Raw genomic sequence first — 72,089 nt, 5'->3', positions numbered from 1 at the left:
AGTTGCCGATGGGACTATGTCAGCTGAAAGATTAAAGTAGTTATAAGATAGGAAAAGTAGGTTCATCGGCAAAAATTTCATAAAAGGTATGTTACCTTGAGGAGGAGCAGTACTTGTTTGGATGGAGGAAACTACCGACGCCATGATTGAACTTGCTGGACCGGCAGTTTGCTCGTGTACGTCAGCCAATGTATCTTCTGGCTGGGGTTCTTCTGCGTGAGCTTCTTCTTGTGGCTGAGGAGGAGATGGTGCTAGTTGCATCTGGACTTCTGGAGAGGAAGGAGAGGATTCCATTGGGATTGGAGACACTGGGGGAAGAGGAGGAGTTGCTGTCCTCTGGCGCTTTGTTTGTGGTCGGGTGCTCTTGGAGCCTTTCCTCTTCGCCTGGCTGGACTGGGGCGCATCAGCACTTGTGCTTCTGGTTCTTGCCGATGCGCCGGTATGCTGATACAACAATGAGGAATTTGTGAGTACAAGTGTGATAGGCATGAGAATGGAATCGGTAAAGAAATTTGAAGATTCACCTTAAAGGCCTGTGCCAAAGCAGAGGCAGCTACCGATGGAGATGTTTTTGTCCGCTTGGTAGTGACTTTCTTGAGACGTACACCCCGATGCATTATAGCAGCCAAGGTAGGAGCATTGTTGCCGATTGAAGAGATTGGACCTGATGGAAAAAGCTCGATCGGCTTGCCGCTCCTACTGACCGATGGTAGTGTGTCGTCGACCTGCAATATAACACAGAGAGTAAGTTACCGATGAAAATGGAAATAAAGAGATTGAAACATCGGTTTGGAAATACTTACAATATTATCGGGGACTTTGTACTGGGGATCGATCATGCCGCGGTACGTAAGAGCCGATCTGTAGAACAGATGCTCCTTCCATTTTTCCCACCATTGTTTGTACGCCTGGGTAATGAAGAGGGCTGGGACCCACTCTGATAGATCTGGATCTGTATCGGCGTTTGGTGGCAGTTGGGCTACTCGGGTCCACTCAAGGAGGCTGGTGATGGTTTCCCTGGGTTTTATGACATCGGCATAACAGAGTGCGATCGGCAGCTGACCGAAAGCTAGTTGACAGGCTAGTGCCGATGGGTTGTAAAACTCAGGTTTGGTTGGAAGCTTTTCCGCTGCCAAAAAAATTTACTGGTATAGCCCTGGGAGTAATCAGTGCCATCATCACATCGTGATCCTTGTTGAGAGCATCATTGAGCGGATGGAAGACCAAAGGAAACATGGTGTCTGGATCTTCATAAGGCATCCATGATCGCTGTTCTCTGGTCAGGCCTTCATACAAGGTCTGGAAGAATCGGCTAACCTGATCGGCGTTACCACCTGTACCAGGTAGAACTATGGTAGCCTCGCCGAAGTTCAGAGGAGGACGAGTCGCCGATTCTTCTTCGTCCAATTCATAGTTTTCGGCTATGTCCCTGGGGAAGCGTTGTGCGAAGAGGTTGAACTCAAGACACTTATGCATGTGGAGGCTAAGCCACATGTTGATAAACCACCAAGGACCCCCTAAGTTACCGATGGATTGGCCAAGTAGGAGTTTTCTGGCTACTTGATGAAGGAGGTGGTAGACAGCGCCAAGCATGTATCGGCCGAGGGGAAATCGGCCACCATTAGCTAATTTCTCTGCTGCCGATAGGTAGATAGAGGTTGGTCCTACCGATCGACCACAGAACACGAATTTGTCCAGCCACATGTTCAGAAAGGTGGTTTGCTCCTTTATGTTGACAGGCCCCGTTTTACGGTACTTCTGAATGTACCCAGACCAGCCGCCGATAGAGCGGGTTTCCACTTTGGCACTAGGCGTGGTGTCAAATAGGTGACTACTATCAGCAGTGGATACATCTAAGCCGGTGAGCATAAGCACATCGGTAAGAGTGGGAGAAGCAGGGCCATGGCCGAAAACAAAAGCATTAAGTGTGTCTGACCAGAAATAAGATGCAGCAATCAGCAATGACTCGTTCCTATGCATATCGGCAAGAGACAACCTGATGCATTGGTCCCGTTTTCGTTCACCCCACTGAACCTCATTAGAATGGCTGACTCTCAAGAACCAATCCTTCCATCCTACGGTAGGACTGGGCCAGGAACGAAAGGTATCATTCCACAGATCTAGAGAAAAATTCTCAGCTCTAAAGGGGCTCCTGTTTGTTTCTGCATTGATTAGATCGGTGGGATCTGGATTCCCTAGCAGACCAAGACATTGAAGGTGTGGCTGATCGGTAGGGATGACAATTTTGTTGGAAAGATCCTAATGGTTTTAGGGTAAAAAAGAAAAACAAAAGGAAAAGAAGGATGTTCAGTAAAATAAATGGCGGATGAACAAGAGTATGGTGAAAATACAAAAGGTAGGGTGATGAACTGACCTCAGAAACAGTGAAGTTGATGGCCATTTCCTTGCAAGGAAGATGATCGAGGGCTTTGAGGTTGGTGGAGAAAGGTCTTCGTCGGAGTTCTTGGAGCTCTCGAACAGCGCCGCCGCAAGAAAAGTAAAGTTGGGGCTGTAGAATGATTCGATGGGGAAGGATTGCCTGAGAAGGAACTATTTATAGGATAAAACGGGCAAGGACAAATCTGACTTATCTCTTCGCCGTATCCATGAAATCCGAGAATACTCAGGTAGATATGGTAACTGTTCGCACGGTAATCAAGGGATTGTGCAGGTGATTTGACAGGAAGCGGTCATAATCTAGAGATATTTCACTGTGTGGGATTTCCTGGTCGGTCCATCGGCGGCGCCTTGTAACGGTAATATTGCCGATGGGCGATTAAAGTAGAGATGTCCGTTTGGGAGGTTGAGGAATTCGAGGATTCTGCGGAAGAATCGGGCCAAAGTTGTTCGGATTTTCGGTTGCCAAATTGGGAGAATTAATTGCGGAAAAACATCATTACTGCAGAGAATTTCGGAGCATTAATGATTTCATACTCCGAAATTGCGGGGCATGTGTTGACACCGTTTTTGGATACGTACCCAGGATCGGTAGGGGTGAAGATCGGCAAAATAGGGCAACAGTAACTGGTCTGCAGGAGAGTTGCCGATGAGGGTGGTTGCCGATGAAAGGACAGATGAATGCGGTTAAGCCTATGGGTGATGATGTGTTTATGCTGATGGTCAGTATTAACCTGTGTCGATGGCTACGATGAGGGGTCTACCGATGATTCAGAAGAAGAACTTGAAGGTTGCCGATTGGCCTGTGGTGGTGTCCCAGTTTGTCACGAGAGGATAGTTTTATGTTTTCCTTAGTTATTTAAATCGTTTTGTATACGGATTCTGTTTAATTTGGAATTCGAGTTCTAGTCGTGTCTGATTGTAGCTCTTTGAGCAGGGTATAAATGTAGACCCTAGGGCCTTGTAATCGATCTATCAATCAATCAAACACAAGTTTTTACTCATATTCCAGCATATACTTTTTCGACGACTTCGTCATACTTTTTCCTTTCATTACGAGTTCTTAGGAGTTCGTCGACTTAAGCTCGGTGTATTCTCAAGTTCCGCGTGAATACCTCTTGGCTGTGGCATCCGGACGCATCGCTGTTGTCGAGACCAAAGTATTCGAGTTATCACCTTTGCCGATAGTAAGGTCAAATCGGCTGGCACGCCTTAACGTTTAAACCGGGTATCCCTTTGTGTTTGCAGATCCAGCTTTTGCATCAACAACAGGATATGTTCAAACTCAATTTGAAGTGGGGCAGTTTCAAGATTTTGCAATGCCTTATGTCTCTGAGGTAGCAAGTCGTCACTAATTTGCAAAATTAATAATTTCATCAGGCCTAGCTTATCGTGTAATAATATGGTCACTAATTTTAATAATGATGTGAGACCAAGTTTTCTGAACCTAGGCATTTGTAAAGTATTTTTTATGGAAGTGGAGGGGTTTGCGCCCGTACAGATGTTTTATTGAAGGAAAAAATAGGTTTACAAAGACTGTGACAGCTTCGAAAAGCTAAGCTAGACTAAGACTAAAAAAATCTTTACTAGAAACAAGGCATGAAGAAAGTTACTAACCTGTAAATCATGTACCTTGTGCTTCTTACTCTTCACCTAATACATAGGAACAAAGGCATGGCGATGATATTCATCATCACACAGTATAATGTAAATGCTTCTCTTTGTCAGACCCCTAGAGATGTCTGAATCTAGTCAGAATTAGGCTTTGGACCCAAAAAAGCAGCAGTTGATCTTCTAGGAATATTAAAAACAACACCGAAAAAGAAACAATATTGGATTGTTGGCAGGAAAACATATCATCATCGCATATGCCAAATTGCCTCAGTTCATTAAGAATACCAAAAGGGGCCACACACATGCAATAGTTCGCATCACTCCATATGCCAAATGCCTCAGCTCAGTAAAAGTGGAATAGAAGGATCATAAAACACCGGTGGCCATTACTCGGCACAACAACGCCATTGAGAGAGAGGGAGGAAGCAAAGAGTAGAGTCAGAGGAGAAAGAGTATATTTTTTGAGCAGCTGCCATGCACGAACTCATGAGAAGAGGCCTCTAGAAACAACATTTAATTCAACACCAGACATAAGCACTATGTAAACAGGAGCTTGGCAAACATCTGGATGTTAAACCTGAGATCAAACTGGTGGAATTAACTTTACTAACGTGGCATAGCTGGGAGCTCAGTGTCACATCTACATTTGTAGGAGAGAATAGTTCACGGAAACATGGCCACCCTGAGTGTACACCAAGTCTGGCTATAATGCAGGGAGCAATATTCATCATAGGATGTGGCAATGCCTTAATTGATATCATCAGAATTTAAAACTGAAAAGATCATAAAAGACTGATAATCATAACCACAAAGCCTCGTATGTTATACTTGAGAAAAAGGTATTAGTGTCCAACATCATTGGCATTCATATGTGGTTTTCAAAAACTACAAAGTAGCAATGGCATTGAAATATGACGAGGCTTAATCCGTGGCAATAGTATATTTCAACAAAAAGATATTTGTCTGCAACCTCATTGGCATTGGCATATGGTCAACAAAAAATTGCAAAATAGCAATGGCATGAAAACAGATGAGGTATAAGGAGAAGCAACTCATCAGATAAGTACATCATCAGCAATAACAAATGCTCAGACTAAAATAAACAAGGCAACACCATAGGCAGATGGCTATATATACCGTAAAGATTATAGCAGCAGCACAGTGCATCAAGACATGTTTAATTTTTTCTGCCAGAATGGAAACCTTGAACCTCATAAGCAAAATTAAATTAATAAATACAGGAAATGAATTTAAGAGATCATCATTGGAGATTAAGGGGATTTTTTTAGGTTTCCATAGGAAGACCAAGCAACCTTAGAGAGAAAGAAGTAGAGCAGGGCATGGATCTAAAGAGGCACTATCCATTCATAGATGTACCGATATGTAATTTTCTTGTTGAATCTGCCAACCTCTAACACAAATCAGAAGAGGGATGGAGATTAAGGGAAAGCACTTACCTTTTCTTTCTGAATCCATCAACATCTAGCACAGGATCAGAAGAGAGGAATAGAGGGCACCACAATGTGAGCAATAGAGGAGAGTGATGGTCTTTCCTCACCTGGGAGATAAGAAGCGAACATAGCAGAGGTGACTACAACGGAGGTACGGAGGCCACAACCATTCGGAGCTAGCCGTGCTGGTGCAGCACCTATCGAGGGCTCACCACCGTCCTACCCGAGGTGCCACCAAGGTGGAGAGGCAGCCATGGTGTGGGAAGGGGGATTGCTGCGCTCCCCGCGCCGCATCGCTGCTATGCCGAGGAGCGGCCACCGCGGGCACGACGGTATGCCGCCGAGACAGGGGATTGACCCCGCCTACGATGGTAGCAGCCTGGCGTGCGGCTCCGCATGGGGCAAGAGACAGGGAGGGAAGGAGGGAGGGAGGGAGAGGAAGAGTGGAGGGAGGGAGCGTCCCTGGGGCTAGGGCGTGCGGAGCGGCGGCGCTGGCAAGGGCGGCACGGGGAGGGCAGGGAGTGCACCGGATGGAGAGTTTGTGGGCTGGATGTAGAAGAGAGAAGAAGACTCTGGAGTGGCGATTTTTTTGAGAGAGCGACCACTGGTAGTCTTACACACGTCGGCTGCCTGTTGCCACACTAACGTGTGAGGAGAGGCATCCAGAAAGAACATTAAATCCAGCATAAGACATGAGGACGATGTAAGCAGGAAGTAGGCAAACATCTGGACGTTAAACCTGAGATCAAACGGACAAAATTATTTTTAGTAACTTGGCGTAGCTGGGAGCGCAGCCTAGCGTTCCCCTTTGTAGGGTTAAATGCGTCGACCTTTTGTTACCAGGGCAGCTAGTTGTGTCACACCATCTGATAGGTCCCGAATCTATCCAGTACTGACCTGTAATGTCCGTTACATGGCATTTTTTGGCTGTTAGTTGCTGCTTTACTACCTACATTCTATTTAGTTAATAGTACTACTACTATTATGTTACAGTTACTAAGAAAGCCTATGTAACACCCCAGGTGTTTGCCACTAGTTAGACCTTAGGTTTTGAGCTTAAACATGTCATGATAAGTGGTGATGATCATGTTAACGTTAATCCATGAAAGTGAGCCTCAAGTTAAACTTGGAGAATGCACCCTTGCTTACCTATAGGCCCTTTTCAAAGTGTATGCTTGGGGGACATTAATGGAACATCTCTCATGTGTCCCACATCCATCACTGCCTATAGTGATCACTCAAAAAAAAAGTTTCAAGAAGTTTGGAATCAAAAGGTCACATGAAATGATAAGTTAAATGCTTGTTGGAATGACCTCATTAAGTGAATAGAACCATAGGTCATCAACCAATCCTTGAAACCTTGTCCAAATGACTCTAGATGAACTCTACAACAAAAGTCATGAAGGGTTCATGTTGAGCTTCTGCCCAGAAAATGCTTCAAGTGGCCTAAAATCTTAATTCATGCTTTATCAAGTTGCTGCTTTGACCAAAGAGAAAGTTTGACTTCTGTACTAGTTGTGAGGTTTAACCTTAAATTAAAGTTTTAGTTTCAATTCTGTAGAACAAACTTTGTTTAATGGTCAAGAGCTAGTTTTGCCCCTAACCTAATCGTATTGAGCTTACAAGATTCAATACAGTGCTGTTTTGGAACTCCAGAATTTTTTTTCGCTAAGTCCTGAGGTGCTCAGTTTCGGGTACCCTAGTTGGGAGCCCTGTATCTTACTAACCATGCCAAAACAGTAGAAGGTCCTTTTGTAAAAGTTGTAGTATAGTTTGCATACTACAATCTTTGTTAAAGTTACTAAGTCTCAATCATCTTCTAAGTATGTCAAATAATAGTCCCAAGATTGAATCTGCTATAATTTCCAGCACTTAGAGTTTCTAAGTCTAGGTTTGCAGTTCATCACGTTGGCATTCCGCGTTCTCCAAATTTTACTAAACAACTTGCTTGGGTCCCAAAATAAAAGTTTTGGAACTTTTTAGTGTTCAGAGACAACTGATTAGTTATTAGTTAGAAGTTTAATCACTACCTTGGAAACAACTCCATGATATCCCTGAAGGCTACGTCTCATAAAATAGTGTCATGCGAAGAAAACAATAAGTTGATCAACGATGCAAATACTATTTCCTTCTCTAGGCCCTATGTTGTCAAGTCAATTCCCTCTTGGACAATCACACATATAATACTAGATGCTATATCTAGGACACAAGCTAGAGGAAAGCACATCTCTAGTCTCGGTTAGCATCATCATGTGTGTGGTGCTAGCAAAGGTTTTGTTTTGTTTGATTAGCCATATAGTGTTTGCTTGAGCTGAATTTTGGTTAATGATCATAAGACTCTTGGATCTCTATACACACTAACAATTCATGCATAATGAAGCTAGTTTGTGCGGTGTGAAGTGAACCTTAGGATGACCTATAAAAGACTCCTTTCACCCTTGGACACCTAGTTGTTACCCTATCACATCAACCGATAGTTGAGCAATCTAGGAGTTCTACAAGTCAAAAAAAAACTTGGAAAGGTGTTAAACAACAAATCTTAGATTTATTATCTTAGAGCTGTTGTTTGGCCCTAGAAAGGAAGTCTCAATGTCAAAAGAAGTTTCACCAAGCTATTTCACTACTATACTCGACCCAACTTACTAAGCAACTACTTAGTGATGGAAATTTCATAGTTGACTTGCTTGGTAGTAGCTTGTTTCCCTAATTCGGTGAATACTTGCAACTTTTGTTGTCCTCTAGACCCTGCTATCATCTGTCTTTAGCCATGCTTATCCAATGCTAACATGCCTTGGGTATCTTCTATGTTCCTTTTACCCAAGAGGTTGTATTTGATACAACCTAGGTAATTGTTAACACTTGGAGTCATGAAATTCCTTGAATAGTGAGCGCTAACTTGATAGACTTAGATAATACAGTGTTGTTATGAGAGAAAGAGAACTGCACACATGGAACCTTGTGTAGCTTTCCATCAATTAGCATCTGAATGATTAGGCCTTATGACCAAAATAGACATCGTTTGTTGGTTACTAGGTTTCTCATAACCTCAAAGGATGTTTATCTAGTTCATAATCTCCTCCCTTACGGAAGGTTGTACTCAAGCCATTTTGGTAGAGCACTACTTTTCGAGCCTTGTGAACATAGATGGAAACATTGTAGTGAGTAGTTTACTGTGCCTCGAACCATCCATCATACATTGGGAATGAAGTACATATGATAGTGTAGTCTTGAATTTCTCCCAAAGTAACAGTGCTTCATGGAAGTCAATCAAGGAAATTCTTTAGACAAAAATTCACTATGAAGAACCAGTATCAGAAAGTGTCCTGACCAAATCAGCCTCTCTGAATCTTGGAGATAAGTAATTGACTGCTATCGCCAATGTTCGAAGTGAATAACATGCTTCTCTACCCTTGGAAGTCTTTTATCCTGAATCTCGGGACGAGATTCTTTTAAGGGGGGAGGGTTGTAACACCCCAGGTGTTTGCCACTAGTTAGACCTTAGGTTTTGAGCTTAAACATGTCATGATAAGTGGTGACGATCATGTTAAGGTTAATCCATGAAAATGAGCCTCAAGTTCAACTTGGAGAATGCACCCTTGCTTACCTATAGGCCCTTTTCAAAGTGTATGCTTGGGGGACATTAATGGAACATCTCTCATGTGTCCCACATCCATCACTGCCTATAGTGCTCACTCAAAAAAAATGTTTCAAGAAGTTTGGAATCAAAAGGTCACATGAATCAAAAGGCCGAGCTTGACAAACTTCATATTTGGCCCATCTCCTAATTCGGCATGGAAACGGCCCAAATTCGCCTCCCACGCCGGCCACTTCGCTGCACGCCACGTGCTCGAGGAAACGCTTCAACGAGTGACACCTGCTCGGGACGTGTCCACCATGCACAGAGCGCGCCCCACCATTGCCAACCTCCTCTGCTGCGCGTCCTGAGCCCCTGCACTCCCCAGAGTGGACGCCTGACCCTCCTCACTCGCCTCTCCACTCCCTCATTCAATCTCCCTCGCTTGGAGCTTCCTCTCATATCTCTGGGAGCATGCACAGCAAACACCGCCATGGCAAGCCCCCCCAGCTCAAGCTTCTGCCACTGCTAGCTGCGGTCGGCCAAGGCCAGGGCCGGGCGTGACCACGGCTGGCCGAGGCCAGACCGCCGACTGGCTCCCCGCTGCCACCAGCACTCTCGAGGAGAATCCCGAAGCCGGCCACGTCGTTGTGGCGTCGTCTGTGTCCTCTGTTCCGTAAGAAGGGAGAAGAGAAGGGACCTCGGGTTCGAATAAGAAACAACTCAGGGTTCTAGATGCGAAGCCAAGACTCATATGAATAGTGTTTCTGGGTTATAGCGTGATTCATGGAAAGTCCAGGGTCCCCGGTGAAAGATCTGTTTTCCTTTTCTTTTATTTTCACAGATTTCATGGATGAAATTTGGAAATGCATAGTAATTCACAGAATATTCGTAAAATAGCAAATGTGGACTTTTTGGAATCCTTGTGAAATTCTCTATGCAGTAGATCTATAATATGCCATGTTTGTGTTTGAAGTTTCAACGGTAAAAATAGATCTGTGCAGTTTGGTTTTAATTGCTTGTTATATTTGTCTTTTTCATAACCAATGTATTATTGCTCCAATAAATGTGAAAATATGGTGGCATGTTTTAAATATTATATTTGATCTCTGGTAAAAGTTTCATGAATTTAGGAATGACAGATTAAGAGTTATAAAAATAACAAATGCTCTGTATTGCCTTGCTCCTATTCTGAGTGGATCTGCATGTTTATATTGTTTGACTCAGTTAGGTTGTGAATCATGCCTTGACGAAAATATATGAGTTGTAGTACTTTTCATAAGCTTTCCATAAAGCTAAATAGAATAATTTTTGGTTAAGGATATCTTTAGTTATAGTGGTTTTAATTACTGTTTCAGTTTCTGTCTAAACCCAGACAGGAATACATTGTTTGTTATGTAAGACCTTGTTAGTTCTAGATTCAGCTCTATATGTTAATAACAAAGTTGTTCACAATTTAGTAAGCTTTCTAGAAAGTACATAACCATAATTTATGTGCCTGTGAAACTCAAGTTATAGCTGTTTAATTTGACATGATAGATTCTGTCCATATTTTGGACAGAGATATCTTTATGGATCTTGATAAATGGTTTATAAGTATAAATAAAAATGGAAAAATGGAAAATGTTGTTCCAATACAATCCTATGATATTTTTGTATCATGTTTATGTATGTTATGGCCATGTGTTTGAAGAAAATATGATTTGTGCATTTATCTTGCTCTCACATGGTTAATTGCAATAGCAATTTGTCTTTTTCATAGATGTTGATATGTTTATCCAAATGCAGTGAAATTTATACAGTAGACTATGGATGGTATGTAGTAGCTACTGTAATTTTTGTAGAATTTACTATGCATGTTTGGTATATATTCTTTAATTCACCATATTATCCAAATAAATTAAGAAAGACATTAAATAAATTTATTTGGTAATGACCACTATGTTTTCTGGTGTTCTTTAGATATATGCAAACTGTTGGTAACAATGGTTTTGCTCAAATGCATGTTTGAAACATAAGTTAATAATTAATTGTTTGCAATTGTTGTTTCTGGACAGTTTGTGGAACTGTTTGGATTACAATATGTAAATGATGTTTTCTGGGAATCTTGTTTATAGAAAAGTTGTATATAATTCATTTATCTAGCTGCTGTCAAAATGTGGTAGTATTTGGTTATGTGGTTTGTGAGTTATGTCTGTTTAAAGTTTGATTCTAGAAAGGGCTGCTCTCTGTTTGAGAGGGACAGATTCTGGAAATTTATATAATTTCTTAAGCTTTCCAGAATGTCTTCTTGCATGTATTTTGGAGTTGTGTAACTCCAGTTATGATTTATTTACTCAGCTGCTGTTAACAGTCATAAAAATGGCAGATTCCTTGTATTGCTGTACATGCTTGGTATATTGCTATGTATGACTCATGTCTTCAATAATGGCCAAGTTAATACACCTGAGATCTTGTGAAACTTGTATGCCATGTCTAATATGTTTAGTGTTGCATTCTTTGTTGTCTTAACATGTTGGTTGTGTAATAAGTAAAGCAATGAGGAGTGCTTAAGTTTGTTTAGTGTAACCATGCTCTTGCCATGCTTCTTGTGTGTGATCCTTTGTCTATTGCACTTCTACGTGTTCATACACTTGCATCTTGCATCTCATTTAGGTACGCTAGATGAACTACGTGAAGGACTTTATGGTGGACCTAACCGGATGATGGAAGGACTACACAAGTGTTGTCACCTTAGATGTCGTCAAGACGGTGCAAGCTGACATTACTGACTTGTGTCGGATTCTAGGCAAGCCCCGGAGCATTCTAAGTCTCCTACCCTCTCTTTTTATAAAAGCACAAGAGTATAACTTTATATGATGCATTAGGTGATAGGAGTTGAATGAAACCGTTGGTGCATATATTCCTACCTTGTCCACTATATGAAACTACCTGAACCCTTACTAGTATAAGGAAGACGTTCTATGCTTAGCTATGCTTAGCTCGGTAGAAGCCAGGTGATTTCCTGTCACCTGCGAGAGATAGGTGGATACCTGATCCGGTTGGCTATATTTGCTATCGTGGAAATAACCATGTGCTAATAATAAATTTGAGACCGGGCGGGGTGACGATAGTGAAGCAACAAGGCATGGAGGTCTTGGGTGTGAATCTATCCCCGTCTGTGTCGGTTAAGGACCGATTCGCTGTACGTCCTCGTGTCATGTTGAACGCATGCCTACCACTTAGTTGGCCGGATAAGTCGTTCCGACCGCGAAGCCTACGAGTGCATCTCCGGCCGGATACCTCGATCTGGTTAAAGTGCGCACCCCGGTTGGTAGTAAGGATGTGCGGGGAGTCAATGGCGTAAGACCGAGGAGTCAGGTTAGAGTCCTGACCCTGGCAGATTGGCGGTCCCTAGGGGTGCGGCGCCGTACGGACCCGCGAATTGGTCCGGAGTTGTGCTAAAAGTGATCCGAGCTGCCCTCACGAGGTATGCTTGGGTGAGTGCTAGGAATACCCCTCCAGCTGGATAGGAATCGATTCGAATCGCCGTCTCTCCCGGATAGTGAGAACTTGACTCGAGCAGCGGCAACGTAGATAAACTAAATGAAACTTAATGGTTATGATGATGATGATGGCTACATGATAAACCGGATATGGTTATTAATGTGATGCTCATTAATCAAGTGATTGCTATAGAATAGGTGCAAAATCTAGCTATGGTAGCTTAATTGAACTTGATGCTAAAATATTGACTAAAAGGTTGAAAGTAAGGACTCATGATAGTAATGCTCTTTTTGGCAAAGTTATGCTATCCAACCAACTCCACCAAAAAGCCTTGCATATCCTTGAGAGTCTTTTATTTTCTCTCCTGTCGAGTAAGTCTAGCTGAGTACATTCGAGTACTCAGGGTTTATCCCATCATGTTGCAGGTGAAGTCTTCAGTCTGCTAAAGATGGTGGCTAACCGCCGGTGGGCTCGGTGATTCTATATAGTGTTCTCATCTACATGCTTTTGTCGGAGGATGTCACTTATGCTAGCAATGTATTTGGAACTTATGTTATTGTAATCATTTGAAAGCTATGTTGTTTTCTAATCAATTTGGAAATCCAAACTTGTACTGTTATATTTGTGAACTCTTTTGTAATATTATTTCCGCTGCAAATCTCCGTGTATGTGATGTGTATTTGCTTAATCATGCGATCTTGGTGTAAAGTTGATTTACCGAGGTCCTTCGTGACACTCGGCAGACTACCGGGTTTATATAAGTGAGAGTATGCGCGTGTCAACATGTTAAACGGGGACAATCGTACTTAAGCTTGTATAAATTGGGCGGTTCTGTCACAGCTGGTATCAGAGCAAGATTAAGTATAATACTATCAGATACACTATTTTAAAAACAAAGTTTTGGTTTTAAAAATCCTATTTGGACTAAAACTTTAGCTACAGGCAAAACTTGTCAAAACTAATTTACAAAAACTATGCTAACGACAACCTCCAGTTATGCCCAATTAAGGACTACTAGGTGGCTTTATGTAAACTGATACTAACTATGGGGGTTTACTTTATTGCAACTTTTTATTTCGTCGTCCATACGGCGTGCAATAGTATGGATGCCACTTACTTAAGTGGTAATGAATGGATCATATACCTCTACGCCACGGTAAGCAATATTTTCCTTTCGTCGTCCATACGGCGTGAAATTGTATGGATGCCACTTGCTTGAGTGGTAATGTATGGATCTAAATGCCTCGACGCTCAAGGTAAGAATGTGAGTTGTGAGAGCATGACCGTCCAACCGTCGGTCTAGGGGAGAGTAAGATGTGGTTACTGGAATATTTACATGTTACACACATGTCTATATGAAGGTACTTAATTGTGGGTTAGTTGGTATGACCGTGTATACATGTCTCTGTGTATACATGGACGTGCTTCACATGGGTAGTATGCTGCAATATATATTTGGGAATATATATTGGAGTATTTAGCTTTCAACCTAGAGACCAGACTTTCATTTCTGCACATATATTATTGTTGGGTTGGGCTGAAATGAAATTCTTCTGCAGGTACACTAACCACGAATGCATAGATTGAACGTAGTTGACGACTAGCTATATGTCGAGAGAGTACGTGTTATGCCACCGACATAGAACGTTATTGCCACCTTAGGCTGGCAATTTTGTGAGGACGATTAGGACGAAGCATGCATCGTCATGATTGTTGCATTATTCATAATTATTCTTCTCTCATTCTGTTCTAATGATAAGGAACTTGTGAGTGATGTGATGTTACTCCTTTCCTTGTATGAAGCTAAACAAAAATTTGTCTTAGTCCATGCTACTTGAATAGTTTTGCTTGAAAGTAGTGTGTGATGTGTCTAGCCTTGAAATGTTTGCTTCTATAGGAATGCTAAGTTAGTAGTAGTAGAAACTACAATCCTTTGAAAACTAAAACTTGTCGGTGAACATGCATGTAAATAATTTCTGATGAATCCTCTAATGTTAATTAACTAAGAAAAATATGGCCTACCTATAATAGAAATAGTTAAGGCTATATGCTTGAACTTGTAGGTGTCAAGTGTCCACTTGTTTAGCCAAGTGGTGAATCCAATGCTCATGCAAGCGTTTGCAAATGCGTTAACCTCACTTAAGCAATTATGATTCTTATATAATCCTCCTTGTCACCAAACTACATTATTGTTTATCTAGGTAATAATGTTTGTAGCTATTGGAGTCATACATGTGTGTGCTCTCTTGTTAATAGAACAAGGGAAAACATTGCTTGATATGTGTGTTGAATTTTGGCTGCTAGAGTAGTTTGTATTCTAGTGGTGTTTTTATAACAATAATGGTGTTTTCTGTAAGTATGGTGAATACCAAAGTTGTAGCCAACCCCAATATCTAGTTTATCCTAAAATTTCATGACCGTAGGCCTGATGGTTTAGGAGTTATGATCTTTTGAAGTTTGTTGTCATATCCTGATTGTGTTCTGAACAAATCTGAATGTTTAGTTTGTTCGACTAGTATGCATATAGAATCATGTTTTGGAGTTAATAGAAGAACTGTAGTACTTTTGTTAAGGTTTCCAAAATGTCTTAGATCACTACTTTTGGTGGTCTAAATCTTATGTTATGAGCCTGTGAAGTAGAATGACATAATCTGTCAAAAATCTGGATAGATTTGCCTTCTTTGTTTTGATTGTGCTTGTTAGCTGTAGAAGCACCTTAAATGATAATAAGAAAATTATAGGTAACTTGATAAGTTTTCCATAAGATTGAGGATCATGTTTCTTGGATCAATGAAACTTTAGTTACCATTTTCTAAAGTTTATGTCAAGTTCTCTACCCTAGTTTAGACAGAGCTGACTGATTTTCTTTTTGAACTTTGTTAAGTTTTGAATTAACTCCATAGGTTTGATAACCTTTTCCCGCTGAGTTTTCCTAAATGCTAGACTCTTGCTTGTGGTAAGTCCATTTGCATGATAGTGCAGCCATGCCAAAAATCTTTTCGAGCCCTTTTACTATCTATCTCAAAATCATATTCTACCTAAAAGACTGAGCCATGTCCACTTGCCTTGTAGCACATATGGTATCATAATCCTTGTATGTGGGATAAATGTGTTGTATTGCTGTAGATAGATGTTTGTTATATGTAAGCCTTGTCCTTAGTAATGGTTGTTTAAGCGTGATTGTTTGAGTTCTCTCAAGTACTTGCTTAAAACCGTTATGTTGTGTGGATGTTGGTTATCTGGATCGTGCTTTGGTTGTTTCTTGTTTTGTCCTCGACAAGCACGAGTGTTAAATAGCTTTATCTTAGAATGACACTCAAGTTATGTTCATTGTGTGCTGGTTGTATCAAATTAGGTTCTCTTTCTTAGAAGCCGAGCTTATAGACTTGACTGCTAGTTTTTGAATGTTAGAGCATCCATGCCTATGCTTGATATGTAAATCCATGTCCAGACCCTTAAATGCTTGCATATACCATGGTTGTCCTGCACCCGTTTGCACATATCCTTGTCTAGCCAACTAGTTAGGATAAGTTCTCGCTGTAGAAAGCTTTTGACCATAGTTATTCTTTGCTAATTATGGAGACCATACCAAATCCATGTTGGACCTCCCGATTACATCTCCCAAAACTTAGCTTGTGTAAGGCAATCTTTTGCTGCCTAATCTTGGAATCTTTTGCTTTACAAATCATGTAACTCCCTATCATCTAGATCTCTGATCGGGTAGTGTTTTTACCTTTGGAGTTTGCTTAATTCATCTCCAACCTCCCCAAGTCTTGGGATGCTTATCAATTTTGATCTCATGTTCCTACCCAACAAGACCGCATCTCATAAATTAATCGTTAGGTAATGACCTTGATGGGCATAAGGCATACCCATTTATGTCTTGTGTCGTGTTCTCATCCTTTAACCTTCTACTTGTTACCTCCAAATCTTGTTGTCATCTTTGCTTGCTTAATTTTGTCTTGCACATGATCCTTGTACATGCAAGACCTACCTATGTCATGTGAGATTTCATGTTGGTGGTAAGGTCAATAATATTGTCATGATTAACGATTGACGGTGCCGTGACGAAACCGAGAGCATCCTGTGGCTGCAGACACAAGGTCGTGCTGCTCGGCACGCACTGGTATCGTGGTTGCTAGTCATGATCTATTATAAAACTACACCACTGTGTTATCTTCTCATGAACTTGTCCTTGGTTATCATTCCTTATGTCCAATCAGAAGATCTATATTAGACTTATGTAATTGAACTTCCTTCTAAAGTTGCTAAGAAGATAACCTTTGAAGAATAGGTTACCGACATAAACCTTAACAGACTACAAGGGATGGTAGACAAGAGACTCTATTGTTACCCATATAACAATATCAGTCGTTTGGTGAGTAACTTGTGTCATCCCTATTGAATCCAAAAGGCCACACAACACTTAAAGTTGGACAAGTTACCAATTAGACAAGAATTGATCCAAATCTTGATCATGGAAATCACACAGTCCTAATCAACCATCTCTATTGTGATCTCTTTTTGGCTGACTTTGATCTTGACTGCCTACAAATGTATCAACTATAATTGTTGCCACCAAAGAAGAAAGTTTTGGAACTTTTTAGTGTTTCGAGACAACTGATTAGTTATTAGTTAGAAGTTTAATCACTACCTTGGAAACAACTCCATGATATCCCTGAAGGCTACGTCTCATAAAATAGTGTCATGCGAAGAAAACAATAAGTTGATCAACGATGCAAATAGTATTCCCTTCTCTAGGCCCTATGTTGTCAAGTCAATTCCCTCTTGGACAATCACACATATAATACTAGATGCTATATCTAGGACACAAGCTAGATGAAAGCACATCTCTAGTCTCAGTTAGCATCATCATGTGTGTGGTGCTAGCAAAGGTTTTGTTTTGTTTGATTAGCCATATGGTGTTTGCTTGAGCTGAATTTTGGTTAATGATCATAAGACTCTTGGATCTCTATACACACTAACAATTCATGCATAATGAAGCTAGTTTGTGCGGTGTGAACTGAACCGTAGGATGACCTATAAAAGACTCCTTTCACCCTTGGACACCTAGTTGTTACCCTATCACATCAACCGATAGTTGAGCAATCTAGGAGTTCTACAAGTCAAAAAAAACTTGGAAAGGTGTTAAACAACAAATCTTAGATTTATTATCTTAGAGATGTTGTTTGGCCCTAGAAAGGAAGTCTCAATGTCAAAAGAAGTTTCACCAAGCTATTTCACTACTATACTCGACCCAACTTACTAAGCAACTACTTAGTGATGGAAATTTCATAGTTGACTTGCTTGGTAGTAGCTTGTTTCCCTAATTCAGTGAATACTTGCAACTTTTGTTGTCCTCTAGACCCTGCTATCATCTGTCTTTAGCCATGCTTATCCAATGCTAACATGCCTTGGGTATCTTCTATGTTCCTTTTACCCAAGAGGTTGTATTTGATACAACCTAGGTAATTGTTAACACTTGGAGTCATGAAATTCCTTGAATAGTGAGCGCTAACTTGATAGACTTAGATAATACAGTGTTGTTATGAGAGAAAGAGAACTGCACACATGGAACCTTATGTAGCTTTCCATCAATTGGCATCTGAATGATTAGGCCGTATGACCAAAATAGACATCGTTTGTTGGTTAGTAGGTTTCTCATAACCTCAAAGGATGTTTATCTAGTTCATAATCTCCTCCCTTACGGAAGGTTGTACTCAAGCCATTTTGGTAGAGCACTACTTTTCGAGCCTTGTGAACATAGATGGAAACATTGTAGTGAGTAGTTTACTGTGCCTCGAACCATCCATCATACATTGGGAATGAAGTACATATGATAGTGTTGTCTTGAATTCCTCCCAAAGTAACAATGCTTCATGGAAGTCAATCAAGGAAGTTCTTTAGACACAAATTCACTATGAAGAACCAGTATCAGAAAGTGTCCTGACCAAATCAGCCTCTCTGAATCTTGGAGATAAGTAATTGACTGCTATCGCCAATGTTCGAAGTGAATAACATGCTTCTCTACCCTTGGAAGTCTTTTGTCCTGAATCTCGGGACGAGATTCTTTTAAGGGGGGAGGGTTGTAACACCCCAGGTGTTTGCCACTAGTTAGACCTTAGGTTTTGAGCTTAGACATGTCATGATAAGTGGTGATGATCATGTTAAGGTTAATCCATGAAAGTGAGCCTCAAGTTAAACTTGGAGAATGCACCCTTGCTTACCTATAGGCCCTTTTCAAAGTGTATGCTTGGGGGACATTAATGGAACATCTCTCATGTGTCCCACATCCATCACTGCCTATAGTGATCACTCAAAAAAAAGTTTCAAGAAGTTGGAAATCAAAAGGTCACATGAAATGATAAGTTAAATGCTTGTTGGAATGACCTCATTAAGTGAATAGAACCATAGGTCATCAACCAATCCTTGAAACCTTGTCCAAATGACTCTAGATGAAGTCTACAACAAAAGTCATGAAGGGTTCATGTTGAGCTCTGCCCAGAAAATGCTTCAAGTGGCCTAAAACCTTATTTCATGCTTTATCAAGTTGCTGCTTTGATCAAAGAGAAAGTTTGACTTCTGTACTAGTTGTGAGGTTTGACCTTAAATGAAAGTTGTATTTTAGATTCAGTAGAACAAACTTTGTTTAATGGTCAAGAGCTAGTTTTGCCCCTAACCTAATCATATTGAGCTTACAAAATTCAATACAGTGCTGTTTTGGAACTCCAGAATTTTTTTTGGCTAAGTCCTGAGGTGCTCAGTTTCGGGTACCCTAGTTGGGAGCCCTGTATCTTACTAACCAGGCCAAAACAGTAGAAGGTGCTTTTGTAAAAGTTGTACTATAGTTTGCATAATACAATCTTTGTTAAAGTTACTAAGTCTGAATCATCTTCTAAGCATGTCAAATAATAGTCCCAAGATTGAATCTGCTATAATTTCCAGCACTTAGAGTTTCTAAGTCTAGGTTTGCAGTTCATCACGTTGGCATTCCACGTTCTCCAAATTTTACTAAATAACTTGCTTGGGTCCCAAAATAAAAGTTGGAGTGCATATTGTGGACAAGAGCATGCCAAAGGATGACACCATTTTGACTTCGTTTTGGTCATCAATTTTGAGTTTTGCTAATCATTATCAATTCATTGACACTCAAGGGTTGGCATCAAATTATCTACTGATCTACAACCCTAATGGCTGTGACCCTTAAATAACAAATGTAGATCAGGCCGAGCTTGACAAACTTCATATTTGGCCATCTCCTAATTCGGCATGGAAACGGCCCAAATTCGCCTCCCACGCCGGCCACTTCGCTGCACGCCACGTGCTCGAGGAAACGCTTCAACGAGTGACACCTGCTATGGACGTGTCCACCATGCACAGAGCGCGCCCCACCATTGCCGACCTCCTCTGCTGCGCATCCTGAGCCCCTGCACTCCCCAGAGTGGACGCCTGACCCTCCTCACTCGCCTCTCCACTCCCTCATTCAATCTCCCTCGCTCGGAGCTTCCTCTCATATCTCTGGGAGCATGCACAGCAAACACCGCCATGGCAAGCCCCCCCAGCTCAAGCTTCTGCCACTGCTAGCTGCGGCCGGCCAAGGCCAGGGCCGGGCGTGACCACGGCTGGCCGAGGCCAGACCGCCGACTGGCTCCCCGCTGCCACCAGCACTCTCGAGCAGAATCCCGAAGCCGGCCATGTCGTTGTGGCGTCGTCTGTGTCCTCTGTTTCCGTAAGAAGGGAGAAGAGAAGGGACCTCGGGTTCGAATAAAAATAAACTCAGGGTTCCAGATGCGAATCCAAGACTCATATGAATAGTGTTTCTGGGTTATAGCGTGATTCATAGAAAGTCCAGGGTCCCCGGTGAAAGATCTGTTTTCCTTTTCTTTTGTTTTCGCAGATTTCATGGATGAACTTTGGAAATGCATAGTAATTCATATATTAGTCGTAAAATAGCAAATGTGGACTTTTTGGAATCCTTGTGAAATTCTCTATGCAGTAGATCTATAATATGCCATGTTTGTGTTTGAAGTTTCAACGGTAAAAATAGATCTGTGCAGTTTGGTTTTAATTGCTTGTTATATTTGTCTTTTTCATAACCAATGTATTATTGCTCAAATAAGTGTGAAAATATTGTGGCATGTTTTACATATGATATTTGATGTCTGGTAAAAGTTTCATGAATTTAGGCATGACAGATTAAGAGTTATAAAAATAACAATTGCTCTGTGTTGCCTTGCTCCTATTCTGAGTGGATCTGCATGTTTATATTGTTTGACTCAGTTAGGTTGTGAATCAAGCCTGGACGAAAATATATGAGTTGTAGTAATTTTCATAAGCTTTCCATAAAGCTAAATATCATAATTTGTGGTTAAGCATATCTTTAGTTATAGTGGTTTTAATTACTGTTTCAGTTTCTGTCTAAACCCAGACAGGAATACATTGTTTGTTATGTAAGACCTTGTTAGTGCTAGATTCAGCTCTATATGTTAATAACAAAGTTGTTCACAATTTAGTAAGATTTCTAGAAAGTACATAACCATAATTTATGTGCACGTGAAACTCAAGTTATGGCTGTTTAATGTGACATGATAGATTCTGTCCATGTTTTGGACAGAGATATCTTTATGGATCTTGATAAATGGTTTATAAGTATAAATAAAAATGGAAAAATGGAAAATGTTGTTCCAATATAATCATATGATATTGTTGTATCATGTTTATGTATGTTATGGCCATGTGTTTGAAGAAAATATGATTTGTGCATTTATCTTGCTCTCACATGGTTAATTGCAATAGCAATTTGTCTTTTTCATAGATGTTGATATGTTTATCCAAATGCAGTGAAATTTATACAGTAGACTATGGATGGTATGTAGTAGCAACTGTAATTTTTGTAGAATTTACTATGCAAGTTTGGTATATGTTCTTTAATTCACCTTATTATCCAAATAAATTAAGAAAGACATTAAATAAATTTATTTGGTAATGACCACTATGTTTTCTGGTGTTCTTTAGATATATGCAAACTATTGGTAATAATGGTTTTGCTCAAATGCATGTTTGAAACATAAGTTAATAATTAATTGTTTGCAATTGTTGTTTCTGTACAGTTTGTGGAACTGTTTGGATTACAATATGTAAATGATATTTTCTGGGAATCTTGTTTATAGCAAAGTTGTAGATAATTCATTTATCTAGCTGCTGTCAAAATGTGGTAGTATTTGTTTATGTGGTTTGTGAGTTATGTCTGTTTAAAATTTGATTCCAGAAAGGGCTGCTCTCTGTTTGACAGGGACAGATTCTGAAAATTTATAATTTCGACCAATGTAAGTTGAGAATCATGCTTTTATGTCTAAATATCAAATGTAGATAATTTCTTAATCCTTCCAGAATGTCTTCTTGCATGTCTTTTGGAGTTGTGTAACTTCAGTTATGATTTATTTACTCAGCTGCTGTTAACAGTCCTAAAAATGGCAGATTCCTTGTATTGTTGTACATGCTTGGTATATTGCTATGTATGACTCATGTCTTTAATAATGGCCAAGTTAATACACCTGAGATCTTGTGAAACATGTATGCCATGTCTAATATGTTTAGTGTTGCATTCTTTGTTGTCTTAACATGTTGGTTGTGTAATAAGTAAAGCAATGAGGAGTGCTTAAGTTTGTTTAGTGTAACCATGCTCTTGCCATGCTTCTTGTGTGTGATGCTTTGTATATTGCACTTCTACGTGTTCATACACTTGCATCTTGTATCTCATTTAGGTACACTAGATGAACTACGTGAAGGACTTTATGGTGGACCTAACCGGATGATGGAAGGACTACACAAGTGTTGTCACCTTAGATGTCGTCAAGACGGTGCAAGCTGGCATAACTGACTTGTGTCGGATTCCAGGCAAGCCCCGGAGCATTCTAAGTCTCCTACCCTCTCTTTTTATAAAAGCACAAGAGTATAACTTTATATGATGCATTAGGTGATAGGAGTTGAATGAAACCGTTGGTGCATATATTCCTACCTTGTCCACTATATGAAACTACCTGAACCCTTACTAGTATAAGGAAGACGTTCTATGCTTAGCTCGGTAGAAGCCAGGTGATTTCCTGTCACCTGCGAGAGATAGGTGGATACCTGATCACGGTTGGCTATATTTGCTATCGTGGAAATAACCATGTGCTAATAATGAATTTGAGACCGGGCGGGATGACGATAGTGAAGCAACAAGGCATAGAGGTCTTGGGTGTGAATCTATCCCCGTCTGTGTCGGTTAAGGACTGATTCGCTGTACGTCCTCGTGTCATGTTGAACGCATGCCTACCACTTAGCTGGCCGGATAAGTCGTTCCGACCGCGAAGCCTACGAGTGCATCTCCGGCCGAATACCCCGATCTGGTTAAAGTGCGCACCCAGGTTGGTAGTAAGGATGTACGGGGAGTCAATGGCGTAAGACCGAGGAGTCAGGTTAGAGTCCTGACCCTGGCGGATTGGCAGTCCCTGGGGGTGCGGCGCCGTACGGACCCGCGAATTGGTCCGGAGTTGTGCTAAAAGTGATCCGAGCTGCCCTCGCGAGGTATGCTTGGGTGAGTGCTAGGAATACCCCTCCAGCTGGATAGGATTCGATTCGAATCGCCGTCTCTCCCGGATAGTGAGAACTTGACTCGAGCAGCGGCAACGTAGATAAACTAAATGAAACTTAATGGTTATGATGATGATGATGATGGCTACATGATAAACCGGATATGGTTATTAATATGATGCTCATTAATCAAGTGATTGCTATAGAATAGGTGCAAAATCTAGCTATGGTAGCTTAATTGAACTTGATGCTAAAATATTGACTAAAAGGTTGAAAGTAAGGACTCATGATAGTAATGTTCTTTTTGGCAAAGTTATGCTATCCAACCAACTCCACCAAAAAGCCTTGCATATCCTTGAGAGTCTTTTATTTTCTCTCCTATCGGGTAAGTCTAGCTGAGTACATTCGAGTACTCAGGGTTTATCCCACCATGTTGCAGGTGAAGTCTTCAGTCTGCTAAAGATGGTGGCTAACCGCCGGTGGGCTCGGTGATTCTATATAGTGTTCTCATCTACATGCTTTTGTCGGAGGATGTCACTTATGCTAGCAATGTATTTGGAACTTATGTTATTGTAATCATTTGAAAGCTATGTTGTTTTCTAGGAAATCCAAACTTGTACTGTTATATTTGGGAACTCTTTTGTAATATTATTTCCGCTGCAAATCTCCGTGTATGTGATGTGTATTTGCTTAATCATGCGATCTTGGTGTAAAGTTGATTTACCGAGGTCCTTCGTGACACTCGGCAGACTACCGGGTTTATATAAGTGAGAGTATGCGCGTGTCAACATGTTAAACGGGTACAGTCGTACTTAAGCTTGTATAAATTAGGCGGTTCTGTCACAGCCTACTGTATTTGCTTGAAATGCTGAAAAAAAATCCAAATTTTAGGATCCTTAAGTTTTTTGGAACTTTGCATGCATGATTTATGGAAATGCTGGACATAGGAAGTGTAATTAGGGTTTCCTGAGATTCTCTTTGTGAGAATTTTATTGTGATGTATGATATGATGCAAGTGATAGATGTATTAGCAATTAAAACTAAGAGTAAAATGTGCCACTTTGGTCCACGAACTTGCAAACGTGAAAAAGTGTCCCCTGAACTTGTCGATCCGTAACACTTTGATCCATGAACATGCAAATACGAGAATAACACCGGCTGCATGGCACTGTTCTGCCACGTGGCCGCCTCTGGTAGGCCATGCATAGCACCGTTTATGGTGATGATGTCAGCACTTCTTTTTAAATTTACAAAATTGATATATTTTTATTCGTAGCGCCAAATATATCAAATAATATATCAATTTTAATCGCCTCGTCGAGCTCTTTCTAATGGTGTACTCCGTTTTGTTGTTTGAGATAGTTTTATTTAAACATTTTTTACAGGTTGATATCATCATAAAACATCTATAAATCAATTTTCATAATTTTTAAATATTTATTTTGGCCTACAAAAAATCATAAACGTTGCATTATTAATTAAAAGAGATAATTTTAAAACAAGCAAAAATTATCTCCTTTAATTAATAATGCAACTTTTATGATTTTTTGTAGGCCAAAATAAATATTGAAAAATTATGAAAATTGATTTATAGATGTTTTATGATGATATCAACCTATACATAATGCTTAAATAAAACTATCTCAAACAACAAAACGGAGTACACCATTAGAAAGAGCTCGACGAGGCGATTAAAATTGATATATTATTTGATATACTTGGCATTACGAATAAAAATATATCAATTTTGTAAATTTAAAAAGAAGTGCTGACATCATCACCATAAACGGTGCCATGCATGGCCTACCAGAGGCGGCCACGTGGCAGAATAGTGCCATGCAGCCGGTGTTATTCTCGTATTTGCATATTCATGGATCAAAGTGGCACGGATCGACAAGTTTAGGAGGCACTTTTTCGCGTTTGCAAGTTCATGGACCAAAGTGGCACAGGGCGACAAGTTAAAGAGCCGCCAGTGTATTTTACTCTAAAACTAAAATATTTTGTATGTAGCACAGGTTTTGGCATTAGCTCATGGATAAGCTTGAAAAGAGAGTGATGTTCATTTTGCTTTGAGGCGAGCTATAGTTTGAGTGTTTTTCCAAACCATAATCACTCATGTGCCAATTTTTTGAAATTTTCATGTACTCTGAGGTTGAAGATGAATTTTTGTGCTACAAAATTATATGCTATTTACCTGTAGTGTGATGTCTAGGGAATTGCTCATGACAGCGGTACTGCACTGCACATTGCTGTCTATGAGGGCCACTGACATTGTCAGAGTGGCTGCTCAGCTGGAAGACCAGCATCGACACGCATGACCGCTGGGGAAGCATGATGAGCCCCCATTAGACTTCTTATGATTTTTTGGTTGTCAAATGATCTCATTTGCTTCTCTGGGTTAGCTGATGCCGAGTTTAAGGCCACTTGAGGGTCTATTAGAATTCATGGTGCAAAGATATATTGCAAATGCAGTTTTAGCATATATAAAATTAGAAAACTAATGAAGACAGCCAAACGTTTGGTAGTGTTATAGCACTGGGCCAGCTCACCCACATACGTCTCACTGTTTTCTCAAGTTGTGCTGTTAGAGTATGTGTAATGTAGGCCCATGAGGCCTATGTATGGCAACTATATTGCCACCCTAATTAGGGTTTCCATGAGGCCCATGTATGGCAACTATATTGCCACCCTAATTAGGGTTGGCCAAAGACAATGAAACCCTGATTCTAACATGGTATTAGGCTAGCTCTTTCTCCTTCCTCCAAGCCGTCAGCCGCCAGGTAGCCGCCTGGCCTCCTCCAGCGCCGCCGCCGTGAGTACCATGGCTGGCCGGCCTCCTCCCCCAACTTATTTTGCTCAGTTTCCCACTCTCCAGCCAACATGAGCACAACTGGCGAGCGCTGCTGCTCTGGCCCAGTCCAGCGCCGCCGGTGGCCATCCTCGGGCGGTCGCGAGCGTCCACCTCCTCCCAGCGCGGGTGTGCCCTCCCTCGTGGCCCCACCTCCAGGTGCGGGCGCGCCCTCCCTCCTGCACGACGCCGACAGAACTCTGCCAGGCGGCACGGGGGCTCACCCTCCCGACACAGGTGCACCCCACCCACCACCACCTGCACCTGGCGTGGCTCCCTCTCTCATCGCCGCAACCCTAGGAGGCGGTGTGGATCACCAGCACCAGTCTAACCCTCCCCAATAGCCCGACCCTCTTCTGCAGCCAAGTGCAGTCACGGGGAACCAGCTGCGTGTAGGCGCGAGGGGCTCCGAGGATGCCGCAGTGGAGGACACCATCGTCGGTCCCACCTCTGATGCCACTGGCGTGCGCGCCGGGGCTCCTCCCTTTCCCTTCCGCATGCCGCCGTGGACTCCTACACCGAACACCTTGGTGGTGGGCGCAGGGACCGGCATCAACACTTTCCCTACTCCACCACCCCCTCCGCGCACCTCGACACGACCGAACTCCACTCTTGCCACTGCCCTTTCCACTGCCTGGGTAGAGTACGCGGTAGGGCAAGCCCGTCTGTAGGAGGCCGCCCTCGCTTGGGACCGCGAGCGCAAGGCGACTGATGCCCTGGAGAAGCATATTGCCCACACGGAGCAGCTCCTCACCTCTCCTGCCTCCCACGATGGTGGGGCCACCTCCTCCAGCTCGGTGGGGGTGGGGACTAGGGTGGGTCACCGCACATCTACCATCGTTGTCCTTTGGCACGATCCAGCTGACCTACTCGTGGCCCAGCTTCACTACCAGGCTGGGGGGGTCTAGAACATCTGGCTCCTAGTCCTAGTAATCCTTGAGCCAGAGTCCCCTTCCTACGCTCGGTGGCGGGATCTAGTCCTCCTCACCCTTCGTCGCTACGCCCTCGACGACCATGTTCTCCTCGACGTCATGGACACAGTCCAGACCGCCTCGTGGCTACACCTCGATAGCATCATCCTCTCCTAGATCCTTGGGGCAATCTCTCTAGATCTCCACGACCTCGTGCACAACACTCTGCACGCTTGTAGGCCCTAGCTAGCGCTCGAGGGCTAGTTTTTGGGCAACACCAAGGCTCGGGCTCTTTGTCTTGATGCGAGCTTCAAGATGTTCGTCTAGGGTGACCTCTCCATCAGTGAGTTCTACCGCAAGATGAAGGGTATGGTGGACTCTCTCGGTGACCTTGGCTGGCTTGTGGAGGACTGTATCCTGGTCCTCAACGTCCTTTGTGGGCTCAGGGATCACTACACTCACCTCTAGACATGGATCACTCATTAGTGACCTTTCCCCACCTTCCTGCAGGTCTATGACGACCTCATCATGGAGGAGCTCCAACAAGTAGTTTAGGTCGTATCGGCCTCCGCGCTGAGGCCCTCGACCTCCTCGACTGCTCTTGCGGCTACTCCCCCACCACATCCAGCCCCTCCATCGCCATCGTTTCTTCTTGGTCCTCTCCCGCTTGGCCGAGCAGGGTCGAGGAGGCCATGGCGGCCGCCGTCGCCACGGTGGGGGACGTGGTGTAGGTCGTGGCGGCAACACGGCACCGATAGCTCTATGGCGTGCACCGTGGCCATCCTTCAGTAACCCATGGTCAGGGCACATCTCCATGTGGCCGTTCCAGGCTCCCGATGGTGAGCCTCGTTTGACGACGGCCATGCTCGCTGGTACGCCCCTAGGGTTCTCTCAGCGACCCCGTGGGTGGCACCTCCTAGCGCGTACTCCGCGTCCACGTGGGCTACTCCACTCGGCACCTTGCCTGAGCCTGCCGGTTGGGACCGGGCGACCTTGGCCAACTCCTTTAGCACCATGGCTCTAACACCACCTGTTGGGCCGGAGTGGGTCACCCACTATAGGGCTACTTGCCACACCACTCCTAACCCTGGTATACTTTCTTTTGTTCACCCTCTGTCTTCCTCTCTTCCTTTAACCATTATGGTCGCAAATGGGTCGTGTCTTCCTATCACATCTATGGGTGCCGCTGGCCCCATGGCTCCTTTCGTCTTCTTGACATTCTTGTTGCACCTTCTATAGTTTCACAACCTTCTTTGAATTCGTTGTTTACAGCTGACAATTCTTGTTCTATGGAGTTTGACTCTTCTGGTCTTACTATGAAGGATTTGGCTTCCCGGCATCCTTTGCTCTAATGTGATAGCACGAGGCCCCTTTACACTCTTCGCTTTCTAGCATCTACCTCGCCTTCTTCTCGTATTTTGTCAGCTACATTCACCACTACTTCCTCCACTACTTGGCACCAGCACCTCGGCCATCCTGAATGTGATGCCTTGATGCAGCTCAGTCGTAGTTCTGATATTCGATGTACTCGGCCTCACAATGAGCATTTGTGTCATGTGTGCCAGCTGGGCCGTCATGTTTGTCTTCCTTTTCATAGTTCTTCTTCTCATGCAGTCTGCATTTTTTTACTTTGTACATTGCGACTTATGGACATCTCTTGTCATCATTATTTCTGGATACAAGTACTATCTTGTGGTGGTTGATGATTATCCGCATTATTCCTAGACTTTTCCTTTACGTGCAAAGTCTTATGCTTTCCTCGTGATCCTCCACTTCTTCGCTTTGGTGTCCACACTGTTCGGCCTCACCATCAAGGTCGTCCAGTGTGACAATGGTTGGGAGTTTGATAACTCCACCTCTTGTGCCTTCTTCCTCTCTCATGGTGTCTAGTTGTGCATGTCTTGCCTGTATACCTCCTCTCAGAATGGCAAGGCTGAGCGCACACTCTTCTCCTTCAGGCCTTGCTTCCTGCTCACTTCTGGGCTAAGGGCTTGCACACCTCCACCTACCTCCTTAACTGCCTTCCTTTCGCTGCCTGCCCAGCTCCCACGCACACCATGCTCTTTTTGGTACCCCTCCTTGCTACGATCACCTTCGAGTCTTCGAGTGTGCGTGTTACCTGAACACCACTGCTACCGCTCCTCACAAGCTGGCTCCCTATTTGACCCTCTGTTTCTTCCTCGGATACTCCCAAGAACACAAGGGGTACCGATGCTACGACCTTACCTCTCGTCGCATCCTTATCTCTCGCCATGTGGTGTTTGATGAGTTTGTCTTCCTCTTTTCCACCACCACCACTCCTACCTCCACCCCGGACCTTGACCTATCCTCTATGTTTCGCACTAACCCGGTGGTCACCTTTGCCATTGTTTCCTATAGGTACTGCTATACCATGCCCCTCGCCGGGGCCGTGCCCCAGCCCACCGGTCGCCGGTGACACCATAGGGCCTGTACCCGGCCTGGGTCTCGAGGGGTCACCTTTCAAGCCAGCCCCTACGCACGACACGAGTCTTGGGTCGGTGACTCCGACACTAGCTCTGGCCCCACCGGCACGCCCAGCCAATGCTCGTCTACCCGTGAGTGCCCACGCCGCGGATCCCGGATAGGCGACTCCGGCCCCACCAGCACGCTTCGCGCAGCCGGTGCACGTCTACCAGCACCGTGCCTGGCTGGCGCCGCTGTCTTCATTAGCACCGGTGGCCCCCTCTTCGCCAGGGTCACTTACGCCATCGGCGGTGTCTTCTCTGTCGACGACACCGACACCGCCGTCGAGGCCCCCAGCTACCCGTGTCGCGACACTGGTGTACCACCCTCCACTTCTTCACTGACACTCAGGTCATGTTCACCCGATGGTTGTGAGACACGCGACTGGTACCCTGCATCCCCAGGCTCTTGCGGTGATGCTCGGGGACTCGCAGGTCTCCCCTGTACCCTCTTCTGTCTGTGAGGCCTTGCTAGATCGTCACTGGCGCTACGATGGAAGAGGAGTACGCGGCCCTCTTCGCCAACCAGACCTAGGATCTAGTGCCTCACTCGCTGGGCACCAACATCGTCACCGGCAAGTGGATCTGGACTCACAAGCGTCGGGCTGTCGGCACTCTTGAGCGGTACAAGACTCGCTGGGTTCTCCGGGGCTTTACTCAACGCCTCGGTGTCGACTATGACGAGACCTTTAGCCCAGTGGTGAAGCCGGCTACCGTTCGCATGGTGCTTAGGGTTTAGGGTTGTCCCGCAGTAACGTACAGGCACGCTACCTAGTCAAGTCTATAAATATACCAAAAACCAGATCTTTTTTATTTTCAATCCTTTTTTCAATATTTTCATAATAACCGCTCCTAGAAAACTTTTGGAGATCTAACCCTTTTGGTCACGCTAGTGTCGCTGGCGTGACGAAATAATGTTGTCACACCATATGCAATTAGATGGTGTTTCTAACACACCTTGTCATGTCACTCCTATTGGCGTGACAGTATAGTTTTATAATGCCACCAAAAGTGTTGTGACAAGATTGAATCTTAGACAAATCTTAAATTTTTGATACAACATCGTATGAAGATGAACTTTGTATAGAAATTGTTGATCTACAACTGATATGACCACGCCACCAAGCAAGATGTCACAAGCTCCAAGTCAAGCTACATGCACTCAAGTTTCACCTACGCCGACACCAGCCCAAGTCATCAGTGGACCGATTACACGTAGTCGTGCAAAGAAGCTACAACAAGAGGTCCACACGCTACTTTGTGAGATTCATTTTAACATTAATGAGAATTATATACTACCTAAGTGTTGTATCTTGATTGTACTCAGGTATATAGAAGAAGAGAAGGATGAATCGGACCCTCAAGAACGGACCAGTGCAACACTAGCAAAATAGACTAGAAGAGTCAAAAACGAACCAGTGGAAGTCAAAAATGGACCAGTGCAAGAAATCTTCATAACTTTTTACTCACAAAAGCTATGAAGATCCACGAGGACTTGTTGGAAAGCTTGTCGAGTCTACTTTCCAATGAATCTACTGGCGACGAGTGTGGATACTCAATATTGCCTACAGACCAGAATTAGTACAGACTGCTCAGAAGGTCAACACTTTGTCATGACAGAATATTGGTACAACTTGCCAAGTAAAACTATACCAATCTACAATGTTTCGTGCTGGTTGGCATACATTGCTGGAAAGCCCTTTGAGTTTAGTTTCACACCTAAGAAACGGTTCATCATTTGGACTTCCCAATAAAACGTTATGTTCAGTTTATTGGAAACTGCTCTGGAGGCCAACAGTCACGCGAAGCCACTTCGGGAATCCATTTCAAGGGGACCTTTCACATTGCCTTCCCTCAGAAACTCTATTTCATTTTCATACCTATCTAGCAGGGCTGTTGCTAGTATAAATACCACCTAAGACTCATTGTAATCTAAGACTTTTGATAATTGAAATACATAACCCCTTTTGTTTAGCTGTGTGCTAACAAATATTCAAAGAGTGATCTCTACCCCTTTGCTCTTGTGATTTCCTCGCGGGATTACATAGGCGGCGGCTTCATCTGCTCCCAGTTGGTGCTCCTACTCCCTTCAAGGTATCCCTTGATTGATTGTAGGTTGTGTTGGTTGGTTCTTTGAGAGTGTGGTTGGGTGAATCCTCGATTCAGGTTGCCGGTTAAAGACGGTGGTTGGCTTCGAGTTTTATTTGTCAGGTTGCACTAGTTATCGCTGCTTGCAGCAAGTTATCTGGCTGTTCTTCAACTAGTTATCAGTGTTCATGCTACGTCGTGAAGATCAGGACAACATGTCACATCATCTAGTATCAAAGCTTTCGTTACCACGGTAGGAATTCTATCCCTAGCTACATATATATTTTTGCTTCATGCTATCCACCAAAAATCCAGAAAAATATATTGCTTAGGCTTTTGTTTCAATCTGTTATTTTAGTGAGTTCGGTTAAGTCACAGTCCATTAGAGTCTTTGTTTTAGTTGCTGATCATTTATCCTTCGCGTGTTCTTTGTGCCTCTTTTATATCTAAAAAATCCCCACAAAAAAATCTCTATAGCCTATATCATCCTTTGTGTTAACTTTGATCCTATCTAGCTACTGGTTGTTGTTTTATTTCTGTCTTTAGTTGTGCAAGTGTCATAATCTGATCCCTGTGTTTAGTTCTATATAAAAAAAAGTGTGTCAAAAAAAATAGAAAAGAAAGTGCAAAAAAAAGTGAAGTGAAAAAAGTTGAGAAAGGTTCAGAGAGAAAGTCTGAAAGATTAGTTGGTTTATGTGCACAAGTGCTGAAAGTTTCATATCAAGTTCTGCAACCAGTTTGCTATCTTTGTTTGGTGCAATATTTTGGTTGGGTCTGATTGCAACACTTGCATCCCAATCATACTCTTTGTTTGCATCAAATCTGAATTTTCTTTGTGCGTGTGCGTGATCATTTACTTCTTTTCATATCTTGTGGTCAGCACTAGGCAGAGAACTTCTAGTTTGGATTGTTACTTAACTTTACAACAACTAGAATTTAGATTGCATTCCTTGTGTAATTTTTCCCCACCAAGCTCCACATAAAAACCATCGTAATCGGTACTCTCTGTTCTTGTATTCACCTCGCCATCACTTTCATTTGCCACCACACATTTGTTTTCCTTGTAATCTGCAGCAGAGGAATTCATAAGAGTTTCGGTGGTTAGAGAGGTGAGTTGTGAGAGCCACCAAATTTTCATATTCCACAAATACAAATTATTTGTATTCAGCTAACCTTACAGGAAGATGGGTCGAGTGGACATCAAAGATCATGTTACCATAGCACAATTCAATAAACTCTGACAAAGCATGGAAGAAAAGCAAGAGAGGTTGACACAAGATCTTAAGAATCTTATGACTGAAATCAAAAGGCATCGTCCACCTCATGATGGTGCAAGCAACCACAGTGGAGATAGAGAAGATAGTGATGGAAGAAGAGGAGGTTGGAGGAACCAGAGGGCTGCACATGGTAAAGGAAGAAGACATAGTGGAAGAAATGATGATGAATCTGAAGATGAGGCTAATGACAACCACTTCCAACTCAGTTTTGGTCGCCGATGTCATAGAAGAGGCAACCAAGAAGAAAGTTTTGGCAAACTGAAATCTACCATGCCAAAATTTGCTGCTGAACCATCCACGAGGAATTTCTCTGGAGAAAGCAAAACAATCACCAAGTTTGCTGCTGAAATGTCCACTGTGAAAGGCTCAAGTGGAGGCTCACGATCTAATTTTTAGGGTACTTTTAGTGGAAAGAACACTGCTGTCCCAAGTTCAAAACCAGCAGCATCAACCACTACTTCAGTGAGTTCTACTTCTAAGAGTAGTGGAATTCAGAACATCAAGTATGGAGGCCTTGGGCATATAAAAAAGGAGTGCCCAAATAACCAGGTGAACATTGTGAACGATGATGGAGAATATGAATCAGCTAGTGAAGACGGAGTTGAGAAGGAAGCCCATGGAGATGAGGACCTTACTAGCCGCGAGTTTGAGCAAGGAGCTGCTCTTGAGATGACTCAAATCTTGAGTGTTCAGGCAAATGAAGCAGAAAATGGGCAGCAACATAAATTATTTCAAACTAGAGCAAAGGTGCATGATAAAGAGGTGAAGGTGATTATTGATGGAGGGAGCTGCCATAATCTTGCTAGTCATGAGATGGGTGATAAACTTGGCTTGAAGCTGCTATGAAATCCTCATCCATATAATGTACAGTGGCTGAATGATTTGGAAGATATCAAGATTGGATATAAAGTGAAAGTCCATTCAAGATTGGTGAATATGCTGACACAGTAGAGTGTGATGTGGCACCTATGTCGGTGTGTCACTTGCTGCTTGGAAGGCCATGGCAATATGATCGATATAGCCAACATTGTGGGAGAACAAATCAGTTCAATATCAATCTAAAGGGGAAGAAGTTTGTTCTCAAGCCTATGACACCCTAACCAATCATGGGTGAACATTTACAAAAGAAATCTGAAATTGTTCAAGTGAGTAGAGAGGAATGAGAGCAAAAGAAATTGAGTGACATCCACAATTTGGTGAGTGAGTGCCACAAGCCAAATTTGAGGGAGAAAAAGAAAAGAGAGGGAGAGAATTTAGTCATGCTAGCCACAAAATCTGAAATGAGAGAAGTGAGGAACAACTCCGAACAAGTGCTCTTTGTACTTGTGTGCAAAGACATTTTAATTTCAGCTAACGACATGACCTCTCTTTCTAGTGTTGTGTCTCATCTTTTGCAGGACTATGGAGATGTCTTTCGAGAAGAAACACCAGCGGGACTACCTCCAATTCGTGGGATTGAGCATCAAATTGATCTCATTCCAGGGGCTGCACTACCTAATCGACCACCATACCGAACCAATCCAGAAGAAACAAAGGAAATACAAAGGCAAGTGCTAGAACTTCTTGATAAAGGTTTTGTTCGTGAAAGTTTAAGTCCTTGTGTTGTTCCTGTAATTTTAGTGCCTAAGAAAGATGGTTCTTGGAGGATGTGTGTTGATTGTAGAGCTATAAATAACATCACTGTTCGCTATCGCCATCCTATTCCATGTTTAGATGACATGCTTGATGAATTAAGTGGTTCCACCATATTCACTAAAATTGATTTGAGAAGTGGATACCATCAGATAAGAATGAAAACAGGGGATGAATGGAAAACTGCATTTAAAACAAAATTTGGGCTGTATGAATGGTTAGTTATGCCTTTTGGTTTGACTAATGCTCCTAGTACTTTCATGAGATTAAGAACCATGTCTTGAGAGCTTTCATTGGAAAATTTGTTGTTGTCTACTTCGATGATATCTTAATTTACAGCAAGTCTTTTGAGGAACATGTGAATCATATTCGGCAAGTCTTGGAAGAGCTTAGAAAGGAGAAATTATTTGCTAATCTTGAGAAGTGCAGTTTTTGCACAGACCATGTTGTGTTTCTTGGCTTTGTTGTTTCAGGAAAGGGCATAGAAGTGGATGAAAGCAAGGTGGAAGCCATCAAGGATTGGCCAACTCCAACAAATGTAAGTCAAGTAAGAAGTTTTCATGGCCTTGCTGGTTTTTATAGGAGGTTTGTGAGAGATTTCAGTACCATCGCTGCTCCTTTGAATGAATTGACAAAGAAAGGTGTTGACTTTAAATGTGAAAAATCACAACAAAATGCATTTCAAGAATTAAAGAAACATTTGACTGAAGCACCTGTACTTGTTCTTCCTGATTTCACTAAAACTTTTGAAATAGAATGTGATGCTAGTGGAATTGGGATAGGAGGAGTTTTAATGCAACAAGGAAAACCTGTAGCATATTTTAGTGAAAAACTAGGAGGTGCTCAACTGAATTATTCTATGTATAATAAAGAATTATATGCTTTGGTGCGTGTGCTTGAAACATGGCAGCACTACTTATGGCCAAAAGAATTTGTTATTCACTCTAATCATGAAGCTTTGAAGTACTTGAAAGGACAAGAAAAACTGAACCGTCATCATGCCAAATGGGTTGAGTTCATCGAAACATTTCCATACATTGTGAAATATAAGAAAGGTAAGGACAATGTTGTTGCTGATGCTCTGTCACGAAAGAGTGTGTTGCTAAACCAACTTGAAGTAAAGGTTTTGGGACTTGAAAGTTTGAAAGAACTGTACAGTAATGACCCTGAATTTTCAGAACCATATAATCATTGTAAAAATGGAAAAGGTTGGGAAAAGTATCATATACATGATGGATTTTTGTTTAGAGCTAACAAAATCTGTGTTTCGAATTCTTCGGCTAGATTGCTTTTGTTGCAGGAGTCTCATGGGAGAGGATTGACAGGCCATTTTGGACAAAGGAAAACCTATGAGCTGCTAGAAGATCATTTTTATTGGCCCAAGATGAGAAGAGATGTCATTAGATTCGTGGAGCGATGCATCACCTGTCACAAAGCTAAGTCTAAACTGAACCCTCATGGTTTATATACTCCTTTACCTACTCCTAAAACTCCTTGGGAAGACATAAGCATGGATTTTATCTTAGGGTTGCCTAAAACTCAGAAAGGAAAAGATTCAATTTTTGTTGTGGTTGATAGATTTTCAAAGATGGCTCATTTTATTCTTTGTAACAAGAGCGACAATGCTTCACATATTGCTAATTTGTTCTTTAGGGAAATTGTGCAGCTGCATGGAATGCCTAGAACCATTGTATCTGAACGTGATGTCAAGTTTGTGAGCTATTTTTGGAAAAAATTATGGGCAAAGCTTGGAACCAAGCTTTTGTTCTCCACCACTTGTCACCCTCAAACCGACGGACAAATTGAAGTGGTGAATCGCACATTGTCAATGTTGCTGCGAACTATGGTAAAAAAGAACCTGAAGGTTTGGGAGGAATGCTTGCCACATGTGGAGTTTGCATATAACAGGGAAGTACACTCTAACACTAATATGTGTCCTTTCGAAATTGTATATGGGTTCAAACCTATTGCTCCGATAGATTTGTTTTCCCTTCCATTGCAGGAAAGAACCAATATGGAAGCCTCCACGCGTTCTGCATACATCAAGAAGGTACACCAGAAGATCAAGGAACCAATTGAACTCAAGGCAGGACGCAAGGCTGCAAGTATGAACAAACATAGGAAGAAGGTGTTATTTGAACCCGGGGACTTGGTGTGAATACACTTGCGCAATGATCGCTTTCCTGAGCAGCGCAAATCAAAATTGCTGCCACGAGGAGATGGTCCATTTCGTATTCTTGAGAAGATCAATGACAATGCATACAAGATTGATCTTTCTGTAAGTTATGGCGTGAGCAACTCCTTCAATGTTGCTGATCTCTCACCATTCACAAGTGAAGACACTTCAGAGTCGAGGACGACTCCTTTTAAAGGGGTAGGATGATATGACCACGCCACCAAGCAAGATGTCACAAGCTCCAAGTCAAGCTACATCCACTCAAGTTTCACCTACGCCGACACCAGTCCAAGTCATCAGTGGACCGATTACACGTAGTCGTGCAAAAAAGCTACAACAAGAGGTCCACGCGCTACTTTGTGAGATTCATTTTAACATTAATGAGAATTATATACTACCTAAGTGTTGTATCTTGATTGTACTCAGATATATAGAAGAAGAGAAGAATGAATCGGACCCTCAAGAACGGACCAGTGCAACACTAGCAAAACAGACAGAAGAGTCAAAAACGGACCAGTGGAAGTCAAAAACGGACCAGTGTAAGAAATCTTCATAACTTTTTACTCACAAAAGCTATGAAGATCCATGAGGACTTGTTGGAAAGCTTGTCGAGTCTACTTTCCAATGAATCTACTGGCGACCAGTGTGGATACTCCATATTGCCTGTAGACTAGAATTAGTACAGACTGCTCAGAAGGTCAACAGTTTATCGTGACAGAATGTTGGTACAACTTGCCAAGTAAAACTGTATCAATCTACAAGGTTTCGTGCTAGTTGGCATACATTTCTGGAATGCTCTTTGAGTCTAGTTTCACACCGAAGAAACAGTTCATCATTTGGACTTCCCAATAAAAAGTTATGATCAGTTTATTGGAAACTGCTCTGGAGGCCAATAGTCACGCGAAGCCACTTCGGGAATCCATTTCGAGGGGACCTTTCACATTGCCTTCCCTCAGAAACTCTATTTTGTTTTCATACCTATCTAGCAGGTTGTTGCTAGTATAAATACCCCCTAAGACTCATTATAATCTAAGACTTTTGATAATTGAAATACAGAACCCCTTTTGTTTAGCTGTGTGCTAACAAATATTCAGAGAGTGATCTCTACCCCTTTGCTTTTGTAATTTCCTCACGGGATTACATAGGCGGCGGCTTCATCCGCTCCCAATTGGTGCTCCTACTCCCTTCAAGGTATCCCTTGATTGATTGTAGGTTGTGTTGGTTGGTTCTTTGAGAGTGTGGTTGGGCGAATCCCCGATTCAGGTTGCCGATTAAAGACGGTGGTTGGCTTTGAGTTTTATTTGCCAGATTGCACTAGTTATCGCTGCTTGCAGAAAGTTATCCGGTTGTTCTTCAGCTAGTTATCGGTGTTCATCCTACATCGTGAAGATCGAGACAACGTATCGCATCAACAACTTTCTAGTTTTTAATTTTATCTTTGAGGGCATTAGAATGCTTAAAGAAATAATATAAATTTTGAGAAGCATAATAATCGCATACTAGTGCTCATCGTATTAGAAAATAACATATTTTTTATATGGTGTGAAATGAAGATACTTTTTCCATTAAAGTTGTAGAACTCAATGAGATCAGCAACTTATTGAATTAGAATGGTGTCAAATGAAGATACTTTTTATATTTAGGATTGTTAAGATATTTGAAAAAGTAATATAAAATTTCAAGAGCATAATAATCACGTGCTAGCACTTGTTGCATTACATTCCAAAAATCTTGGAGAGTCAAAGCATCTCAAGTTTGATTAATATTATAGAGAAATTTAGAAAGGTTTATGACATCAAATAGATATTACTATAAAAATATAATTAATGAAGAACCTAATGATACTTAGATGATTCATAAATGTTATTATGTTATTATATAAATTTGATCAAATTTGAGATACTTTGACTTTTCAAGATTTATGGAATCACTTATAATTTGGGATGGAGAGAGTATCATTTATGTATCACGTTAAATGTTAAATGAAGATACTACTTTTATATCAAAGTTGTCTTAGCTCTTAATGAGACCTACAACTTTCATTTAAAAAGTATTATTGTGTGACATAAAATAAGAAATGTATATATATTTTTTTAAAAAGATAAGATTTGATACACGATTAATATGCCCCTCAAGTTTTGTTTTTTATATCTTAAACATCTTAAATGAAAGACGTCAAAACTAAAAAGTTTTTTAATGTCATAGGTACAACTTTAATAGAAAAATTATCCTTATTTGACACTATATAAAAAAATATTGAATAAAAAAGCATTAAAAATGAAAAAAAATGCAAACATTTTTCACTCTAGTAATACCATCAACAAATAAAAATTGCAAAACATAGACACAGAAGGTAGGTAATAATATGATAATGCATCACATATAGCATATTACTCACTACGGGAAGCAGCGGCTTCCCCTAGTGTCAAATGCACTCGGGGAAGGCCCAGTTGCACTCGGGGAAGCCTTCTCCGAGTGCAACACTCGGGGAAGAGGACCCGAGGTATCTCTTCACGGGAAAGGCGTCTTCCCCGAGAGCCGAAAATTGTGCACTCGGGGAAGGCTTTCCCGAGAGCCGTCTAGCACTCAGGGAATAGTTGACGCCGTTGGTGAGCAGACGGAGCCGTTTCCTTCTCTCTTTTTTTTAAAATTTTTCTTCCCCGAGTGCAACACTCAGGGAAAGAACCCTCTTCCCCGAGCGCCATAGCCCAGGCACTCGGGGAAGGAACCCTCTTCCCCGAGCGCCGCAGCCCAGGCACTCGGGGAAGCCTATTTTTTGATTTTTTTTAAAAAATCCTTTGCCTAGTTAAAATCTATACATGCACATTAATACAAAATTGATATATACACATTATAACCATATGAACAGCTCTATGCTTCCTCTCAGTGCATGGCTTATCTACTATTGCAAAATCACAAACCAATAGAAACGAAGATAACACAGAGTTATTAGTAAGAAGTATTTTTCACTAACTAAAACCACCGGTGCTTATCAAAGATGCAGTACAGATAGCACATTATTCTCAAGAGATGAAAATTGCAATAGCAAAATGACATTCGAAGAGAATCATTATTGATAGAACACTAGGCATGTGGCCGGGTCTAGCTCTGCTCCAAAAACAATAGCAGAATGACATTCAAAGAGAAAATCATTATCTTGAAGGAAATATTCAAGTCATTCGATTCTGCTATCTGCCAACTAACATACAAGTTTTTGGCAACATACAGGTATGAACAGAGGAATATGATAAGGAGCAGCTTGCCTTCATACTAATGCTACAAACACCAATGAAGAAAATGACGAGTAGTTTGCCTTCAATTAGTGCACTGGTTATAACCACCTGAAAAATCATAGCAACCAATAAGTCTCTATTGTAAAGCAAAGTCACAAGAGCGAAGCTGCAAAGCTACAAATGTAAGTAGGAGTCAAGTAGCTATTGTTTCCTAAATGGCCACGGGCTGGCAATGCAGCAACAACAACTGCACATCTCTCTGGTCCCTACCTACTACAATCAAAACAAGATAAATAGAATCAACCAATGAGCACGTGGTTACAGTAAGAAATGAAACATTAAGACACAGCAGGTAACTATGATAATTAGGCATCCAAACGGATCATTAGGCAACTCTCCATTTAACAACTCTCCATTTAATAACTATGATAATTAGGCATCCAAACGGATCATATCCTGAACAAGGAACCGAATACTGTAGTGTGCTACTGTTTCAGAAAAATTTGATGCGCCGATTTGAATCCTAAAACTGTTAGATGAATGTGCTGATCCTAAAAATGCTCCACTTATTGAATCGTGAGCCTTAGGCGATGCTCTGAGCCTTAGGCGAAAAATGCTCCACTTAGATAAAGATACAAGAAGACAACGGATTACTTAGAAAATTGCAAACTGATCATGTTGTAAGCACACAGGCACAATAATATAAAATGATATCCAGATCGAATCTTGATTTCCAAGGCAAGTGAACACTGAACAGAACAAACGCACCAGGACTAAGATATTCTTTACGGAATTGGCTAATTTTTCTATGAAGCTATGCAAGTAAACGATCGATCGATTGACAACTGTACCGTACTTGCTGGGTGGCATTGTGCAGTGTTGGTAGGCTGCAGTTGCATGGCTGGGGATTGGCTTTCAGTCTGCATAGCAACTGATTTGAGACAGAAATCATCACTCCTGCAATACAAGGCTTTGTTTGCAGTTCTCTAAAAGATGCTAACTTTCTGAGGGAAAATAATGCCCATCTTCTTTTGCAACAGCCATTTCAGAATGTGGAATGTATAAATAGATTTATTGAATACGGAGTAAAAACCAAATCATGAAAATAATAGATACATTCCAAATCAATAATGTCGATTGATTAAGCAAATCAATAACTAGTAATATCTTCAAAATTAGCTGGAAAGAAGGGTAACTGGGGACATGTCATCTAAATAAATAATCCACTGCCAATCTTTAATTCTTACCAACGATAATACAGTAGGGGTCACCACTGGGGTCGAATGCCGGTTAACATGACCTTGATACAAAATGCCTCGACTGCTTAGCGAATTTCCTGCCAGACAAATTTAGCAATAATCAATCAACAATAGATAAGGAGACACCAAGCCTGCAGTGTTACGACATTAGCAATACAAAAACTCAGGAGAATCCCAAACCCAAAATGCAATATTAATCATAGGGCTGGTCGAAGTTAGCAAAATTTCACCACAATTGATGAGCAATAAGCCAATAAACGAGTATGCCACCGCCGCCGCAGCACGTCGAATCGATCACGCTTCCCCCGAAACACCAGATCGAAACAACTGCGGGGGCAGGGCAGTAGTTGGAGCGCGATCGACGTGGGGTTGATGGTTGGGGGGAAGAAGAAGAACACGGACGGATAGATGGAAAGAGTAGACGACGTCTGCCACCGGACGCTTCCGCCGCCGCCGCCGCTGTTGACGTCCGCCATGGATCCGCCTCATCCTGCCACTGGATCCGGTGGCCAACGGCCGGCCAGAGTGGGGCCCGGGCAGGGCATGGCTTGGACGCGCCGACGCCGAGCGGGCCGCGGCTGGGGCGGGGCGGGGCGGGGAGGGGTGGGTTCGGGGCGGAGCGAGCGCGGCGGAGGCGGCGGCGGGGCGCCGTGGCTGGGAGGGCGCGCGTGGGGAGAGAGGGAAGGGAGAGATAGGGTCAGCGGGTGTTGGTGGGCCGGCTGGCCTATTTGGGTTTGGGCTGGCTTTTTTTCAATTTCTTCCCCGAGTGCCATGTTTCTTACTCTCGGAGAAGACTATTTTCTTCTTTTTTTTATTCTTTTTTGCTTCATTTTTTTTGTGAGGCCTTCCCATGTTATTTCAAACTTCTTTTTCAAATTTGGAATAATTTTAACTTTTTTTTGTTATATTTTGTTAGTTTTTCATTTTGTTGAATTTTTTTGCATATTTCAAATTTAAACTGTAAGTGTATGAAATAATAAAATTTAGTGATTAAAAAAATAATATTAATGATATTTCTTGTCTGTTGAGGTTGTGTTCAGAAACTCACACGAAATGTCGAGCATCTTATTTTCATAACATGACAAAGAACTTGTGGGAAAAGTGTTTTTAAATTATATAAAATCCGAGCAAAGTTCAAAAATCACGAAACTTGTCGAGGCGTCATGTTATCGCATGTAGAGGCTATGATAAAAAAATTGAGATGGTTTCAAACAAGTTACGACGTCGGATGCTTAAAACCCACATCTCTATGTGATCGTAAGTGATCACAAGTGTAGATGTTTGAGTTTTAGACATTCGACGTCACAATTTGTTCGAAATATTTTCAATTTTTTATCATAGCTTCTACATGCGATAACATGACGCCCAGACAAGTTTCTTGATTTTCGGACTTCTTACGGATTTTATATAATTTAAAAACACTTTTTCCGCAAGTGCTCCTCATGTACGGCAACAAGATGTTTGACATTTCATTTGAGCTTGTGGATATGGTCTTAACATATACTAAATATTATGAATATCATTTTTTGAATAAAGAAATTCTATTATTTAATGCACCTACAGTTCAAATTTGAAGTTTGTGAAAAAAATCAATGAAACAAAAAAAACTTATGAAATATACTAAAAAAATTTAAATTTCTCCAAACTTGAACAAGAAGTTTTAAATAATGTGGGATGGCTTCAGAAAAAAAATGGGGCAAAAAAAACTAAAAAAACAAAAATCTTCCCCGGCTCTCGGGGAAGAGTCTCTTCCCCGAGTGCCATGGGCTTGCCACTCGGGGAAGCCTGCATTTTCCCCGAGAGCCATGGCATAGCACTCGGGAAAGGGTGCCTTCCCCGAGAGTTATTTTTGGTACTCGGGGAAGATTTTTTTTCATTTTAAGCTGGGACGGCACTGTTGGCTTGCGCCGTCAAATAACACTTTTCTTCCCCAAGTGCGGCTCTTCCCCGAGTGTTGCGCTCGGGGAAGAGGGCCTTTTTCGAGTGTTGCTCTTCCCCGAGTGCTAGGTAAGCTACGGCACTCGGGGAAGCCTCTCTTCTCCGAGTGCAATTCTTCCCCGAGTGCAACATTCGGGAAAGATCGTCTTCCTCGAGTGCCTAATTTTTAGCACTCGGGGAAGCTTGTGACACTCGGAAAATTTCAGTTCTCCCGTAGTGACTTGTTCTTACAAAGATTAAGGCTTCAACGATTAGAGACAAATAACTAGTAGCATGAAGCATCTAAGACAGTATGGTACTTGATTTAAAATTCTTAGAGCATAATAATATATACTAGAGCCTACTAGTAGAGGGAAAGGAGAGGAGCGCACGGTCTAAGCACGATCCGAATTGTTTAATCCCTCCTGCTGTCTGGGTCTGGCAAGCAACCGCCCAGACAAAATCAAGATATCAAACAAGTATCGGCGAAGTATCACACAAGTTTGGGCGAAGTACGTATCGAGATTTTGTTTACGTTTATTTTGGTGATATTGTCCAATACTTCTCTGATTCTTTATCTGAGCCGCATAGGATACGTATCGCGATACCGAGATACGAGAAGTATTGTTGATATTTTCCATTTCTTTTGACTTTTGAGTTGGCGAGAGCTGAGGGGCACAGACCTGTGGTGGCGGCGTGGTACGGTAGTTGGTTTTGCAGGAGCCCATCTCTTTAATAACAGTATTATTATGTATATAAGGAAGATGTATGCGACAGCCTCTTCTAATCCGGGCACCAGCAGCAACTCATTCTAATATAATCAAAAAAGGGGAGACACACAGTATGGAGGAGTCCCATGACATCGTCATCGTAGGTGGTGGCATCTGTGGCCTCGCCACCGCTCTTGCGCTCCACCGGTAACATCCTCGTAAAAAGTTTTGATTTCTTCTTCTCCTCCTCCTCCTTCTTCTTGGCAAAAAGTTGAAGTTTTGATTTCTGATGTTGCTGCCGTGCCAACAACAAAACAATCTGCTGCGGATTTGCATCCAGGAAAGGGATTGCGAGCCTTGTGTTGGAGAGGTCGGAGACTTTGAGAGCAGAAGGCGGCTATATCGGTATCCATGTCAATGGATGGCGTGTTCTGGAGCAACTCGGGATTGCTGCAGAGCTCCGGGAGACTGCCAACCTTATCACCGCGTAAGTTTCTAGCCTTGCAAATTTTCCTCTCCGCGCACAAATTAATCTATTGTGAATACTAGTATAGAATGCCAATTTGCCAAATCTTTGATCTCTCGCTGTTAGATCGAGATCAATACATAGAGATGATCTGCGCTAGTGAAAAGATCACATCACATGATATTATAAACACAGACCTGGAGAGTCCACCGCCATTGGTGAAGTAGGGGAGGATGAGGTCGGTGCGGTTTGGCGGTGTAGCGTCGACCATCTCGACATCAGCACCACTGGCCAATCACCTTGACCAGTTGTGGAGTCGGAGAAGAAGAAGGGTGGCGGCCTTCAGGTCGTTCCAGCACCTTCTTATGACTAGGAAAAGGAATATCAAGGTTGTTTGTTTCTCAGTTGTGCATTGGCCAAAGGAGACGGGCCATCCCTTTTAGTATGGCACTACTCGACTCGAGACACAACCATTGGTTGGTTTGAGCGCTACCGATCGTCGCGCATGTGGAGTTTTCCCCGAGTCCCCAACTAGCATGGCTAGGGAAAATGGTCCTTGATCACATAACCTTTCGTAATGACTCGAGCTAGAGATAACTTAATTCTAACATTCTCCCCTTTGATCGAATGGCATCATGATAAGTCTACACTCGGTAGAATAATGTACCGAAATAATATGATATAGTAGTCAGGAAAATGCCACTGCAACACAAGTATCGACAGTGCACCAAACTATCTTGATAGGATGAAACTTAAACATAATGAAAGTTGGTTATGTTATGGCCCTCATCAAGGATCAGTAGAGGCTTTCCATTAAACTCATCGTTAAAAATTTTGGGTGGTAAGCCTTTTCTTAGGGGATCCGCTAACATCATTGTCCTACTAATAGTTTGATCCTGGGTTCTATCTTTCACAATAAAATACTTAATGTCAATGTGTTTGCCAGCACCACTTGACTTGTTATTACTTGAAAGAAACACTGCTGCCTTATTATCACAATGTATCATAATTGGTTTCAAAATGTTCTCAACTACTTTAAGTTTGGGGAAAAATTCTTTAACCATACGGGCTTGCCAAATAGCTTCATAGCATGCCAAAAATTCTGCATGTATTATAGATCCTGTTGCTATGGACTGCTTATAGCTTTCCCACAAAATAGCTCCTCCCACTAGTGTCAAGACATACCCTAATGTCGACCTTCTTCCGTCAACACAGCCAACGTGATCAAGGCGTGTGCATAACGTAAAATTTTTGTAACTACCTTCTAGTGTTCCATTCCTGGACTTGATTGAAATCTGCCAAGTATCCCGGTTATAGAGGCTAAGTTAGGGCGTGTGCATACTTGTGCATACATAAGGCTTCCGACTTCATCTGATCAGATTGTATCTTAGTTTGATAGTCACCCAACTAATCGCCCTTCACAATACATGCAGCCGTACGGGAACATTTACTCATGTTATATCTCTCAATTACTTTCTTAATGTACAAAGTTTGAGATAAACCCAACACACCTTTGGACCTATCTTGGTGTATGTCAATGCCTAGAATGTAAGAGGCTTCACCAATATCCTTCATATCAAAGTTAGATGAGAGGAACCCCTTGGTTTCTTGCAACATGTTCTTAAGGCTGCTTGCTAATAGAATATCATCCACATAAAGAGCTAGGATAATAAATTTGCTCCCCTTGACATTAATATATATTCAATTATCCCTTTTTTTCAGCAAAACCAAAATTCTCAACCACATTATTAAACTTAATGTACCACTGTCTAGACACTTGTTTAATTTTGTAGATAGATTTCTTTAGTCTGCAGCACATATGTTCCTTGCCTTCCACAACAAAACCTTCCGGTTGAGCCATGTACACATCTTCATGCAAGTCATTGTTGACATTTCTTAGCGTCACCACTAGGTTTGTATCCCGACAATGACGCTAGAAATACTTGTTGACATTTCTTAGCATGGCCACCAGGTTTGTATCCCCGACAACGATGCCAGAAATGCATGTTGATGTTTCTTATGCTTAAGTAGATAATTCCACAAGCACATGGAATATCATTATAGCATTTCACCCAGGAGTATTCCAGGTATCATTATTTATATTTTACCATAGGGAAACAAGTGTTAAATACAGTGATTGTTAACCATCACATCTCTACTAACTAGTATACCGACTAGACTAAAGTGGGGGTAAATGAATACCATAATGTGGGGTGACACACAAAGATCAAATCATGGAAAGGTAAAGTGGAAGTGTAACTAAGTAGGATGACAATAATAAGGACAACACTAGAATTGATTCGAGCACCACTCCAGCTAATGATTGTGGTCATACTAACAAACCAAGATAGTGCAAGGTAGGCTACAATAGCACATGAGGTGTACTTGGCCCAAACTCACCCAGAGGGTTGATTAGGCACAAAGCACCATGAGCCCTATGATTTAACAAATAGACCTATCATGGAGGAATAAATAGGATGGACAGGGTTATCACCACCTGCTAACTACCACGATCTATCGAGAGGCCCAACCACATTGCAAGGTACCCATTAGTATAAGCACCACTCTTACACTATTTGATTTTACTCTAGCCTCACGTTAAGACTAGGGCATCAACTATTGATGAACAACCCATGGTATAGAGGGCCCACTTATCATAAGAGTTCTAACAAAACCAAAGTATAACTAGAGAACAAGACTAATACATAAAGTAAAAGACTTGAAATAATACTTGCATAGAAAGTTACATACTAAAGTAAATAAAGTACTTACAAGAGAGAGATAAAGCTAACCAGACTCCTCAAGATTGTTCTAGAACTCCCACTAAGACTAGCTACTACTAGAAGAGCTACATCTTGAGAGAGTAGAGAGAGATACATGTCTTGTTTAGTGTAGTGTGTGTTACATGTGAGGGGGAAGGTCCTATTTATAGTGGAAGGTGGAGTAGGGGCTACTCCATCGCCACATTAGTGATTTGCATGGCGTCCTCTCCTTGCCCTAGGATCAAACTAACCTTGAACCACCATGAATCAACACATATGATTGCTCCAAAGTGTGTCTACTTGCATGTGTCCAAAGAAGAGGCGGTGGAGTGTCCGAGAGGCGTCAGGCGACCTTGTAGGGGCGCTGGACGGAGTGCCACTATGGAGTAGGCCCTCCTACTTTGGTGTAGGGCCCCTTGGGATGTAGCACATTTTGGTTATGAACACTATTTATCCATTTGAGCACCTAACACCAGATCGTGAGTTAGCAATCCATGTGATGCTCCATTCGAGCCTCTTATGTTGACCTAACTTGAGATCAATGGTGGAAAAGCCTTGGGGGACCTCTCCCATGCAACAGTGATGTGTCAGGGGCAGGTGGGAAACCAGGTGGAGCCCTTGTGAGGCTAGGCAACACCACTAAGTGGCCCATGGTGGCCCACCTTGCTCCAATTGCTTCTAATTGCTTGATTTTTTATATTTTTGTATAGTTTTCTTCCATGAGCAAAGACCACCATGTACAAGTGGAAATAGGTCAATTATAAAAATAAATCACTATCTATGTTGTTTTATGTTGTTGTTTATTCCCATTTTTGGTAGGCATTTAGTGATGGTCAACAACCACCATTAAGGAATGTAGTCTTAATGTCCATCTAATGTAGCTCTAATGTAACAAGTGCCATGACAATTCTTAGTGAATCTTTTGATGAGATAGGAGAGAAAGTGTCATTATAATCAATCCTTTCTATCTGCATAAAGTCTTTTGCTACAAGCCTTGCCTTGAACTTTCCACCTTCCCTTTGAAGTCATATTTAGTTTTGTAGACCTACTCCTGCCTATTGGCTTGACCCCATCAGAAATTTCTACTAAGTCCCTCACTTTATTAGAGCTCATAGATCTTAGCTCGTGATCCTCCATGGCCTCCAACCATTTAGATGAGTTTAGGCTCACCATGACTTTTTATATGTTTTGGGATCATCCACCAGTCCTATGTCGTTAACATCTTCATACATGTACATGACATAGCCTTTCAGAATGGCAGATTTTCTTCGCTATGGTGACCTTCTTAGAGATTCTTTATTTGTCACAGTGGTCTACTCAGTTTGCATAGGCTCAAATTCATCAGTAGTCGCCTCACCATCAGTTGCTAAACTATCTATCCCTAAATTTTCAAGTGGGTGCTCACACTCAGAACTTTCTACTGCGAGTGCAGCATAAGAGTTCTCACCTGGATGTGGAGCTAAGTTCTTAGCTAGAGGTGTAATTATTTCAGGCACAGGAACAAAGTTCTCATGGAATGTCAGTAATGGAAAATTATCCCAAATTTCCCTTAGATTTTCAAGGCACAGAACTCCCACTTAAGCCATCACATTCTAAGAAGAGTGCATGTGTAGTCTCCGCAAATTCATGGTATGATCCAGATAATAATAGCGATACCCCTTAGATCTTTCAAGATACCCTATGAAATGGTAGCTTACTATCTTAGGATGTAGCTTCCTAATATGTGGATTAAATAACTTAGCTTCTGCTAGACAGCCACACACACATCAATTGGGTTTTCATCCAGTCCATAACTCATAACGTGTTTCAGGGACTGATTTACTAGGAACCTGATTAAGTATGTCTATAGATGTCATTAATGGCTACATCCATAAACTCACTGGCAGTGTAGAGTTACTTAGCATACTTATGGTGCAATTACGCCTTTCAGCTACTCCATTTTGCTGAGGTTCACTAGAAGTTGAATATTGGGGCAACTATGCTATTTTCCCAAAGGAAATGAGCAAACAGACTGAGGATTTATACATATAGAGCACCTCTCCCATAATACTCCCCTCCATGATCTAATCTACCACTTTGATCTTTAAATTATGCCGATTTCCAACTTCAGCCTTAGATATCTTAAACTTATCAAGTGCTCAGATCATTCACGTATTGGAAAGATATAGCCGTAGTGGGAGTAATCATCAGTGAAGGTAATGAAGTAACTAAATCCATAAACTGATGTAATAGAGAAGAAACCATATATATTTCTGAGAATTAATTCCAGTAGTCCTCAACTCCGTATTGCTCCTTTCTTAAATTGTTTCACATACTTTTCCTTAATACAATCAATACAATGCTCGAGGTCAGAGAAGTCCAATTGATGAAGTATCTCTTCCCTAATGAGATGCTCCATTCTCCCCTTTGAAATGTGGCATAAACGACAGTGCCATAATTTTGACAAGGTTTAATTGGTGATTCTTCTCTTTCGCTTCTTAGTGATATTGTGCATATCCATCACAGAGGAATCATTAAGAGGCAATAAATAAAGTTTGTCATGCCTGGGGACAAGAACAACAATATCATCATCAAACTTAAGCAAACATTTTTTGCTCCCAAAGTTACAATGAATACCATCATCGTCTATCACAGAAACAAAAATAAGGGTTTTTCTCATGATAGGAACAAGTAGCACATTATTCAACTTAAGAATGAAGTGAGTACTTAAGAGGAATGGGAGAGTGCCGACGGCCTTAGCATCAGTTTCATGTTCGTCAACAACTCTAAGCTGCGCTCCTCCTTTGTCAACCTCCAGATAGTAAGGAATCCCCATGATGAATTAGTAATGTCCAAGGTGGTACTAGAATCAATACACCATGTATTAGGAAACATTAGCATAAAGGGATTCATCAACAAAAGTAATTACATCATGCGTACCTCTCTTAGTGAGCTAGTCCTAGAACCCATCATAGTCCTTTCAGATGTGCCCAAAGTTATTGTAGAAGTGACACTTAGGCCCCTTGGTACTTCCATTAGTGTTGGCACTTCCCTCAGTGTTGGCAGTCTTAGTATTTTTGAAGTCATGCTTCTTTGCCTTGAGGAAGTTCAACTTCTTTCTAGACTTAGGATCCCCATGGTTCCTATTTTTGCCTTGGCCAAAAAGGTTGACTTGATCCTTATTATCAGGCTTTTGCTTCTCTTCTTCTTGTACACACTTAGCAATGAGTTCACTCACATTTCACTTTTCCTTAAGGAGGTTGTAGTTAACCTTAAACACCTCAAATTTGGGATTTGGAAGTGTAGTCATGATAAAGTACACTAAGAAGCCATTAGAGATGGTCATATCAATGGTCTTAAGTTTTCTAGCCATATATGATCCATCATCATGATATGTTGCCTAATGCCAGTGGACTCTGAGTACTTAGTTGAACACATTTTGATAATCAAAGTACTAGCCTCATTCTTAGAAGAGCATTGGAACTGCTCCACAACATTTGCTAGGTATTTAGCACTCTTAGAGGTGGGAATAGCTCCCCTTCATGGTCAACCTGTTGGAGCGCTCCCACTTCTCTAGTTTTTTTTTCTCATATTTAGTTGTCCTAACAGCTAGGGTGGGATCATTATAACCCTCAGCTGTAGGAGCAACAGGCGTATCCTCACTTAATGCCAGGTCCAAGTCCTTCACTCCAAGCCAAATCTCAAGCTCCTCTTTTCGTGACAAGAAGTTAGTGCCATTGAGAGGAGTGAAGTTGGTGAGCTGACCAGTGAGGAGCAAAGCAGTACCAAATAAAACAAACCAACACAACATTAGTAATAATTAAATAATGTCATGCATGTAAATAATCTACATTGGTCTGATTAAAACATGCTAATAATACCTCTAATTCGCATCATCGTCGGGCATAAACGAAAAAGAACCCATAATCATAATCACAAATTTGTGACATATGCATATAAAATCAACGTTGGTCAAAAAACATATACATAGGTCACACTTATATCAAATTATCCCATTAAAAATTTTCTGCTGGTTCCATTTTAACTAGAGAGCTTAAACATAATTCATAGTGGAAAATGACATCACTATAGGCATAAATAGTCATAAAATAGTGCCACAGTAAAATAATGCATATCATAATGCACTGAAAAATATTAATGCCTAGAAATGTGATGATTTTTTGTCCATAAGTATTAGTGGCTTAGAAGAAAATTCATTAAAACGTTAAATGAAAGGGTGACCAAAAGGAGATCTCATTCTGTCTAGCCCACCATGGCCCCACGTGCTCCGCACAGGTTTTCAGCAATGCAACCTGGGCCTAGGCCACCATTTTGTGCAGACCGCACGTGTCCGAGGCCCAACTAATGGCCCGAGCATCCTAAGTCATCGATCTCAATCAGACGATCACTGTTGCATGCCCTAGGAACAAAACTATAAATTAGCCAAACCCTAAGCTCATTTTATTTTCTCCTCCCCACATTTCTCGCGCAACCAAGCACTAGAACTTGAGGGTGCGGTAGGCTTGAGCCTAGCGCCCACCATCCACATGCTGCTCTTGGTGTGCTATGCCAAAACCTTGAGGGCAACAATGACAATGGACTAGGTGAGCCCAATATATGGAAGTTAGGGTTTGAGTTCATGAGATTTGGAGAGTAAACGTCATCTAAGGTTTGATTTGCTCATCCCCTCCTTTTCATTTCAAATCTGAAAACCCTAGCCTCCAATTTGCATTAAATTAGCATAAATTTGCATGGATAGATGAGACATAAACCCCGTCCAAGACTTATTAGACTTAAATTAGAGCAATAAACATTATTACTCAAAAACAATTAGCCCTAATTACGATGGTTGAGTTCTACGCATGCAAGATAGCATAGATCAGAGACATAAAAGCATTAATTAAGGATGAGGATGATGCTTCAAATGGGTATCCACGGTTCTTCTCTAGTCTAACTTAATGAACTAAATATCATTTAATTAGTTCATTAAGTTGGACTAGAGAAGAACCACGGTGATCTATTTGGAGCACAATTCTTATCCTTAGCATTATTCGTGATTAGTTAGACCTGATCATGCATAATTAAAGGATAAACATAATTAACGCTAAGGATTAGGGTACAATTAGATCAAAACTGACCTCTAGGTTTAAACCATCAATAATCATCGTGCGTGTGGTGTTTCCCCCGAGTCCCCGACTAACTCGGCAAGGGTAAACGGTCCTTGACCACATACCCCTTCGTAACAGCTCGAGCAAGATATCACTTAATTCCATGTTTCCAACACTAGCAACCACAGGATTTACCATTGCCTTGATCCTGATGACTCCCATCCGAAATACTGCATATTAGGATAACTTCATACGTTTGGGATTAGTAATAAACTTTCATTAGACCGAAAAGTGCAATTGGGCGGGTAGGTAAAGTAGGAATGATATTTTCCTAAATAAAAAAAAAGTAGGAATGACATTTTCATCAGATTCAGAATCAGTAGAGCTTGCTTTAATTTGTGACTGCCATTTATTTCCAGGTTTCACGACGTGTGGCACCATGAAAAGAAGAGCAGCCAGACACCCGTCAGGTAGGAGTAACAAACTGTCACAAAGAGCCCTTGTGTTGTAAGATGCAATCCTATACAGCCTGAGTGACGACTGTCATTAACTTTGATCTCTCTGACACTTGGGCCTTTGGCTAGAGAGGAGACCCGATTTTTAAAGAGGAAGGACCTGATCGAGACGATGGCCAAGAACATTCCCGCTGGAGCAATCCATTTTGGTTGCAACATTGCAGCGATTCATCCATCAGAATCAGATCCCGGCGCGGTCCTTACTACAGCGGGTGGCGGGGTCATCAGGGCCAAGGCATCATCGATCGACCTAGTTTTCTTAAATAACCTTGCACTGAATTCTTTGTTGATATGGTATAATACATATATATCTTGCAGGTGTTGATTGGTTGTGACGGCACCCACTCAGTGGTTGCAAAGTATTTAGGCATGTCTGCGGCAAGATCAACCCCTACCATGTATATGCGTGGATTCACAAGGTATCCGCACGGGCATCCCTTCGCAGACCATTTCCTACGCCTGAGGATCAATCCTTGCTTTGTCGGGCGCGCGCCCGTCAGTGACACTCTAGTCAGTTACTTCGTAGCTTGTCAAATCACTTCTGCAGGTATGTACTAGTACTAGCCAGGCAATATATGTTCAGACATATCAAGATCAGGCAATGCTCTTCCTTAGCCATGCAATAACCGTGTATGCACTATGCAGATGCAAGTGTCATCAAGGACGGGCGTGCCATGAGGGATTTCGTGCTACGGAAGCTGCAAGGCGTGCAGTGCCCCGCCGAGATCCTCGAGATGATCCAGAACTCTGACCCCGAGGCACTGGTCGTCACCACCAAGGTGTGGTACCGGCCGCCGTGGCAGGTAGCGTTCGCCGGCTTCCGGAAGGGCACCGTGACGGTTGCCGGCGACGCCATGCACACCATGGGGTCGTACATTGGCCAGGGAGGCGCGGTGGCGATGGAGGACGCCCTCGTGCTTGCCCGGTCGCTGGCGCGATCACTCGCCAGGAGTGGCGGCGGTGCTAATGAACCGTGCGACAAGACGATGGTCGTCGGTGCGGCGACGGCGATTAGGGAGTACGTTAGGGAGAGGAGGCTGAGGGTGGCGAGGTTGTCGTTAGAGGCCTTCTCCATGGGGAGAATATTGCAAACCAAGTGGCTGGCCTTGAAGCTAGCATGCTTGGTCATCTTGTTTCTCCTAGGCACCAAGGAACTCGGCCACGCCAACTATGACTGCGGCCGCCTGTAACACTCCTTTATTGTGCGTTTTATCTGAAATAAAAACTCTCTTTTATATTGTATATTATGCTTTGCTTATTGTATTTTTATCTAAAATAAAACTCACTTTTTATATCTTATATTCTTAGCTTATAAAACAAAACCCCACTATCCATTTTATCTTAACATGCAAGAGGTCCAACTAGACAATGCACTATCACATACAAATTAAATTCACTAAGCAAAACTCCACTCTCTATTTATCTCAACAACATACAAACTATGCAACTAGACAATACACTATCATATAAAATTAAAATCCACTAGCACATGCAACTGTAATGCTCACGTTATCAAGACATATAAGTATTTTGTTTGTCGATGACATCATACCACCTAAATTAAACTACCTATTTGTTTGTTTGCAATCCATTTCTATTCTACCTATATTTTAGTGTAGTCTTCAGCAACACTACTTAAAACAGCCTATCCAAATCCTTCCTAGCAGAGGATGACACGTGAGACACAAATGTCATCCTCTTCCTTCACATCGCCATTTAAAAACTCAGCAGCTCGAGCATGTGCACCATAGGATCCAGTGGAGTTAGCCCCATCTTGCTAGCGAGGAGGCTATGACCGGCCGCTTGGATATGGGAAGTGGCGCCTGAGCAGAAAGAGAAGTGACAGCCAACGTAGACAGGGGACGCAGCCGCTTGGATAGGGGAGGAGGACAAGGGATGTGTGGCCGGTGCAGACTGGGAAGCAAGGAGTAGGTGGCGCCACCGGATCTAGGCTGACTTTGATAGGGGATGCGCCGCGGGCAACTAGAACCACCCCGGCCACAAATGGGACAACAGGATCTGCAGACAGCTACGACGAACCTCTTGCGGACTCCGGCAATGTTTGGACGAACTTTGGCGGTCACAGTGAACATGTAGATGGGTGCTAACTATCCTAAAGTGACTAACAATGTCTCCATGCTTAGGCACATCGATGGCGTAAACGTGAATAGACCAAAAGTACAAGCAATGATTCGGCGGCCGCAGTGTAAAAAGGTTGATCATGATGAAAAAAGGCGCGGGGTATGGAAGCAGTACATATAGGGAAAATATGTGAGGTTTAGGAGCAATACATAGGGGGGAACAATGTAATAACCAACACATAACAACATTATCTGAAACCTTAACAAATTCGGTGTCATGAAAGCATAGTTCCAAGTACATTTTACAGTAGTCAACCATTTTTTTTAGAAAAAAGTCATGTTCGTAAACATATTTAACAATGCCATTATTGTACACTGTCATGAACCATAACATGAAGGGAACCGAGGGAGTCATGTTATGAGTTCCCCACTTGAATCATGATGAAAAAATGGCATTCATCATTTTTTCCACAACCGTGACCAACAACAGTAACACTGAAACTATTAAGATTCAGCACCATTTCCAACAGTCACCAACAACAATTTTCTAGCAACAGATCTTTTATTAAGATACTAATTACCATGCTATAGTATCTAAGTGGTACCATGCTAGAATAGTAGGATGCGACCTTAGACTGAATAAATATGTTATTATTTTGTGCTAGACTGAAGTAGTACCAGGCAAGAATACACAAAAATTTGCTAGACATATCATCCGGCTTATATATTGTTTAGTTTAAATTCTTCTATTTACAAACAGGAACATGAAAAGTATGAAACCTTAAGATGGTTTGGGAAAATTTCAGCCCAGAAACTCTGCAGTTCAGGTGGTGTTCTAGGAAATCTTTTTTTGAAAGTAAAGTGGTGTTTGGAAATTTGCTTGCCCATTCTCCTATTTATGTAACTATGTGTCTATAATATTAAAATAGATTGCATATATAGTCAGATGTCTTACTGTAAGAAGGCATTCATGCATCAAGGCAGGAGCAACCAACTTACCCGTAAATGGAGATGCCAACATTTTGTATAGTTCATTCCACCTATCACCCTTGTCATTGGGTGACTGATTCCCTCAGCAGATGCTTCTTTCCTGTTTGCCACTGCTCAATGTGGTAGTGCACATACCCACTCTCAATCTCGTCTCTGCCATCACTGTAAATAACTAGGATACCTAGAATATTAGTGCCATATTTTACACCAACTGATCTATGAAGATTCATGGATACCAAGAAATGCAATGATATTCAGGATGGAATTTATTTAGCATAAGGGAGATGGTTCTGTGTTTACCTCATTCCCTAGCCACACCATCTTGGATGCATACAGCTGTTCATGATAAAACTTGGTCCCCTGCAAATAAATATCAACATGGATAATCTTAGGAATCAGTAGATATTAAGGGGTCACAACGACTATAGGATGCATCAGTACCTTGAGGAAAGCAGAACTCTACTCATTTATAATAGGAACACCTGAACCAAATCTCTATTAAGATGGCTAAAAATGAGAAGTTAGTAATGGGAGTCCAATAATAAAAAATATACAGAAACCTTTGATCGAAGAGATTGGGAAACCCAACATCAATCAAACAAACTATAATTCTTAGGAAAAGGAAACACAAAAGCAGTTCCTCTCGCTTTCGCTCAAATTTTGGAGATGCACAGTGCAATGACAGTGCAATATGAGTTTTTCATATCCAAATCGTAGAGAGGCAATGAAATTAAAGGTGACTGTGCTCACCAGAGGCAGGAATGAGGATGTAGTAGGCGCTGAACGGAAGTTGAGCCAGATATTGGATGACAGGGGGCGTTCTGGGTTTGGCCAACGATGTTCTAGGTCAGAGAAGATATGGTGCTTTACGTCTGAAACGAATTAGGCACTCCTCGCTATTGTCCTCACCATTTTAATCCCTTCATTTCCTGCCACGTAGATGAAGACCACTGACACGGGAGCATTCACTACTACAGAACAGGTCTTTGGTCACTTGCCCAAAATAAACAATAATCTCGGCCTAAACAGCGTCCGGAACAAAAACAGATTTAGTCTCGGTTGTTGAGACCAACCGGGACAAAAGCCTAACCTTTAGTCCCGGTTGGTACCACCAACCGGAATTAAAATCTGTTGTCCCGGTCCGTCCACCGGCCGGGACTAGTATTGGAATTTATACCCGGTTTTTAAAAGAAACCGGGACTAAATGTCCCTCCCCATATTTGAACTCTTCTTCCCCTGGCCGAGGCCATCGATCTTCACCCTTTTGTTGTGTTCTTCATTTGGAGTTGCTTGTTCTTGCTCTCATCTTCGGCTATTGATTCATTTCATCGTTTCTACACCGTCATCGACTTGTTAAGAGGTCACTAGCTTCATCTTCTCAACATTTAGAAGCGGCATATGTCATTTTCTAGTGTTATGTATATTGTTTTTTATTTTATGGTTTTTTTAAGAGGTTATTAGCTTCATCGCCATTTCAAAAGGGACGCGTTTTTTTAGAGAAATAGTGATAATATGTTTTTTATTTTAATTAGTTTAGAAAAAAAATAAAAACATATAATATTTTAATTTGCAATTTTTGACCGATTTAGTTAGTTAATTATAACTAGTATGCATACCACATTTCGTGATTATTTAGGAAAATAAAGAATTTTTGTGCTTTTTTAATTTTGCTTGTTTAGAAAAATTAGAAATAGAGAATTTTAGGTTTTTTGTTACTTTAATTTCTCTATTAAAAATTAGAAACTTATAATACTTTAATTTGCAATTTATGACAAGGTTAATTAGTTAATTATAACTAGTATGCATACCACATTTCATGATTAGTTAGAAACATAGATAACTTTTGTGCTTTTTTAATTTTGGTTGTTTAGAAAAATTAGAAATAGAGAATTTTAGGTTTTTTGTTACTTTAATTTCTCTATAAAAAATTAGAAACTTATATTTCTTTAATTTGCACTTTATGACATGGTTAATTAGTTAATTATAACTAGTATGCATGCCACATTTCATGATTACTTAGAAAATAGAGAACTTTTATGTCTTTTTAATTTTGTTGGTTTAGAAAAACTAGAAATAGAGAATTTTAGGTTATTTGTTACTTTAATTTCTTTATAAAAAATTAGAAACTTATAATACTTTACGTTGCAATGCAGACAATGACACGTCATTGGATGTACAATGCCGATCGCCGCTCCAAAGAATTCATTGATGGTGTGCATTATTTCTTAAGAGTGGCCGAGGAAAACAAGCGGGATGGATTCATATGTTGCCCATGTGCCTTGTGTCAGAATTTTGAAGGAATATTCTAACTCTAGAAATATTCACTCACATTTGTTGAAGTCGGGTTTTATGCCAAACTATATTTGTTGGACCAAGCATGGAGAAAACGGGATAATGATGGAAGAAGGTGAAGAAGAACAGTTGGAGCATAACGACATTATTGCTCAATACGGTGACTTCGGTGATACAGCAATGGGAGAAGCTGAAGATGAGGCAGGTGCAGAAGGCGCACCTGTTGAAGATGATGCTCTTGGTGATGTCATTCGTGATGCACAAAAAGATTGCGAAAGTGAAAAAGAGAAGACAAAGTTTGACCACATGTTAGAAGATCACAAGAAATTACTATACCCATCTGCCCAGGATGGGCCAAAAAAACTGGGTACAACACTAGAATTGTTAAAATGGAAGGCACAGAATGGTGTATCCGATAAGGCATTTGGGCAATTACTGAAGATCCAAAAAAATGCTACCGAAGCCTAATGAACTGCCCACTACTACGTACGAAGCAAAACAGATCGTCTGTCCTTTGGGATTAGAAATCAAGAAGATACATGCATGTCCTAACGACTGCATCCTATACCGTGGCAAGGACTACGAGAATTTAGATGAATGCCCCATATGTAAAGCATCACGGTATAAGATCAGGCGAGATGACCCGGCGATGTTGAGGGGGAAGAACGTCCCAGAAAAAAATCCCTGCAAAGGTTATGTGGTATGCTCCTATAATACCACGTCTGAAACGTCTTTTTAGAAATAAGGACCATGCAAAATTGTTGCGGTGGCACAAAGAAGACCGTAAAGTAGACAACATGTTGAGACACCCTGCTGATGGGTCCCAGTGGAGAGCAATAGACAGGGAATTTCCAGAGTTTGCAAAAGACGCAAGAAACTTAAGGTTCGCTTTAAGTACGGACGGTATGAATCCTTTTGGTGAGCAAAGCAGTAGTCATAGCACTTGGCCTGTTACACTATGTATCTACAACCTTCCTCCATGGTTATGCATGAAGCAAAAGTTTATTATGATGCCGGTGCTCATCCAAGGCCCGAAGCAACCGGGCAATGACATTGATGTCTATCTAAGGCCATTAATTGAAGAACTCCTTCTTTTATGGAGTGAAACAGGTGTTCGTGTGTGGGATGAGTACAAACAGGAACACTTCGACCTACGAGCACTGTTGTTTGTGACAATCAATGATTGGCCTGCTCTAAGTAATCTTTCAGGGTAGACAAACAAGGGATATAATGCATGCACACATTGTTTTGATGACCTTGATAGTATATATTTGAAAAAATACAGAAAGTTCATGTACCTTGGGTATCGTCGATTTCTTTCTATGAATCACCCAGTTACAAAGAAAGGAAAGCATTTTAAAGGTAAGGCAGACCACCGATGCAAGCCTCGCAACAGAACTGGAGAAGATGTATTTGAGATGGTTAAGGATGTGAAAGTAGTTTTTGGTAAGGGACAAGGCAGCCAACCAGTTCCAAAAGATGCAGCGGGTCATGCACCCATGTGGAAGAAGAAGTCAATATTTTGGGAGCTACCCTATTGGCAAGTCCTAGAGGTCCGGAATGCGATCGACGTCATGCACCTATCAAAGAATCTTTGTGTGAACCTTCTAGGATTCATGGGTGTATATGGTAAGCCTAAGGATTCACTTGAAGCACGACAAGACTTGCAAGGCATGGAAGAACGAGACAACCTGCATCCAGAGAAGACAGATGATGGACGCCAATATTTAAGACCTGCTAGCTACACTCTTAGCAATGAAGAGAAAGAAATCATGTTTGAATGCTTAAGCAGCATCAAGGTCCCATCTGGATTCTCCTCTAATATAAAAGGTATAATTAATGTGCCTGAGAAGAAATTTCTGAACTTAAAGTCGCATGACTGCCATGTGCTTATGACGCAATTGCTTCCAGTTGCATTAAGAGAAATTCTACCTCCACATGTACGTCTGGCCACCGTAAAGCTATGTGCATTCCTCAATGCAATTTCTCAGAAGGAAATCAATTCACTGGAACTAGCTGCTCTACAGAATGATGTGGTTCAATGTCTTGTCAGCTTTGAGTTAGTGTTCCCTCCATCCTTCTTTGATATCATGACACACCTCCTAGTTCATCTGGTCAAGGAGATCAATATTCTGGGTCCTGTGTTCCTACATAATATGTTTCCCTTTGAGAGGTTTATGGGAGTTCTGAAGAAATATGTTCACCAACGTGCTCGGCCAGAAGGAAGCATCGCCGAGGGCTATGGGACAGAGGAGGTCATTGACTTTTGTGTTGAATTCATTCCTGAACTTGACCCAATTGGTGTTCCTGAATCGCGCCACGAGGGGAGACTGAGTGGAAAGGGAACACTAGGAAAGAAAACATACATCGGTACAGGGGACGATTCTTTCAATAAAGCACACTACACAGTTATTCAAAACTCATCTGTGGTGGAGCCGTATGTCACGAAACACAAGGACTTCCTACGATCGCAATTCCCAGAGAAGAATGAAGCTTGGTTTATGCGTCAGCACATAGACACTTTCAGTGATTGGTTACGAAAAGAATGTCAGGGTAATGACCAGATTGATGAGCAACTGTATTTGTTGGCTAGGCAACCATCATGGCACATCCTCACGTACAAATGGTACGAGATAAATGGAAATACATTTTACACCCTAGGCCAAGATAAAAGAAGCACGAACCAAAATAGTGGAGTTCGCGTAGACACCATAGACCCGAATGGAAACAGACAAACATATTATGGCCGTATAGAGGAGATTTGGGAACTAGACTACGCACCTAATTTTAAAATCCCTTTGTTCCGGTGCCAATGGGTGAAGGTTACCGGAGGCGGGGTGACAGTTGACAAAAAAGAAAGCCTCTGAAAAGAAACAAGCTATCATTCCTAAGAAGCTGTCCTATGAGAAGACTGATGCAGAACTAAATGCTTTAGTAAAATCAGACGTGGATAGTTTTTTCAAGAAACTTAAGACTGAAAGAGAAGTCAAGCGAAACCCTGAGAAGCCGTACCTCTTACTACGGCCAGAAGATCTACGACAAAGGATTGAGGCTGAACAAAAAAAGAGGCGTGAAGCTCAGAAAGAATCATCATCTTTATCGGACTATGATCGCACTTTAAGGAAATCCATAGAAGAAGAGAAGAAGAAAGAGAAAAGAGCACGCAAGGGTGTAGTACAGCTCGGGGAACAATCAAAGCAATCAGTGCCCCCGCTAGTCATTGGAAATGAATATGGTTCAAACATTGACGTGCTAGACCAGCACATACCGGCAGATGACTATCTTTGTGTCCGAATTAGAAACTATCATTACTTCCGTGGTGATGATATTATTTATGTTCAATTTAATGAGCTACACCAACTATGCCACATGGACGCTCTTGACAAATCTCTAATGAGTTGCTTCTGTCTGTAAGTGATTCTTCCTTTTAATAATGTCTCTGTAACTTATCATGTATATATAACTAATTACAGAAACCCGCTATACATATGCAGAAACATGATGAGGGACCTCAGAGTTAGAAATAACAAGGAGATTGGATTTGTGGATCCAAATGTTGTATTCAAAGACCACAAGACCCCGTATGTCTTATGGAGAACTCAAACGGAGAGAAATTTACGGAGGTTCTTGATCAACCAAAAAGATAAAAGATATATACTCTTTCCCAACAACTTTAAGTAAGTATCGTTATCGTGTGTACATTCTATTTAACTAATTAATCAGATCAATATGAAGATATATACTAATTTTGCCTACATATGCACACAAATGCAGCTTTCATTGGATACTAATTGTCATTGATCTCTGGCAATGTCAATTGGTAATCTATGACTCATTGAGAAAACCATAGGACGGTTACCAAGAAATGATAGATATTATCCAAGGGTAACTCTGATCTCTATATATTAAATTCTGCTCTTTTAACTTGGTACTGAATAATTAATAATGATCGTTTTATTGCTAGGGTTTGGGCTGGGTTCGTGCAGAAACACCGTCCAGAGTTGAATGCAGCACTTTCAAAGCCCATCTTACTTCAGTGGGTTCTACGGCAGACACCGGGCAACAATTTGTGTGGCTACTATGTGTGCGAGTTTATGACAGTGTATGCCAAAAAAACTAATCTTGAGCACCTAAAAGTATGTAACATGTATATATAATAAGTTTATTTCATTTATTTGTTGCTATTTAATAAATCCTATTCATACCTCTAACTTTTTTTCTTTAATGTCTATTAAAGGAGATGTGGCTGAAGGAGCAGGTGTTGGATGCGGTGTGCCTAAAAGGAATTCAGGAGACAATCGCAGGATTTCTTAACGACCAAGTCCTGAATCCCGACGGCGAGTGCTACTTCAACCATCAGGAGCCAATGAAACCAAATAAACGATGATCATTTGTACGATGCTTGAGTGGCGGAGATAAATTGTGTTGTAAATACTTTGTCCGTGAAGCATATGTGTAAATATTATATTATGGACCTATAGATACATTATATATATATATATAGTGTTTTATAGTATATTTCTATGTAATGCTTTAAATTATATAAATTATAGGTGCGCGTTCCATAAACTACCAGCAAACAATACGCATTCGAAAATAACAATAACATAATTGTAAACACTAAATGGAAAACCAAATGAAAAGAAAAAGAAAAAGAAAAAAGAAAAAAGTCTTTAGTCCCGGTTGGTAGCAACAACCGGGACTAAAAGTGGAGGCCAGGTGGCACACCCTGGCGCACCTTTTAGTCCCGGTTGCTGTTACCAACCGGGACTAAAGGTGGACCTTTAGTTCCGGTCCTCGGAACCGGAACTAAAGGTGGGACATTTAGTCCCGAAACTAAAGGCTCTTACGGCCCGGGGCTAAAGCCCTTCTCTGTACCAGTGATTACACACTTTTCTAGCGAGACAATGCCAATAATTTACAACATAACAGACATCTCATATCTTTTTTTCCTAGTACATAAAGCCTCAATGATTTGCAATGCCAATGTGCACTGAAATGCTGCATTGTCACATTGATTCACGGTAAATAAATGAACTTCTCAAAGACACAGATGAGTTGACATGAATAATAAACAATGTTACCTAAGTTATATAGGCCACTGAGAGCCAGTCAACACGAGAACACCTTATCTGTATACTACTCATCCAATGGTTAGGAAAAATGCACTATATGGGGAAAAATACATATTCACATTTTTCTAATAATTGCCCCACTGGAAAAAGAGAAACCTGAAGAGTCATCTATGTGTGGATATCAAGAATCAATAACATAGAAAACAGAAAATGATTTTACTTCTGTGATTATCTTAACGAGCTCTTAGCAATGGTACACTCTATAGCATTTGGGTTTGTTTTGCAGCAGTGAATATTTGAATCAATATTTTAGTCATTTTGCACCAATTTATAAGTGCTCCATATATTATGTTTATACAATTTTTTTTCATATCTAGTAAAACAACGTACTGGCACTAATATTTTGGAGTACATGTTGTGTACTTGTGCAGGTTAGTGGGAAGAAGGTTATACGATTGTGTTTTTATCATCTTATTTGTATATATGATCAAATATATGTTGCTAATTATCTTTTATATATCATTATATTACACCATGTGTGGACGGTACATTCATCCTGTCCAAAACTATCAAACCAACAGTTCAACTAGTTCTTAATGATTGGACTAGTAAACCATTGAGTCGATGGCATCACCGGTTCGATGTTCAGTCCCAATAACTATAGGAGTATAAACTCTTATATCCTCATGGCTCGACATGGGCCGTACCATTGGAGGTGGTCTGGCCCACAAGATGAAGACATGCGGCGCACGACGCTGGTCGGCGTGCTCCGTAAAGATATAAGAAGATAATGTAGTAAATAGGATATTTTACTTGTAACTCTGTTCCATCATAGTATATAAGAAGGGGCAGGGGTCCCCTAGAGGACAACTCAACACATTACATCTCATATTATCAATATAATCAGACACAGGACATAGGTATTATGCCCTTATGGCTGTCGAACTTGGATAAAATTCTTGTCTTTGTCTTGCATCACCATCTAGTTCATAGCTTGCGCACCTGTCTGCCGACAATCTACTATCTTAGGCATACCCCTAGGTAGACTGCCGACCATATTTCGTGGATAGTGGCACATCAGGTAGGAGGTGTGCGTACAGCTTCCCAGGCGAACCAGATGGTCCTCATCCCCGATATCACGGTCGTGATGGACGGCCTCACGTTCACTGCCAGCCAGATCATCTAGATCACCAGCTTCAACTGCTTCGTCGCCATGACCATGGAGGAGGCACATATCAAATCTATGTCAATCACTTCTTCACCGACGTCGGCTGCAGCTCCAACCACGCTGGCTACGGCTCCGACTACTCCAGCAACGTCTCCAACCACGCCGACAATGTGTTGTCCGCATGCTTGCTACAAAGAGAGACAGACCGACAACACCAACCTACTTAGGGGTATCGACTAAGTTGCTTGGCCTACTTGCTCTAACCACATGTCATGTTATAATAATAATCACCGCGAAGAACGGTGCTACGATAACCGCAACCATCGTCATGACCACACATCAGAAAGCTTGAGGCCAGACAATTTTGTCACCACAGATTAGATTTTTCGTCAAAAAATAAGTGCACTTCTAATATTTTATTTATTTTTGGTATAATGTTCTCTATAATATCCTCGACATGATTATCTTTCAAACAACTTTTTGCTTAATGGTTAGCCGACTAGTTCTTTTTTCTACAAGAGTTTTCCAAAGCTAGCTCTGTCTTCGACTCCTTCCCACACGTGCACGAGATTCTCTCTCTGCGTTCTAGGTGGTCGGAAGTAGTTCTCTGGTGAGGTTGGAAATCCTATGCATGCCTAGGCTCCACGCCTCATGCTCCAGATTGTTGGTCAGACCGGAGATGGTACAACTCTAGGATGAATTAACTACTCGTACTAACTTCAATATAATAGAAAAGCTAAAATCTTATACCGGTGTTGAATTTTTTACTATAATTTATTTATACATCATATACTACCTATTCTCTATATTTATTTTTCATGAGAAATGGGAGAGGGCTCGGTGAGGCGAGAGAGGGCTCTCTAGACTGTAACCCTAAGTGTTTTTTATATATGAGAAAGGGGGACGATAGATGCGGGCTTTTGTTTGGGCTAGGAATTGAGCCACTATTTATGGAGGCGGCCTCCGCAAATGTTTTTTTTGGAGGCGGTGGCTTTAATATGTCCATCTTCGAAAGTACAGGATTTTTGAAGGCAGTTACCTTAATATGCTTACCTCCATAAATCGATTTTAGGAGGCGGCCAAAAGTGTCTGCCTCGGTAAACAAAAAATACTCATCTCCGTTAATCGTAGGCATTAACTGAGGTAGTTGAATTTTGTTATCGTCTTCATTAATAAAAGAGAACTGTCTTGTAAAATCATTTGTGTAGTAGTGTGTTCACTACTCAATATATCTTAAATTATAAGATGATTGACTTTGTTTACACTAAATTTGACCATTTGTCTTATTCAAAAATTTATATAAAATATTTTTTTGTGGTGGTTTGATTTATTAATAATTTTTTTAAGAATAATTTAATTTTTTTCAATAAGACGAGTAGTCAAACTTAGAGAAAAAAATCATGAAACCGTGGAGGTACTATTCTTAGTGGGACTAACATTGGAGCTTGGAAATAAAGTCAAATGGCCGAACCAAAGTAACCAAGCACAATATCTAGTGCAAACCATATCTTCGGTGTAATCTATGAAAACCCTATTAAAATCATACTTAGGAGTTTTCAAAAACAATTAAAACTATGCACAACAATAGTGCATCTATAGATGTGCATTGTCATAAAATTTGAGATTCAAACTTATTTTGCAAAAATTCATATGAAAAAATAAATTTCAGTTGCATATGCACTAGATGACAAAATTCCTGAAATTTTGTCCTCTAGTGTATATGCAAATAAAATTTGTTATTTTCATATAAATTTTTGCAAAATTAGTTTGAATCTCAAATTATGTAACAATGCATATCTATAGATGCACTATTGTTGTGCATAGTTTCAATTTTTTTACAAACTTCTAAGTATGATTTTGCAAAAGGGTTTTCATGATTGCACCAAAGATATAGTTTGCAGTTTAAAGCCTTGTTCAGTTAGCACTTTTTTTTTTTATTTCGGTAACACTTTCGTCTGTATAATTATGAATTAACTAGGTTTAAAAGATTCATCTTACAAATTATAGGTAAACTGTGTAATTGATTTTTGTTTTTATGTACATACATGTACCGTAAAATTTGATGTAATTGAAAATCTTGAAAATTGTTTGGTACTTCTTGAAACTAAACTAAGGCCTAAGTAACCAACCCGCCATGCGGTCGAAGTCACGCCCGTGTTGTTTGCGCCTGGAGTTTGTGGGCACAAACAATTGTTGACTTCAGGTGCCAAGCCAATCACGCGCAGAGCAACTGAGATCGCCAACCAACGGACCACGAGCACGGCCGCCTCCACCGTCGCCTACTCGCCTGTTTGAGCGGACGCGCGGCCACCTGCCCGCCTCGTCGAGACTGCCGGCGACAGGGGATGACAGGGGCGGCGGCGTTCGCTTCTGCGGCGCTGGAGCGTGCGGTCGGGACGCTCTCCTTGCTGCTCCCGGGCTTCTTCCCCTCTGCGAGGCACGGCGAGGAGGATGCGGAGGAGCTGGGGCGGCTGGTGAGGACGATGCGGCGGATCCGCGCCGCGATCGATGACGGCTTCCCCAGCGGCGCGCCTGGCTCCGCTTCCGCGTCGGCCAAGCTCCGGCTCAGGGAACTGAGGGGCCTGGCCTATGACGCGGAGGACGTGGTCAGCGAGTGCGAGTACGAGGCCGTGCGCCGCAGAGCAGAGGCCCTCGACGCAGTGGGGCGGGCAGGCAGCGACGGCGGCCGCCGCCGCCTCAAGCGCGTCCGACGGGAGGTACGTGGCGATCGTGTTGCTACTGTGACGTGCACGCTGTGCACTCGATGAAATGCCCATACGGACACATGAGATGTGGACTTTGTAAACTGAATCTTGTACTCAGATTCCGTCATATTAACTAATCTGCTAAAACATTTTCTTTGCAAAGGTAATTGATGACTACTTCAGTGATATTGATATGGTGCCTGCTGTACATGATTTAGCTGCAAGAGCAAGCAAAATTAGAGTGAGACTCGATGAGATAATCAAAGAATATGGAGATCTTTGCATGACTGATAATGATGGAGAACAGCAGATTGACCTTGCTACACAAAGGTCGCAACGTTATACTAGTTCTATTGTACATGAGCCAAGTATACATGGAAGAGAGGTAGATAAAAATAATATTATCAAAATGCTGTTGTCAGAAGTAAGGCCTATGTCTGTTCTGGCCATTGTTGGCATGGGAGGACTTGGTAAGACAACACTAGCTCAACTGGTGTTTAATGATCAAAGGGTACGCCAGTCTTTTGACAGACTTGCCTGGATATGTGTGTCTGATCAATTTGATCTGAAGATAATAACTAGAAACATTATTAGTTCACTTCAGAAGCAGAAGTATGAAGCATTGGAGTTGAATGATCTTCAGGAAGCTTTGATAGAGCAAGTAGAGAGAAAGAAACTTCTAATCGTATTAGATGACGTATGGAATGAGCGCAGGGCCCCTTGGGATTCTCTTTGTGCCCCAATGATGACTGCAGAACTCTGTAGGATTATTGTTACTACTCGCAGCAAGACTGTTGCAAGCCTTGTACAAACAATGCCTTCTTACTCCTTGAATTGCTTGACTTCTGCTGCTAGTTGGTCCTTATTTGAACAAATCACATTCGAAGGTCAAGATCCTGCTGCTTATGCAAATTTCATACAGATCGGTGAGGAGATTGTGGAGAAGTGCAAAGGTTTGCCACTTGCAATCAAGACCCTTGGAAGCATGTTGCGTTATGAAACTGACGAGGAGAGATGGAAATATGTCTTGGAGAGTGATCTGTGGGACTTGGATCCACAACAGAATGAAATTGTCCCAGCACTGGAACTGAGCTACAGCCACATGCCAGTTTACCTGAAAAAGTGTTTTATGTCCCTATCATTGTTTCCTAAAGATTATCATTTTTCCCAAGATAAGTTAATTTTCCTATGGAAGTCACTAGGTCTTCTTCATACTGATGATGTATGGGATAAGGACAGAACCGGAAAGTTATATCTTTCTGATTTACTTAAACGATCTATTATTCAATGTAATGAACATGCATACACCATGCATGATCTTATCCATGAGCTTGCATGCTGTGTAGCAGGTGAAGAGTTTCTTAGACTTGAGAATGATATACCAGCTCAAATATCAAAGGATGTTCGGAATATATCCATATTCTTACCATGGACATGTGTGACTTCAAAATTAGAACATTTTCATGGGTCTAGTGCTCTAAGGGCTGTCATACTGAGTTCAATGGAGGGGCTTGGTGGTCCAATTGAAATATCTGAAGAGCTATTTGTTTACTCCAAGCAGTTACGTACTATTGTTTTGGATGGGGTTTCACTTGCAAGACCATCATTACATGATTCAGTGGGCAACTTGAAGCATCTATGTCATCTGGTTCTTCGAGACATAGGAGGATTGGAGCTTCCTATCTCCATATGCCAGCTCTTTAACCTGCAGACCTTAGATGTGACAACTTCTGGTAACTTGAAACCAGCATGCATTCCAAATGGAATTGGTCGCCTAATTAATCTGCACACACTGCCTGTTATCACTGTTAAAAGAGGCGCTTGGCATTGTAATCTAAGGGACCTGAAGGACTTGCAAAATCTTAGTGGAAAGCTATGCTTAAAAGGATTAGATAATGTGACCAGTGTTGATGAGGCAGAAGAAGCAAATTTGTTCAGTAAACAACATATCCGAGCTTTAAATTTGATATTTCCTGATGGAGATTGGCAATACTGCAAACATGGCCAGGAGCCTGCACCAACTACAGCTTCTCATGAGGAAATACTAGAGAACTTGCAACCACATAGTAATCTCACTGAACTTTCTATAGAAGCTTGCAGATCATATAGATATCCTAGTTGGTTGGGTGACACTTCCTTTTCAAAGGTAACAGTGATAAGATTGGAATATTGTCAATTTGAATGCATGCCACCACTTGGTCAGTTGTTGACCTTGCAGTATCTTACAATTGCTGAGATGTCGAGAATAAAAAGCATTGGACCAGAGTTTTGCAGCCTCAATCCAAAGACAACAGGATTTAAATCACTGGTGACCCTGGCATTTGACAGTATGCCCAGATGGTTACAGTGGTCCGAAGTGGGTGATGGTTCATTTACCTGCTTACGCACTCTGAGCATTCAGCATGCCTCTGAACTGAGATCCCTGCCATGTGCACTTTCTTCATCCTTGGCCCAATTGAAACTGCGGGATTGCAAAAATCTGGTCAGAATTCCTCGTCTCCCTTTGCTCTTTAAACTGGATTTACGTCAGTGTGATAATTTAACTGAACTCCCTGTGTTCCCGATGCTTCAAAGACTGGACATAGGTCAGTGTTCCAGCATAGCTCGACTTCCTGACCTCCCACTACTTAAGGTTCTTATACTAAGAGATTGTCCAAACCTGACTACTGTTGTTCACCTCCCATCACTTATTAGCATCCATGTCAAAGGAGGATTCAGAAATGAGCTGTTGTACCATTTGACAAACTGCCACCCATCTTTGGAGAATATATTGATTGTTTCTGATTCCATTGAGCGCCTTTCCGTGGAGCCCCAAAATCTTCCATCGCTAGTATCATTAAAGTTGAGCTGCCCTAATCTGCAATTCTGTGATGGACTTGCTGGACTTACATATCTAAAAGAACTGAAGGTCTATGGTTGTCCAAAGCTCAGTGTTTCTAATCTGCATTCAGGTCAACTCTGAAGTCTGAATTCAGCAGCAGCTACATGAAGTTATTTCCAATATTGGAATTTTCGTATGTATTTTTTCTTCAAGGGTGGACAACCAGGTATTTTTTTTTTGCAGTTTCTTGTAGGTTCTCGGTTCCTGATTTCCTGAGTTTTTTTAGACCAAAGGCATTAAACCTGCTTATATTGAACGCATATTTCCTGAGTTTTTCGCTGCATGTGTTTACTCAGCTCGTAGTACATGTTGTATTCTGATTGTTACAGGAATGCACCTTGATGGATTTGGTTCTTTCTACTATTTCACTTCATATTGTGTGGGCAGTGGGCACATCTTTGCAGGTCATGCTTATGACTATAAACTTTGGTAAATCTTCATATATTGTATGCTCAATTGTCGATGAAGCGATAAATAAGCGCTTGTCCCCTCTTTTTTCGCGGTACTATTCAAATACACGACAGACTTGTTGATGAGTATCTGCTTTGTTTATAATCCTGTTGTTTTACTCAATTAGGTTCATTTTTTTAATATAGGGTTCTTATTAAGTAACAGTGGTTGCAGCTGCACTTGTTGTTGCTACAGTAACGCGCTATTGATGATGGTGGAAGCTGCACCGAACACGCCCATAAGCCATATTGACATCTCTCGGTTTTGTTTGAAAAGACGGATCAGCCATAGATCTTCATGGTCATGTACGGTTTTGGGGTAGTATCAGCACACGGCAAGAACATGTAGCATGATGTTGCAGCGGAGACCATGACGTTGCGGTATGCGCGTCTTCTCTTGCTTGCATGCTTGCTGATGCAGCTGAGCTTGGTGTCTGTAAGAAGTGATTGGCACCTCGGTGGAGTAGGGACATCATCGTCGTCTCTGTGCATCTCCTCTAAGGCTCTAATGGTGAGGTAGAGTCAGGAGCAAGGAATGCACATCTAGTGCTCGACGAAATGCCAAGCAAGGAGCGTCTTGTCCTCCACACTACCTACTTCACCACCAGAGCTCTCGCAAGCTCACATCAGATAGGAAATCATCCAGGTACTCTCCGCTTTCAGATTCAAATAGGAATGCTGAACATTAACTGAACAATGCAACATTAGTACAAGTTTCTGATAAGGCCTTTTCAGAGCACTGCAGGCTTGATTGAAAAGTTAAACAACCTTGCATCAATATGTCAGATAAAGGTATAGGAGTAGCGAGCCAAATGGTTTTATTTGTATTACCTCATCACGTACTTCATTCTCCATTGATCCAGACATATTATCATGACCATGAACACTTCCATCACCATGGGAGTAGCAAGCCAAATGGTTTTATTTGTTGATTTATTTTACCGCCACACGTCAGACATCTAGAGACGGGGCGCATAGGACGGTCAACGAGCGACTGGCTCATCCAATTTTTTTCCTGTTTGGCCGGGGCTCCGGCTCTGGCTCCGCGGCAGCTCCTGCTGAGGTGCCGCACCAAACGCGCTGGCCGGAGGAGCCGTTTCTGCCCGTCCGCCAAAGGAGCCGAAGCCTTTGCACTTACCGAGGCTGAGTCCGGATTTGTGGCTTCCCCGCTCTGGCTCCCGTAACGGAGCACTGACACAAGCAGCACAATAATACAAGGATCCGATGAGAGGTGCGATAACAGTGTCGTTCTCAATAATACAGTGATTTCGTTCTCAAAAGTTATTTTCATTTAATTTCACAAAAAAAAGATATGTTTTGATATGGTTAATATATATCTTACAAAAAAAACATATCTTTTTTGTGATATTGAATAAAAATAAATTTTATATAAAAATTGGAGATCCTGACGAGATCTATAACTTTTTAGTTCTAAATTTTTCCATTTAAAGGCATTAAAATGCTCAAAAAATTAACAGCATATTTATATCTAAGGGTATTTTTTGACATATTTACACCTGACGAGATAAAAAAATAATTAATTGCATAGTTTACATGTAATTTACGAAATAAATCTTTTAAACCTAGTTAGTATATATTTAGACAATAATTATTAAATACAAAGAAAGTGAGCCAAACCAAAAATTGCATAGTTTACATGTAATTTACTCCTGAAAGCTATTTTTTAGCTCCTCTCACCTGTATAATTATCAAGTAAAATTAAAATATTTTTTAATATTCAAATATAATAGGAATAGGATAGGAGTAGGAATACACACAATCTCCGTAGGTATAGCCACTTTCCATACACAACCGGAAAACTGCAGTACTAACTTATTATTTATCTGGAAATAGGCAAATATAGCCTGGCCCAATTATTTTCACCTAAAAACTAGCGGGCTCTGTCTAAGCCTGGTCCAAAAAGCCAGCCCGACGTATCGTGTGACGTTAAAAGCGAGCCCAGCGCGGCCTGTGTGACGTTCTGCGG

The 72,089-nt window shown here is 41.5% G+C and overlaps 3 protein-coding genes and 1 long non-coding RNA gene across 9 annotated transcripts; 3 read left to right on the top strand and 1 right to left on the bottom strand.

Annotated features, from left to right (window-relative positions):
* LOC110436448 (mucin-7-like) lies at positions 25,978-27,411 on the top strand. The gene is made up of 5 exons (XM_021463547.1): positions 25,978-26,214; positions 26,308-26,478; positions 26,617-26,760; positions 27,184-27,285; positions 27,367-27,411. The coding sequence occupies exons 1-5, from the start codon at positions 25,978-25,980 to the stop codon at positions 27,409-27,411; spliced, it is 699 nt and encodes a 232-aa protein (XP_021319222.1).
* On the bottom strand, positions 39,564-41,614 carry LOC110436104. 2 transcript variants are annotated; one of them, XR_002453771.1, is made up of 3 exons: positions 41,235-41,614; positions 40,993-41,081; positions 39,564-39,853 (listed from the first exon to the last, which is right to left on the bottom strand). It is a non-coding gene; the product is annotated as an uncharacterized LOC110436104 (long non-coding RNA). The 2 variants fall into 2 exon arrangements; XR_002453770.1 differs by having other exon boundaries at positions 40,993-41,612.
* Positions 43,674-53,703, top strand: LOC8070823 (FAD-dependent urate hydroxylase). Its single transcript, XM_021462258.1, has 6 exons — positions 43,674-43,838; positions 43,972-44,118; positions 52,366-52,416; positions 52,531-52,696; positions 52,780-53,008; positions 53,107-53,703. Exons 1-6 carry the CDS (start codon positions 43,690-43,692, stop codon positions 53,649-53,651), a joined length of 1,287 nt encoding a protein of 428 aa, XP_021317933.1. The 5' UTR covers positions 43,674-43,689; the 3' UTR covers positions 53,652-53,703.
* On the top strand, positions 66,241-70,964 carry LOC8070959 (putative disease resistance RPP13-like protein 1). 5 transcript variants are annotated; one of them, XM_021463897.1, is made up of 5 exons: positions 66,241-66,784; positions 66,936-69,819; positions 69,983-70,155; positions 70,250-70,748; positions 70,838-70,964. In XM_021463897.1, the coding sequence occupies exons 1-2, from the start codon at positions 66,413-66,415 to the stop codon at positions 69,732-69,734; spliced, it is 3,171 nt and encodes a 1,056-aa protein (XP_021319572.1). In that variant the 5' UTR covers positions 66,241-66,412; the 3' UTR covers positions 69,735-69,819; positions 69,983-70,155; positions 70,250-70,748; positions 70,838-70,964. The 5 variants fall into 5 exon arrangements, with proteins under 5 accessions (XP_021319572.1, XP_021319574.1, XP_021319573.1 ...); XM_021463899.1 differs by having other exon boundaries at positions 69,983-70,082; positions 70,278-70,964; XM_021463898.1 differs by having other exon boundaries at positions 69,983-70,082; positions 70,250-70,964.

The sequence above is a fragment of the Sorghum bicolor genome, chromosome 6, assembly GCF_000003195.3.
Source record: "Sorghum bicolor cultivar BTx623 chromosome 6, Sorghum_bicolor_NCBIv3, whole genome shotgun sequence".
NCBI classification, from domain to species: Eukaryota; Viridiplantae; Streptophyta; class Magnoliopsida; order Poales; family Poaceae; genus Sorghum; species Sorghum bicolor.
Note: the sequence above shows the minus strand (reverse complement) of the source record. Positions and strands in the feature narration are given on the sequence as shown.

Excerpts from the sequence above, each read along its gene's own strand:
- LOC8070823 (XM_021462258.1), top strand. The coding sequence starts at position 43,690 with ATGCGACAGCCTCTTCTAATCCGGGCACCAGCAGCAACTCATTCTAAT. Across the intron at positions 43,839-43,971 it reads ACCGCTCTTGCGCTCCACCG|GAAAGGGATTGCGAGCCTTG; the intron begins GTAACATCCTCG and ends ATTTGCATCCAG. Across the intron at positions 53,009-53,106 it reads TTGTCAAATCACTTCTGCAG|ATGCAAGTGTCATCAAGGAC; the intron begins GTATGTACTAGT and ends TGCACTATGCAG.
- LOC8070959 (XM_021463899.1), top strand. The coding sequence starts at position 66,413 with ATGACAGGGGCGGCGGCGTTCGCTTCTGCGGCGCTGGAGCGTGCGGTC. Across the intron at positions 66,785-66,935 it reads TCAAGCGCGTCCGACGGGAG|GTAATTGATGACTACTTCAG; the intron begins GTACGTGGCGAT and ends TTCTTTGCAAAG.
- LOC110436448 (XM_021463547.1), top strand. The coding sequence starts at position 25,978 with ATGAGCACAACTGGCGAGCGCTGCTGCTCTGGCCCAGTCCAGCGCCGC. Across the intron at positions 26,761-27,183 it reads CGGTGGGGGTGGGGACTAGG|GGTGACCTCTCCATCAGTGA; the intron begins GTGGGTCACCGC and ends ATGTTCGTCTAG. Across the intron at positions 27,286-27,366 it reads ACTGTATCCTGGTCCTCAAC|GTCTATGACGACCTCATCAT; the intron begins GTCCTTTGTGGG and ends ACCTTCCTGCAG.